This window comes from Heteronotia binoei, unplaced genomic scaffold, assembly GCF_032191835.1.
Source record: "Heteronotia binoei isolate CCM8104 ecotype False Entrance Well unplaced genomic scaffold, APGP_CSIRO_Hbin_v1 ptg001331l, whole genome shotgun sequence".
NCBI classification, from domain to species: domain Eukaryota; kingdom Metazoa; phylum Chordata; class Lepidosauria; order Squamata; family Gekkonidae; genus Heteronotia; species Heteronotia binoei.
Window position 1 is genome coordinate 433,160 of NW_026800237.1, and position 72,089 is coordinate 505,248.

The following is a 72,089-nucleotide window of genomic DNA, read 5'->3' on the forward strand; positions in this document are numbered from 1 at the left end:
AAATCCAATCTGAATACTCTTCAGAGAGCAACAACCAATAGCATTCACATCTCTCAATCCTCAATTTACAAGAGACTATCAATCAATTTAGTCTCTATGATATATTGTAGGACAAATGGAAGTCCTCCATCACCCATCCTTCTAGGAGTTCTATACATGCCACCCAACAGAGCTACCATTTCCTTCAGTGGAGCCAATCTCTGTAGTATGGAGATTAGTTATAATTTCCAGAGAACTTTGGATCCCACATTTAGGCTACTAATCCTAATGTTCCAGCATGATATAGTGGTGAGAGACTAAAACCAGGGAGTGTGTATGTTAACTGCTGTCAAGTCCCTTCCGACTTACAGCAACCCTATGAATTAATGTTCTCTAAAACCAAGGAGAGCTGGGTTCAAATCCCCACTCCAGCCATGAAGCTCATTGAGTGACTGTTGGCCAGTCACTGTCAATCAGTCTAACCTACCTTATAGGATTGTTGTGACTCATGAGGATAAAATGAGAATCACAAATGTTGTCCTGAGCTCTATACCAATGACTGTATTCCCTCACGAAAATTGTGATTATGACTGCCTCATGTTGACTTTGAGAAGCCTTTACTTTTGAAATTATCATTCTCTCTCCTGCACATGAACAGCTCTTATTTGGCAGTCTGCATGTGACCCACCTAATTTGCAAATTGAAATGTGGTTTATATACACAGACTGGAGTATGGTAGAAGACAAACCAAAAAGAAGAAATATAAGCCAAAAAGCAAACCTGTTTTCACATCTTGGAAACACTCCCTCTGCTGCTGGAAACATGCATTCTGTTCAAATAAACATATTTTGGGAGACTATACTGAAAAGACACATATGAACCTACGATGCTGCCTTATACTGACTACTGGGCCTATCTAGTTAGTACTGTCCATTCGGATAAATAGTTGTTCTCTCAGGTGTTAGGTACAGGTCCCGGATATCAGGTCCTTTCACCAAAGTGGGTGTCTTTTAATTAAGGTGAGAATTAAGCCTTCCATGTAAAATTGTATGCTCTACTACTGAGTCATGGTCCCTCCTGTTAACTTGGTTTAGATTTAAGTCCCAAAGCATGGAAGTGTAAAGCTTATACTTCACAATCACTGCAAGGGAAGTTGAAAAGGATGCAGAACAGACTTGCCTTTTCCTGAAGATTATGCTTGCTCCCCTTTCTTGCACCTCCCTATTCACACATCACAACTCTTTAAAATATTCGCTAGTACTACTAACTGCCTTTGGCTTTGGAAAAAAGAAGTATGTGTATATATAAGCGTTCCTTGACAGTTAGAGACATCATACCTCCTCCACCCTTGCATTTTGCTTTCAGCTAAGAAGCATAACTGTCAGGGTGCAATGCCCTGCATTCAGCTGCTTCTCTAGTTTAGAAAAAAAAGCAGGGGAGGAGAATCCCAGTGACAAACAGCAGAAATTGGGATGAGGTTAGAAGGAAATGAGGCAGTTGCCCCACATGGGCTGAAGGGCTTTTTCTGTAGCAGGAACTCCTTTGCATATTACGCTACATATTACAGTAGACTCTGTAAGAAAAGCCTTGTAAGCTCTTGGAGGATTGGCTACATCAAAGGGAGGGGTAGCCTAATATGCAAAGGAGTTCCTGCTACAAAAAAAGTCCTGGACGAAAACCTAAGAGTCTGCTGGATCAGACCAATGGGTCATCCCTAGTACATTATCCTGTTTCACACAGCAGCCAACCAGTTGCCTTGGAGGGCCAAACAAAAACAAGGCAGAGGCTCTCTCTTGCTGCTGTCTCCCAGCACTGGCACTTAGAGGTCTGCTGCCTCTGGATATGGAGGCTCCCTTCAGTCACCATGGCCAGCAGCCACTGATAGACCTCTCCTCCATCAGCCTGTCCTTTAAAGCTATCTATGTCCATCGCCATCACTACTTACCTTCCCTGGTAGTGAATCCCACAGTTTAATTACTTGTTGAGTAAAGAAGTCTCTCATTTTGTCTCTGCTGAACCTATTTTCCGGCAATTTAATTGGGTGGGGGAAGCGCCTTTTCTCCACCTTGTGATTAATTGTATTAGCCTCTATTATGTCTCCCCTTAGCCATCTTTTTTTGTCTAGAATGGTAACCTCCTAATTGCCTTAGTTGCCCCACATATTTTTTCCAGCTCTGCAATTTTTTTTTTTTGGAGATACAGTGACCAGAACTGCACACAGTATTCTAAATGAAGCCACACAGTAGTATTAGAAGCAGGCTTTTCATTTCAAAAAGAAAAAAGGCAATGGAAAACCCATTCATGTGACATCATTTGTACACAGTGAGAAGGAAGTCCAGTTGTTTTTCAATGGCAGTGGGCGTGCACACAAAAGTTTATACCCAGAATTAAACTTTGCTGGTCTTAAAGGTGCCACTGGATTCAGACCTTTGTTCTATTGCTTCATACCAACATGGCTTCCTACCTGAATCTAGTGATGCCCATCACAATTCCAGGCAGTTATCTGAATAACTTCCACTCAAATAAATAGATCCAGGCGGGCAGCCATGTTGGTCTGAAGCAATAGAACAAAATTGAACAACAGCACCTTTAAGAACAACGTTTTATTAAGAATGTAAGCTTTCATGTGCATGCATACTTCATCAGACAATGAAATCGGGTACAGTGAGCAGTGCTACATATAGCTGGTGTGCAGTGGTTAACAATGCAAAGTAGTACAAAGTCAGAATCCAATGGCACAGCATTGAAATTAATAAACTGAAAGAACATTTGGTCTTTCAAAGAACAACAAAGGCAGTAACATGTCAGAATTGGATAATGATGGTGAGAATGTCACAAGGCAATAAATGCAGTGTTAATTGCTCTATTGCTCCTCAAGCTTGGGTTAAATTGAGACCATGTTTTTCTCAGAGGTGTTCCTGTCCATCTAATTTATTTTTTAACATGTAGCATACATTATAAATGGGTCATTCTGTAGAAAAATAGGCGGTGGAGCTCATTCAGGGATTGTTATGCAGCTGCACATACTATTCAATGGACAAGGGACGGTGGCTCAGTGGTAGAGCATCTGCTTGGGAAGCAGAAGGTCCCAGGTTCAATCCCTGGCATCTCCAAAAAAGGGTCCAGGCAAATAGGTGTGAAAAACCTCAGCTTGAGAGCCTGGAGAGCCGCTGCCAGTCTGAGAAGACAATACTGACTTTGATGGACCAAGTGTCTGATTCAGTATAAGGCAGCTTCATATGTTCATGTTCAAGGAGGTGGAACTCTCAGAAAGGTTCAGGAGCTGTGCTCCTGTGAGCTCCCACTGAATCCAAGGCTGATTATAAATATTCTAGTTTACCAATAGAAAAAAATATTAGAATATAGTGGAAGATGGGTTTAGCATATGCAATGAGACAGAAAACTAATATCCCTTATTTAAGTTTGTCAATATAAAAAATAAATTATTCTGCTACACTATTCTAAAAGAGAAATACAAAGGTATTCCACTCAAATAAGTAGGACTTACTTCTGAGTAAATGGGAGAGTGCTGAACAGGCACCCAGGACTGCGGCCAGGTAACTCGATCTCATGCAAATTTATAATGAAGTTCTACAAAAACGTGCAAAGGATCAGCAGATGCCAACTCAGTTCCGCGCCTTTTATCAGGACGCAAATAATTACTTCCCACTAAACCCGAAGGCTGCAATTACTACACCGCCCAGTGACTCCCGATGAACTGCGACTGACCCGAGCAGGGCAGTGCCATAAACGCGCAGAGCATTTACAAACATGTCACTGGAGCTCGCGCACATCGGCAGGAAATCATCCCAGGGGTTTTACTCGCACGTGTGCGCTACAACCACAGTTAAAAAACCCGGCGTCAGTGAAGCAATTTAAAACTTCTTTCTTGGCTGTTCTTCACTCTCAGTAATTCATTAGTGAGTCAAAAGTCCTCATTTTTTGGAAGTCTACAATCCATCGCGAACACATCACCAAGATCTATGTTATGCATGTATTTCGAGTTTTACTCCTGAGCCGGCTTGCTCAGCTCAACCTATAACCCGACCTCCGACCAGATCTCTTCTACGCAGACCTTCTGTCCCAGAAGCCTTTGCGCGCTCAGGCTGGCTTCCTCGGGAAAGGGGCGGGGTGGAGCAGCGCCCCCTCTTGAGCCCTCCCCCGACGTCTTGCGAGAGTTCGGACAGCGGCCGCCAGGGGGCGTGTCGGCTTCTCTCGGCCTCTGCCTCTTTCCCCCCTCCTCCTCCTCCTCCCGCCGCCACCTCAGCATTGTGATGACGACAACAACGCCGAGCGAGTGAGCCCAACGGTCTGAGGCCTCGCCGTTCGTGGTCGGGGGAGCGGCGGGGATGCTGTGGGGAGACCGAGCGGCGCCATGGAGCTGGACGAGGCTTTCGGCTTGGTGGGGGAGTTCGGCCCTAGGCAGAGACGCCTCACCGCTTTCCTGGTGCTGCTGCAGGTGGGCGTTGGGAGGACCACCGAGCCCCTCCCCTTTCCCCACTCCGAGGGCCGCCCGGACTCCCCCCTCCCTTCCCCCCCCGACTTCCTATTCGCTTCTCCCGTTGGTTGCTAGGCGAAGCTCGCGCGCCGCGAAGGGAGGGGAAAGCGAGAGAGGGGTGGGTGGGGGTTGCCAGGGCAACAGGCAGGGCGCCGCGTTGCTTGCCTGCTAGTGGTTGGGAGCGGTGGGCGGGAGACACCCTCGGGCTGTTTGGGTCAGTCACGCGCTGTCAGCCTCACTTACCTCACGGGGTTGTTGTGAAGGGGAAATGTTTAAGGAAGGCCAGTGTGACGTGTCATGAGGTCTGGGGGATTTAGCCTTAGTCTCCAGTTCATATATTTTTGTCTTAGCTCAGGAACGATGAACCCACAGCACACTCATTTATGTAGTACCTCACAGCTTTAATGCCAGTAGCTCACAAAGTAGAATTTTTGCTCACAAGACTCTGCATCTTAGAGGGAACATTGGACAACAGCAGTGTTCCCTCTAAGCTGAGTTAGCGTGAGCCCAGAGGGAGCATTGGACCGGAGGGGTCAAATCTTTATCCTGCCTTGGTGACCTTGAGTCCGTTGCGCACTCTCAAGCAGAACCTTGAGGGCCGTTGTGAGGATAGAATGATTGAGGGAGATCTTTGAAAGACTGTAGGAGCTAAGTGGACCTTGGCTGTCACTGCTGAAAGTGAACAATATATAGGTAAGAATAAATGCCCCCCTACAGGGCTTCAGGATTCTGCACCTGTGGAATTTTGCCTGCTAGGCACAAGGAGCCATAAATGAAGGCAAATTCTCTGAATATAACGCCCCCCTGCATATCTATAACGCCCCCCCCTCCCCGCTTGGTGCCCAGGATATTAACACAGCTGGCTGGAACATGCACCAGCCAACCAACTGCTGCTCTGAACTGGTCATATGAATTACGTATGAAGCATAGCAGCATCTGGTTTCTCCTTTCATGGCTTCTGAGATGTTAAAGGACCTTTTCACCTGGGGAGAAAGAAACATCTACCATCTAAGCAACTGCAATTCTGAATCCTACCTTTAGGATGATTATGTTGGAAGTGGTGAGGGGTGGTGGTGCGGAGAAGAAATTTGTATTTTTAAAAAATGTTGTAAGCTGCTGCTGGGGTTATGTGATGGAAAACAGTTTTTAATTCAAATATATATAATATCTGGGTTTTGTTTTGTTTTTACTTTGAATCCCTCCCTTTTCCTTCAAGGTACTCATGGTCGCTTATGTAGGGTTCCTCGAAAGCTTTCCATTCAAGCAGCTTAGCTACTTGTTTAAGCTTTACCATCGCTGCTACATTATTTGTTTGCCTTCCTATAATTTCTTGAGCATAGGGATGCTAGCAGGCCTGGAGAAAAGTGCCATGTCTCTTTAACAGAGGCATAACAGGATGTTATTTCTCCCCATTCCCTGAAAAGCTTCACCTGCTTGTTTCCGCTATAAACAATGTCTTAAAGCTGGGGTGGCCACATAGCATAAATGTCATGTGTTTGAGTGTCAGAAGACAGGAAGGAAGGCAAATAGATGGTAGAGAGGGAGAGGTGGGAAGAAAGCAACTTTAACTTGAAATGCATTCTGCAAGCCACCAGCTGGCTTGGTTTGGAGAAGTGATTTAAAGAGGAATGCCTTCTCCAAGCCAACCCTTGGGGTGGTGGGGGCTTTGAAAGCCACACAATATATGTGAAAGAGCCACATGTGGTTCCTGGGCCACAGTTTCCTGTCTTAAAGGGATGGAACATTTTTCTCCAGGTCTGTTGGCTACCCTGCCTGTGGGCAGTCTTTTCTCAGTTGTATATTGCATTTTCCCCTCCAAGTTAGCTGAAGGTGACATACATGATGGCTCATCTTGTCTTCAGGGCTGGTTAATGAACCTTTCTTGATTGTGTGCATTTAAGGTAATTTAATCAATGATCTGCATAGATTTTCATGTAAACTGAGCATTAATTGAAACACAAGGTAGAAAAAAGATGTGCCACTTTTTAAATACAGGCAATCAACCAATCACCTTGTCATGAGATAAGCAGTCATCTATATTAATTCACTGTTGGACCTGGATGCTGGAAACTATAACTTACAGCTAGTGATACTGAGCTGGGAAGTTATTCCTGTAAAATAGAGTTTCCTGTGTCAGTGCATGCACAGGGGTCTACATATATACTTTTGATGTATAAAAGTGAAAATTTTCCTCAATCTCTTTTTGTCGTTTTGTGGAGGTGGTACACACGCTACAGAGGAGTTGTTTTAAAAATTAAATTAGCTTGACTAACATACAAGCTTTGAGAAGATAGAGATCAGTTACATTATGCACAATTGTGTTTTGTTTGAATGTCCCAGCCAGCCATTTATTTCTGTACACAATGAACCAGCAGTAGTAAGGGAACATTGGAGTGATAGATGAAGTGATAAGTAGACTCAGATCCTCTGTAATAAAATGAGTGAATGGATCAAAAGCAACTATGAAATGGTACAGAAGCAGCCACAGTCATCTATATTGTAACCCAATTTAAGAAGCAAGAAGACTTGATGAACATATTTCCCATTTGATAAGCTGGTTTAGATTCTGCTGTACCCTGGACATCAGTCCCTGGAAGTTCTTAGGACAGCTCTAAAACCCTGAGGGAGGCAGGGGTGTCAAACACGCGGCCTGAGGGCTGGATCAGGCCCCCGGAGGGCTGCTATCAGGACCTCAAGCAACTCACTGTCATCTGTTTCCTCTTCTCTCTCTTGCTTCTTTCTGCATCGCAGCTTGCTTAGCCAGGCTGGCTCAATCGTACAGGAGTTACAGAGCAAAACCTCTTTTTTCTCCCTTGGCTGAGCAGCACATTAATCAACTTATGTACAAAAGCTCACAATGCCCAGCTGTTTCCTGTTTTCCCCTGGGTCTTAGGCTCAAACAATTTTTATTTATTTATTTATTTATTTATTTATTTATTTATTTATTTCTGTGAATTTATATTCCACCCTTTCCCATAATGGGCTCAGGACGGATTCCAACATGTCAAACAATTAAAACCAACAATTACACTACAACAATCAATAAATAGACAGTAAAACAAACCATTAGGACATATTAAGAAGTTAAAACAGTTAAGCTGATAGCTCGGATTTAACTTAAGGCAGCGTGGACACTTAAATTCACAGCTTGATGTCCAAAAGATGTCAACTATATCAGCCCGATTTTTCCTCCTGTCCAGATGGTAGTCAGTGTTGGGAGGCCAGTTAGATGGTGTAGCAAGATAAGGACGCCTGCCCACCTCAGCCGAAGGCATGGCGGAACAGCTCCGTCTTACAGAGGGCCCAAACCTCTATAGGGAGCTGATTCCACCATGAGATTTCTGTAATGAATGTCAATAAATCAAAATTAAGCTTACAAGTTACAGATACACACCTGAACAGCCTATTCAAGATTGCGACATCACAGACATTGTCTCCAGATTTTGATGCAATAATTCAAAGCAAGAGGTGTCAGTTATCAGGGACCGTTAAACAAAATATTGCAATTTTATGTATGTTTTAAGTTTTTTAAAAAATCTTTAGTTGTCTATCCTTTTAAAGTTTATATCTTTGCTACCTGGCATTACGTTTTATGACACACATGGCTCGGCCCAAGAAGGTCTCATTTATGTCAAATCCGGCCCTCATAACAAATGAATTTGAACCGCTGCCTTGAGGAATATCTGGCCACATCAGTTAGTAATTAGGGTACAAAAGAGTGGGCATGGCATTTGTAGTCCCTGGATTTGGCAGCAGATTGTTTTGGGAGTGAGTGTAGGCTCCAATCTCAAACCAACCTGTGGCAAAACTAGTAGCTGACTACCAGACTCTAGTTATGACATCATAGTGGCTTTAAGAGTGTAACCAAGAACAATCTAGTGATGTGTCAAGGGGCTTGGGCTTTATGTGTAATGTTTAATTTTTCCGCTAAAGGGTGAAATTGGAATGTGTTTTCTGAAGTGAAGTATGATTTTTATGGGTTTGGAAAATTCAGAGTAATGATGTCTAAAATGTATTTTTAAAAAGAAGCAGCAGCTCTGTGCATGACTAACTCCTTTAAATCTTTTTCTTTTCTTCATTTTTTATATTATGATTGCAAGGTGGAAACTAATGTTCTGGATGACAGTGAAAAGTGGACAGTCACACACCTAACAAAATAGAACCCTCCTCTGTCAATGGAGAAGATTACTGTCCTGGTCTTTGAGTCTTTTATGGGATATGTTGTTACTGTGTTTAGAATCTCAGTTTTTGTTGTTGTCTCAGCCATGGATAGACTAAATGTTGGGTGTAATGCCTCTGAATGTTCTCTGTAATCACAACCTTTATATTCTCCTTGAGCTCAAATAGCAGGAGCACCAAAACTTTGTATATAATGATTGAGTTATAGTCTCCTTGAGCTCAAATAGCAGGAGCACCAAAACTTTGTATATAATGATTGAGTTAATTTGTACAATGTAGATTTCTTTGTAGGAAAATGGAGTGGAAAATGCCTGCAATTTTCTAGAGCACATAACATTCATCCATGGAACAGAGCAGACGAGTGCCATTATCATATGCAATGATATGAAAGCTGTAGTTTCTCACTATACTCAAATTTAGAAATCCCAGTTTGTTCAGTAGCACTACTCCCCTCAGATTTCTGCAGATACACACAAACACACAGCATTGAACAGTGCTACAGAAAAATGTAAGTGCCCAAGATGAATTCAGCTCTTAATGGTGCTTTCTCAGGGCATGCTTTCTGTCATTCTACCCCCTTCTCCCCATTTTGTTGAAGACTTACCAAGTGGGCCTTGCTTCTCCAGCCTTTTCCAAGGAGAAATTTAAAAGGCAGTAGGTCATAAGATCTTACTAAATTGCATCCTTTTATCCAGTTTGTCAGCATACACCATATACATAGTTCCATTTGAAATATTATTTCAGTCAAAAGCTGTTCACAGCTCACCTATCTATCTCCTTATAAAGAGAACTCTGTTTTTATCTCCTCTTTGTATCTTAAGAAGTAGGGTTGTTAGCTGCATGGAGGGAAAAAAACCCCTGTCCAGGCCCTTTAATAGAGGTTCAGTGGGATATATTTTTTTAACCAGTGATGTTCTTTACTTTTATGCAGTGAAAAGCATCAGCTGCTCATTTCCTCACATTAAGCCCCTAGCAGGGGTGTCAAACTCATTTGCTATGAGGGCCGGAGCTTGACCTTTTTGGGCCAGGCCATCTGTGTCATAAAATGTAATGCCAGGTCAGGGAGTTATAAATTTTATAAAGGACACAAACACACACACTCAGCCTAATCCACCTCACTAGTTTGCTGAGCCTTAACCAACAGAAGGAAGAGAGGCTTGGCTCAATAGCTCTACTGAGCAACCAAGAGAGCTTGGCAAAGCTAGCTCTCCTTCCCCCACTGTTACATTTATTTATCACACAATTCTGTGTGATTGAGCATGCCTGAAAAAGCAAGCGGTGATGCAGAAGGAAGCAAGAGAGGGAGAAGGAAGAAGATGACAGTGAGTTGCTTGTGGGCCTGATAGGAGCCCTCCAGGGGCCTGATTTGGCCCCTGGGCTGCATGTTTGACACGCCTGCCCTAGAACATTTTTCTCTTGGCCTGTTAGGAACCCTATGAAGAAGAGAGTAAATGAAGAAGAGAGAATTCCAGCCATGGTCATGTGTTTCTCAGAGAAGACACGATTAGAAAATTGGATAAAATGTCAAGAAATGGAGAGGGGCCAAAGTCCGTAAAATCTGTTTTTCTGCAGTTTTAAAAATTTTTAGGGAATGCAGTGAAGCAGCTAGACAGAAATACAGGGTGAGAGAGTCTCTGACAATCTATAGCCAAGTTTTTTCTAGGCCCTGCAGTTGTACCTCTCCCACTTAGTACCACTGAGCAATAGTGAGTGGTTGCACCAGTACTAAAACTTTACTAACAGCGAGCCAATTCAGGGGATCTCAGGATAGCGTTTAGGGGTTCTGCATGAAGGTTTTTGATGTGTGTTTGGGAGACTGACCAGGGTCTGTGCAACAACCTGCTTTTTAAACAAATGTGTTTCTTGTGATCTCTGAATCCAGTCACTGAGGAAAATCTTGCTAAATGCTTTCTTGACTTACGGTTGGTGATCTCTTTTCACTCACCGCATTCAGTTGTTGGGAATTGTCAAATAATGGCATCACACCCAAGGAGCATATAAATTATTATGCCCATGTGGTTTCACCAACTGTGTGTGTGTGTAAAACGCTATCAAGTCACAGCCGACTTACAGCAACCTTGTAGTGTTTTCAAAGCAAGAGATGTTCAGAGATGGTTTGCCACTGCCTTTGCAGAGCAAGTGTGGACATTCTTGGTGGCCTCTCATCAAATTACTAACCAGTTCTGACCCTGCTTAACTTCTGAGTTCTGATGAGATCTGGGTAGCCTGAGCCATCTAGGTCAGGGTGTTCTCCAACTAGAGGCTAGTAAAGTAGTATGAGATGATATTATGAGGAAGTGACTTCTGTGCTGTATTTATGAGTTGAACAGAGAAGCAAGTTGCATCATTGTTGTCTGAGGCTGTGTTTTCATCGTTAATCTTCCCTCGCAGAAATATCAGGTCCAAGCCAAACAGCATTAATCTTATTAACAAATTCTTCCTTAATATGCAGATCTTCTGGCTCAGTTTTAATAGGTTGGACCTGTTTGATTAAAAATAATGGTAAAGTCTTTCATGTGATAGATGCCCTACTGCAAAAGGAGCAGATAAAAAGAGAATTGTATCTTGATGCAGGGAAAGTAATAATGGTGTTTAAAGCTTTGAAAATGGTGTTTAAAGATAACACCTTAAGCATTTAACTTAAAATATTGAGGTCTTGATCTTGAAAAAATGATACTCAGGTGACTTCAGTATGTGTGCAGTGGAATAAAACTGTGGCTAAATACAGAAAAATGCATTATGAAGAAAAGTGGAAGTTCTTTGAATGGTTAATTGGACATTATATTTTTGCCATTTCATCTGAGATCAACCCGACCTTTCGTTTGAGCTGTGTGTTGCTTTATTTATTTTAAAAGTTAAATATATACTGTTGAAATACTTTTTACCCATTGGCAAAATTTTAATACTTCACATATTGAGTTTACCTGATGCATCTTTAGAATTCATATTTCTATTTTTATATAAAGTAGGAGAAATATATATTTTACAGATTTCTATTCTGTATATTATCTCTATTTTATATTTATATTCTGACTAGGTTGTTTCTTAGATCATTTTAATTATCTTTGTTGCTGAAGTTGTAAAAATTATTTTGGGGGTTGAGATACGTTCTTAAGGTGTCAGGGTATGGTGAAAATGTAAAATTTCTCAAAAATTTAAAAGCCTTGGGGGTGGGAAATTGAAATCTTGGGGAAAATATTTGGGGAAAGTAACTTTGTTTACTGCTTTAAAAAAGATAAAAAACGTGCTTCTAAAGTGGCGTAATTTTGCATATTTATGAATTGTAGTTTGCTACAATCAAATATACTCATTCTCCAAGAGAACTGCAAACTGCTGCAGCCTTTGCAGCCTTAGCACATGTATCTTAGTTTCTGCAATCCAAGAGGTAGAGAAAAAATCAAGCTGAAAATAGAAATACTTGTATATCAAATTAAATTTCATATTGCTTAAAATTCTGGACTATTCAGTAGTTGTGTACACATTAGAACGTATTAATTATGAACAGTAACATTAAAACATGGTTAATAATTATGCGTTTACAGTATATATAGGAATTATTATTTAATATACTTAAATATTTATTGTTCCTCCAAATATCAGATTCTTTCATTGGAAAAAGGAGCTAACAGGGGTGCTCTTCCTTCCCTCTGCACAGCTTTCACATCTCTAGTTAGGGCTACGGAATGCTGTGGAAGGCTCTATTGTTTCCATAACTGAAATCTTTATTTGAAAGGTTTCTTATAAAATTTAATTCAGCTGCTATAACAGCAAAGTGAGATGATTTTTCAAGTGGTGAACTTTGATTCAGCAACAATCTAATATAGGAAATAAAGGATCATTGAGAAAGCTTGGAACAGGCATTTCATGTTACCCATAGTTTTTGAATTACAAAATATTTCCTAACTGGTTATGATTTTTAACTGTGTTTCACTAGCTTCAGTGTGGCTTGCTCCCTTGTTAGTGCATTTAGGATTTCAGCCCTAATCTGTTTATTTTCCACTGCCACTGCATTTTAATAGAACAGGTGTCTCTGTTGGGGTGTGTATGTGTGATAAGGATGCCTGTTTAATGTTTGCAAATGAATAAATCATCTGGCATTGTGTTTTTGTCCATGTATCCCTGGGGATGGTAGCTCATTTGTGTTATACACAGTGACACATTGCAGTCTTTTAGGGTTGCTATCTTTGAGAACCTGTCAATGGTGTCACCATGACAGAAACGGAGTCCTAGAGTACAGTGCTTTATTTTGCCCCATAGGAGTGAATGGAAACGATTAACATATGGAAGAAAGTAAAATGGTGACTTATGAGACATCATCAGGAAAACCGCTGTGACTCCCTGCGACTCAAGCTTCCTTCTGCCTAACCCTATCCTATTTTATGTTTCTTTGTTATGCTAAAGCATGACAGAATGTTGTGGCTTTTTTCCCCTCAAATCCTGCTTATGTAAAATATTTGATCCCCCTTAATAGACTTTTTCTTTTACTTTTAAGGTGTTTGTGGCCTTCCAGTCTATGCTTATTTTAATAGTGGGAGCCGTGCCAGAATATCACATTGATCAGGAAGAGATTCCAACAAGTACAGAAGCTCTTGCAAAGCATGTCAGATTTGCTAATAACTTCACGTCTATAGCAACTGAGGTAAGTACACATTAGGGTTACTATTTTTTAATATAAAGTAAAACATTTTATGTTTTTATATAAAGTAAAAACATTTTATGTTTTTTTCTTACCCTGTGGCTTTGATGTAGGCCATTGCCTCTTGAAATCTTGGGAGAAAAGTATGTTTTCATTGGATTTGCACATGTTTTGTGGTTCATTAAATTAGTATATGGAATTTGCTAGCAAAGAAATCGTTTGACCTGGTACTCTTACCTCTAGTCCAAAAAGATGCATCACAGTTTAAACATTGCTTCTTTTCTTAAAATTTCGATTATAGTTTTTCCTCTTAAATAGTTAAGCATCATATTGCGTATTTAAATCGTTCTCATATTTGACACGCCTGTTTTTATGAGTGCAGTGCAGTCAAATACAGCTGGTAGTTTTTAATCCCAGAGCAAATAGAAAAAGGGGTATTAAAAACTACCAGCTGTATTTGGGCAGTCAGGAGAGAGCTTCCCTTCTGCTTTCCCATGTATTAGAATACCCTGTCTGCAAGATCTCTTCCAACACTTGGAAGAAGCTAGAAGAATCTTCACATACACAACTTTACATGCATAGGGTTCTACTTGTGTGATCAAGAAACCAGTGTGTAGAAGCTTTGTGTAGGGAGCATGGTCCAGAAAAATGGTGGTCTGTTTGGTCTGTGGGATTCACAGACTCTTGGACCACAAACTACCATGTTTCATGGACTGGATCAGTCTGTTTGGACTGTTATGCCAAGTGGCAAATCCACCCACTTCTGGGTGAACTCGAAGTGGGTGAAGTTGCCGCTTGGCCTCTTTGAAAAACCCAAGTGGCAAATGAGTGAAGGCTGAGCAGTGAGTTCACCCACTTCTGGCCTTCACTCGTGTGTCACACCGCTTTACAAAGGCCATTAAAATTTAAATGTGCTTTTCAAAGTTACACACCGCTTAGCCTCTTTGTAAAAGCCATTTAAAATTGCAAAGCTGGGTGGCATATGAGTGAAGGCCTAGTGGAGAGTTCACCCACCTGGAAGTGCGTGAACTCACTGCTTGGCCTTCAATTTGTGCACCACACATTGGTGGTATGTGAGTGAAGGCTGAGTGGCAAGTTCACCCACCTGAAAGTGGATGAACTCACCGCTTGGCCTTCACTTGTGTGCTGCAAAGGCAGGCAGTGTTCTAGTGAAGGCCGAGAGGCGACTTCACCCGCCAAGGAGTGAGTGAAGTCACTGGCCTTCACTCGCATGTTGCGTGGCTTTTGCAAGTCACAGACCCCTGAGCCTTCTGGGATGGTCCATGGAGGTCTGTTCCGGTGGGTGCACAGACCGGGCTCATAAACCATTAACTATATGTGGTCCATGGTCTGGTCCATGTGTCTGTCCCTGGTAGGCTCAAGTGTAGTCTTGCTCCTCTCCACTCCACTCCATGTGTTGAACAAATGTTGAAAGATCATTGGCAGCAGGAGTTACTTCATTCTCACAGTCTTTTTCAGAGTGGTATTTCAGTTTGTTTGGATTATTCATTCTACTCATCAAATAGATGACAAACATATCTCTGCAGTTAACATAATGTTTCTTCTTCTTGGATTGAAACATTCAGATAACATAACAAAGGGGAGGGGGGAAACATGAACTAAATACTGATACGGCTGCTGCTTGATTGAACAATTCTAAAAGGATTTGTTATTGAACATTGGAGAGCAGTTATGGTCTTTCCTGTGTTTTTTCAGTGTGGCAAATTAATGCTTCTGTAATAGAAGCTAAAAGAAATACTTTCTCCCCATTGTAGCATAAAGTTAAGTTTAAGAAAAGCTTTATACATGGTATTGAGATGAATGCAGAACGAATGAGAAATTGTGCTTTAGACTTGTTGAATAGTTTTGTTCCTTCTGTCTGTTATAGTAAAAGGGACCTGTGATGATTCAAGGAAGTACTCCAGAACCAGTGCTTCTGCTGAATATTATTTTCTCATAGAAATAATTTAGTAAACATTGGTTTGAATTTAGAAGTGCTTGAATTCAGACAGAAGATACATCTGCTTGTCCAGAGTGCCAGTCTGTCTGTGATTTCTATGAAACACCTCCTCCCACTATAGTTTCTCATGTCAATCTCAAGAATCCCCCAACCTTCTGGATCAGCTGAGTGGGGGGGAGGCTGTGTAGGGACTGCAGCATAAAGGGCTGGGTGGAAAAGGTCTGTTCTTTTATTCGAGTTATATTCAAGATTCATTGGATCTCTGCCTGTTGAACTAATTTATCACTAAGTTCTATTTAAGTGCCTGGTGCTTTAAAGCACAATAATCAAGATCGCTTACAGTCTAAATGTGGGCAGGGAAAACGGCTTGGGAGGGGAGGAAAGAGTAGGAAGAATTTATGCAAATGCAGTTACCTGAATGTAGCTTTAATTTGTTAAGTATGGATTTATTTATTTGAATATAGTTGTTGCATTTTTACTGGAAGGAAAATCAATGATTAGGGCAACTTGCATCAAAATCTATGTATTCATTTTAGAATATTTATATGATTTGCCTTTCTCTCAGCCTTGTCAGGACCCAAGGCAGGTAACAACAATAAATGGAATTCAGAAATCCTTTAACTCATTAAAAGGTATCATTAAAACAAGTCAGTGCTAAGGGCTGCCGGAAATCCCAGAGAAAAAGGTCCCACCTCTTAATGTGTAGAAATGGGCAGCTGAAGTTTTTTATGCAATAAGTTTCACTAAGGGATTTGTGGCAGGATCTCCCTTTTTAAAAAAAAAAAATGTAAATAATTCTTCAGGGCCCTAACTTCAGTTTTGATCCCTTTCCCTGCAACCTCCCCCTATAATTTGCTTGATGTAACCCCCCTCCCTTCCAAGCTGCTGTTTCTTTGGATGGGAAAACATAAAGGTACTGTAGAGTTTAGGGATGTGGAATGATGTAGTATAGCCTGATTTTGTCAGATCTTGGAAGCTAAGCAGGGTCAGTACTTGGGTGGGAGACCACCAAGGAACACTTTGCAGAGGAAGGCAGTAGTAAACCACTTCTGCTTAATGACTTGCCTTGAAAACTGTGAGTGAACTGTGGCTTGATAGCACTTCACACACACACAAATTTTTCCTTCTGCATCAATAAATGAGCACCAGGGAAGCTGGACACATGCATGCTTATGCATGCAAGCACACACACAATTGCTCTACGGTGTTACCTTTAACACTGAAGCTAAGCAGGGTCAGTACTTGAATGGGAGACCACCGCAGAACACTTTTCAGAGGAAGGCAGTAGCAAACAACTTCTGCTTAATGACTTACTTAGAAAACTGTGAGTTAGCTGTGGCTTGATGGCACTTCACACACACTCACAAATTTCTCCTTCTGCATCAATAAATGAGCACCAGGAAAGCTGGATACATGCACGTTTGTGCACGCAAGCGCGGACATAATTGCTCTAAAGCAGGGGTCCTCAAACTTTTTAAATAGGGGGCCAGTTCACTGTCCCTCAGACTGTTGGAGGGCCGGGCTGCTGTTACTGTACAAGGCCGCGGGCCATCAGTTCTCCATCTTCTGCATCTCTCTCCCTTCCCCATACCACACACCCCAGCCTGGGAACTCACCTCACCTCGGTATCACCTCACACTCTGTCTCCGCCGCCTCAGCCCAGTGCCGGAAGTGTGCGTTGCTAACGCGAGTTTAACTCGAACGTCACTTCCGGTCTGATTTTGCCATAACCCGGCGGGCCGCATAAACGTCGTCAGCGGGCCGCATCTGGCCCGCGGGCCATAGTTTGAGGACCCCTGCTCTAAAGTGTTACCTTTTTAAAAAATCTACTCACAGTATTGCCTTTATTAAGCCAGAGTCTCCAGTAGCTACTATTTATGCTTTATAAGAAAAATGGCAGTGGCTCTTCAGCTGTCAACTTTAGTTTGGCTGTTTGGGTTTAAGACTATCATTGGCTTAGAAGCAACAAGACATCATGAAATAGATTTGTTGACAGAAAAAGAAAGATGGTGTCTTTCATGTAGCCTGTTCAGAATAAGTCTTGCACACTCTGGAAGGTTTTCAGAAAATTCTGTGGTTTTTATATTTCTGTTTCACCTTTACTTAGTTCTGATGTTGGGGGGGGGGGTTGCAAGAAAAAAAAAATTGGGTTTTTTGGATTTGAGTATATCAGACCTGTAAAATATTGGTAAATGCAGAATTTCCCAAATACCAATATTGGTATAGTATTGGGTTTTGGGAAATATTCAGTATTTTTGAATATATTTGGGTCTGTTATACCCAGGGGAGGGCACGAAGGCATGTTTAAATGCCTTCCGTCCCCAAGCTTCCTGCTCTTCCACTCATCAGTTTCACTTCCCGCCAGTGAGCTGCTAGGTTTAGGCTATTTAAACTTAACAGCTGACAGGCAGAGGGGAGTGAAATTGACCCATGGATATGGCCTGGTGCTTGGAGAGGAAAGGCATTTAAAGCCAACTTCTCTTCCCTTCATCTTGGCTGGGAAAGCTCAGAAAGAAAGAAGAAGCATGTTAAAATGTATCTCCTTTGCTTCCCCAGCTACCCTGCTGCAGGGGGTGGCTCAGGGAGGGAAGGCATGGCATGTAAACATGTCTTCTCTCTATGCCTTGCTTCACTCAGTCTCCCCACCATGGCAGGGCAGCTAGAGGAGAGGGAAGGGAAGGCATTTAAACATGCCTTTTAGCTCTCTCTCTTCTCTCCCAGAGCCATCCGACTGTGGTGGGGCAACTCAGGGAGGGAAGGGACAGAGAGAAGTCATGTGTAAATGCTTTCTCCCTCCCTCCCTGATCCACTGGCTGCCTTGCAGGCCCTGATGAATTGCATAGGTCCCACATGGTCCTGATGTTATTGGCAGAGCATTCCACCAGGTTGGGGCCAGGATTAAAAAGGCCTGGACCAAGAACAGCCGGATGTCTCTAACGATGCTCCCTCTAAGCTGTGGAGTCTTGTGAGCAAGAATTCTACTTCGTGAGCTACTGGCATTAAAGTTATGAGTGAGTGATTTGGCTACTACATACATTAATTTGCTCTGGGGCCATCCTTTTGAGAAAAAATGTGTGAGCCGGAGGCTAAAAAACTGTGAGCTAGTTCACACTAACTCAGCTTAGAGGGAACACTGATCTCTAGGGCTGGGGATCACAAGCAGATAGTTATCCGAGTAGCGTAACACTCTCCTGGGGGATATACCAGAGGAGGTGGTCCTGCAAATACATTGGTCCTAGACAGCTCAAGGCCTTGAAGGTCAGTATCAAAACCTTGAACTCATCCAAGTTAATTTCCAAAGAGAGAGAGTACAACTTCTAGTAGTTTCACATTTTGTGTTCTTAGTATATCTGTTGAACTCTAAGTAGATACAAGTTTACTTAGGCTCTTATTCTCCCTTCCTTACCAGTACCCTGCTCTGTCACCATTGTACACCAAATGCAAGTCAGATTATACTGTACTTTGTAGTTTCAAAGGGCGACCGTGGTGGTATGCACTAGAAGCACTAGATTCAAGTCAAGCAGGACCTTAGAAACCAACAACACTTTTGGGGTATAAGCTTTTGAGAGTCAAAGCTGCTTTTGTCAGGTACTGTTTTTTATATTATGGAGAATGTGGGTGATGAGGGAAAAAGAAGTTATTGATTTATAGTACAATAAAATGTTTGCTCTTGCAACTGTATGTGTGGAAGTGCTTATGATTATCCGGAACATTGCACCTCTCTGCTTGGTTAAAATCCATGCTAGAAAATAGTGTAATGATCTGCACATGATGTTGAGGGTTACAAATTCATTATTCAGCACTTACTCATCTTGTTAAAACTTTGTTATGTCCTTGCAAACTTGCAATAAGTCATGGAGGTGCAATGATCTTGCAAAAGATAGAAAAATAGTGTGAGTTGGTTTTCTTCCACACTGTTAATTCTTTCATCTCATCATTGAATTGTCAATACCACAAACCTTGTCAAAGTTTGTACTATTTCATTTTGCAGTTTTTGAAGGTTGCTTCTTATATTGCTCTGGCAGAGTAAACATCCAAATAATCTTGCCCCTTCTGAATATTTTCAGCAATGAAAGGGGCTTTCATCTAAAGAACTGTATTTGAATTTCCCACATCTGTAAAATGATTTTTGTGTAGGTAAAGAGTGGCAGATCTCAGAAGGAAAGAAACAGGAACCACATGTGTGAGAAATGGAATTACAGAAAGAAAAAACCTTGGGGACTGATATATTCTTAAGATTCTGCATGTTATGCATCTATACTTACATTTTCCCAAGTGTGGTTCATGTAGTTCATCTCCCTCACCCCCCTCCTTGGATTTGCACTCCAGTGTGTAACATTGTTTGTTTTAGGTTTTTTGTACCGATGATTAACCCACATATCAAGGACTTCATCAGAGGCTCCAAATCTGTAGCTTCCTAGAATTAGATTGAAATATGAGGTCCAGCTGTTTAAACATGTAGTCATTATGAATTCAGCTTGACATTTTGCTAGTTACCATAGTAACCAATGTCTGTCTGCTGTTGTTACCTACGCAAAACTCCAAAATGTATTCCAGACCAGAGAGCTCATCTGTGATGGTCTGAGATAAATGTGCTTTCTTCTTGATAAATTTTCTAACAGGGCGGGTAGCAGAAGACCTTTTGCAGCCCTTTTTGTGAGATTCTAGAACAGCCATCTTTTTAATCACACCTAAGCTTTTTGCAGTATGTGTACCATCTGGGTCAATACACAATTAAGGAGGGCACAGCAAAACTGAAATGGTTCCAGCAAGAGGTGGCCAGGAGAGATTTATAGAGGTATCCTAAGCAAATTTTTAGCTAAGAAAATTCGGTACAGTTGTATCTGAAAGGTGGGATGTTTTAATTTGATAAGCACTTTTAGATCTGGTTTATTTTAATGAAGTTATGACTAAGCAGATTTATATTATTTTCAGTAATATAAAGAGAGAGGACGATTCAGAGACAGGACGATTATAATATGATGGAAGGCTTAAAGATAGCGGCTAAATGTAAAAACTGTGTCGTAATAGGTGATTTTAACTACCCGCAGATTGATTGGGTCAATATGTGTTCTGGTCGAGAGAAAGAGATTGAGTTTCTTGATGCTATCAATGACTGTGCTATGGAGCAGATGGTCTCAGAACCTACCAGGGGTGGGGCGATCCTGGATTTGGTCCTAAGTAATGCCCAAGACTTGTTGAGAGATGTAAAAGTGACTGCGCCGCTTGGGAGCAGTGACCATAATGTTATTGATTTCACCGTTTGTGTAAATAGGGAGTTGCCCAAAAAGACCGCCACAACCACGTTTAACTTTAAAAGGGGTAAATTCACTGAGATGAGGAGGCATGTGAGGAGGAAACTGAAAGGAAAGGTAAATACGGTCAAAACCCTTGGGGAAGCTTGGAGACTATTTAAAACTATAATTCTAGAAGCTCAGATAAAATACATACCACAAGTTAGGAAAGGCACAAGCAGGCATAAGAAAAGGCCTGCATGGTTAACAAACAAAGTAATGGAAGCTGTAAAAAGTAAGAAGGACTCCTTTAAGTGGTGGAAAGCTATTCCAAGTGAGATTAATAAAAAAGAACACAGGCTGTGGCAAATCAAATGCAAGACTGTGATCAGGCAGGCAAAAAGGGACTATGAGGAGCATATTGCAAAAAACATAAAGACCAACAATAAAAATTTCTTCAAATATATTAGAAGTAGGAAACTAGCCAGGGAGGCAGTGGGGCCCTTGGATGACCATGGGGTAAAAGGATTACTGAAGGAGGATAGGGAAATGGCTGAGAAGCTGAATGCATTTTTTGCCTCTGTCTTCACTGTGGAAGACGAGAAGTGTTTGCCCGCTCCAGAACCACTAATTTTGGAAGGGGTGTTGAAAGACCTGAGTCAGATTGAGGTGACAAGAGAGGAGGTCCTACAACTGATAAATGGATTAAAAACTAATAAGTCACCAGGTCCGGATGGCATACATCCAAGAGTTCTGAAAGAATTCAGAGTTGAACTTGTGGATCTTCTGACAAAAATATGTAATCTTTCATTGATATCTGCCTCCGTTCCTGAGGACTGGAAGGTAGCAAATGTCACCCCCATCTTTAAAAAAGGGTTCCAGAGGAGATCCAGGAAATTACAGGCCAGTCAGTCTGACTTCAATACCGGGAAAGTTGGTAGAAACCATTATCAAGGACAGAATGAGTAGGCACATTGATGAGCACGAGTTATTGAGGAAGACTCAGCATGGGTTCTGTAAGGGAAGACTTGCCTCACTAACCTGTTACATTTCTTTGAGGGGGTGAACAAACATGTGGACAAAGGAGACCCGATAGATGTTGTTTACCTTGACTTCCAGAAAGCTTTTGATAAAGTTCCTCATCAAAGGCTCCTTAGAAAGCTCGAGAGTCATGGAGTAAAAGGACAGGTCCTCTTGTGGATCAAAAACTGGCTAATTAATAGGAAGCAGAGAGTGAATATAAATGGGCAGTCTTCGCAGTGGAGGACGGTAAGCAGTGGGGTGCTGCAGGGCTCAGTACTGGGTCCCATGCTCTTTAACTTGTTCATAAATGATTTGGAGTTGGGAGTGAGCAGTGAAGTGTCCAAGTTTGCGGATGACACTAAATTGTTCAGGGTGGTGAGAACCAGAGAGGATTATGAGGCACTCCAAAGGGATCTGTTGAGACTGGGTGAGTGGGCGTCAACGTGGCAGATGCGGTTCAGTGTGGCCAAGTGCAAAGTAATGCATATTGGGGCCAAGAATCCCAGCTACAAATACAAGTTGATGGGGGTGGGAACTTGCAGAGACTGACCAAGAGAGAGATCTTGGGGTCGTGGTAGATAACTCACTGAAAATGTCAAGACAGTGTGCGATTGCAATAAAAAAGGCCAACACCATGCTGGGAATTATTAGGAAGGGAATTGAAAACAAATCAGCCAGTATCATAATGCCCCTGTATAAATCGATGGTGCGGTCTCATTTAGAATACTGTGTGCAATTCTGGTCTCTGCACCTCAAAAAGGATATTCTAGCATTGGAAAAAGTGCAGAAAAGGGCAACTAGAATGATTAAAGGGTTGGAACACTTTCCCTATGAAGAAAGGTTGAAACGCTTGGGGCTCTTTAGCTTGGAGGAACGTCGACTGCGGGGTGATAGAGGTTTACAAGATAATGCATGGGATGGAGCAAGCAGAGAAAGAAGTACTTTTCTCCCTTTCTCACAATACAAGAACTCGTGGGCATTCGATGAAATTGATGAGCAGTCACGTTAAAACAGATAAAAGGAAGTACTTCTTCACCCAAAGGGTGATTAACATGTGGAATTCACTGCCACAGGAGGTGGTGGCAGCTACAAGCATAGCCAGCTTCAAGAGGGGGTTAGATAAAAATATGGAGCAGAGGTCCATCAGTGGCTATTAACCACAGTGTGTGTGTGTGTGTGTATATATATATATGTGTGTGTGTGTGTATAATTTTTTTGGCCACTGTGTGACACAGAGTGTTGGACTGGATGGGCCATTGGCCTGTTCCAACATGGCTTCTCTTATGTTCTTATAGTCACGTTCCAAAGTAAATTGATAGCATGTTGTGATCTTTTAGAAATTTTTTTCCTCTAGTGGCATATCCATTTTTAGAGCCTCACTGAGTGAAAAATGGCTGAGTGTAAGCAAGTTTTTTGGAGAAAAGGTTTGGGTGGGGAGAAGTTAAGCACCACTCATTGCTATTTTAAACAATCTGCTTTCCCAGTCTTCTGTTCTATGGGAACTTGTCATTCTCAGACTTTTAATTTTTCATATCTAGTTTGACTCTTGGAATTTATTGGCTTGTTATTGTATTTAAATTGATAAACTATTCATTCTTTTATTTTCAACAGTGGTATTTAATCAAACATGAAGCCTATAAGGTGAGCCTGGCATCTTCCCTGTATTTTGCTGGATTACTCATTGGAAATATAATGTTTGGCCCATTGTCAGATAAACTGGGCAGGAAGCCTGTGTATATGACAGGTAAGATTCTCTGGAATTTTTCTGCACAGGCTCATTTATTTGCATGTTTGTCCTTTGTCAATTAGTATGAATAGTCTTTTTTTTACAAAAATATATTTCATTAGGCTTTTTAACATTAAAATCACTTGATCAGTGTTCACGAATTTTATGGATATAAACTGTATCATTCCAGTACGACTCCACAAGAATCACGACGTTACAAAAGAAAAATTGCAAAATTTAGACCTGGTATGGATATTGTAAATAATCAATGAAAGTTTGTATTACAGTACTATGTTAATATTTTGCAACTGATAATTCGATGTTGCTGAGGTTATATTGGTTCAAGTGATAATCTTATAAAAATCTGATTTAATCTTTACAGAATTGTGTATGTTATCTAAATGATTGGTCTAGTTAACAGGTTTCTGTTTGTTTATTAAATCTATTTATTATTAAATTTATTATTATTTATTAAATGTATTAAATATATTTATTAAAACATTTTTAGCTTGCTTTTTCTCTTGGTTGAAGTAGGCTTACAAATAATAGTTAAAATATTCCTTGCTAAAACCAAAAATAATCACTTAAGATTTTAGTAAGGTTTTCACTTTACAGATACACACATTGCTGTTATTATTTGTAATATATTAGATTATAGCACAAAATCAGTAAGGACATCAGTGCATCCTTAGCAATTCTAATAGAACCACCTCTGGGATAAGTTGCCGTATATATCCTATTATATATCTAATTTTCAGACAGTTAATCTTAATTATGTGTAGTCTCGGAACACACACACATATACACACACGCAGACACACAGGACTTTTTTGAGCAGGAACAGACAGGAACACAATTCCAGCTGTCTTGGTATCACAGGGTATGGCCTAATATGCAAATTAGTTCCTGCTGGGCTTTTTCTACCAAAAAGCTAGCTAGATATAAATGTTGGGACTACTGGGCAGGAAGTCTGTGTATATGTCAGGTAATATTTTGTGGAATTTTCCTGCATAGACTCATTTATTTGCATGTTTGTCCATTGTCAGCTAGTATGAATAGTCCTTTGTCAGTTAATATGATTGCCCTACTTTACTTAGGTCAACATTTTTAGTATTCACTATCACCTATTTTAGGCTAAATTAACACTAGCAGCATTGTGTTGTAGTCTTTACTAGGTTTTTTACTAGAATGATTTTAGCTGTGTCTGAGGACTGTTTTGTCTAGTTAGTAAGTTTTAAGACATTAAGAATGCTGTATGATCATTTGCTTCAGTGCAGCTAAGATTTCACCCAAGGTGCGATAAGGTAGTATGTTTTTCCTTCCTTATCATTGTTCATTATTGAGGACTAATGCATTAGATTTTACCCACTGTATGTGTTTTTTGCAGGTCTCTTCTTCGACGTTATTTTTGGGTATATCTCAGCATTTGCACCCAGCTATGAAATTTTTGCAATGTCACGCTTTTTTGTTGGGATTACAAATGGTGGTATGTCTTTAGTGTCTTTTGTTTTGACACAAGAATATGTAGGAAAATCATTCTGGGCATTGACAGGTAAGCTATTAGCACTTGATTCAATCTCTAAAATAAATCTATTTCTCAAAATTCTGGAAAATTGGATTTATGTTCAGTGGATGTTAAAACTTGAATAGTCTTAGTCCAGAGTCTATTTCAGAAGGGAAACTTACTGAAGTAGAACCTTATTAGCTCATTGTGCTAACCAAATAATTTATTTATTTATTTATTTATTTATTACTTTACATTTATATCCCGCCCTCTCCGCAAGCGGACTCAGAGCGGCTTACAATATCATAAAAACAACCAATTCCATAAAACATATAAAAACATAGTTCACTTATCAATTTAAAACTATTTGCGCTGTCTCAATCCAGTCTGGCGGTATTGGGTTCTGACTATGATCACCAGCTTCTGTAGGATGTCCGGTGGCAGCCCATTTTCAGTCAACCAGCAAAAACTTAGGAACTGTGTTTGAAGGTTTATGAATACTTTGTAGTCAGTTGCCTTTAATGGGTGTTTATTACATTTTTCTCTTCTGAAAATCATTCCTAGTTTCAGTGCTCAAAAACTTTGAAATGGCAGGACTCTAAGCTTTATTTTTTCTACAACAGAATCTTATATCATGGTGGTGGGTTTTTTATTCTTGATATTCTGCATATACATGCAATTATTTTCTAAGTTTGAAGGAGAAGCCATCTTTCTTAGTGCCTCTCCCCCCCACCCCAATCAGTGAATGAGGTTGTTTGTCAGGCTTGCAGATGATTGAACAGTACTCCTTAAACCAGGGAAAATTTTCCACATATCTAGGAAAAAACACAAACATTCACAGTACCTATTTTGTTCTGTATTCTCTGCCCCAAACACAGGGCCAGCTCCCCCTCCCAAAAAAGAAAAGATTATTAATGTATGTAAATGTTTCCCTCTGTTTCCCTGATGCCCTTATAGGTGAAGGCCTTTTGTCTACATCCTAATGGTGAGTGGTCCCCACTCATTTCCCAAATCCTCCAAAGGTCTTTGTATCCTCAAAATAATCTGAAAAGCATTGAGGCACTTCCCTGATTTCCAAACCTCTATGAAACTAAAAGAAAAAAAAGCAAACTCGACATTTCTCCATTGTCCAGAAGAATGAGGAAACTCTCTGTATTGGGCTGAATCTCTTGAAAATCCCAAGACACAAAAAATCCCCCTCTGGACCACAAAGAAAGGTGGAGGAATCTATAGCCTGACTTGGATAAGGGCAGATTTCATTGGGGTGGGTGGGAGGAAATGGCCCTAACTTCAAGAAAATCCCTCCACTTCAATGATAAATGGCTCACGTCCAGGCTTGCTGACTGCCTGGAACTTTTCTAAACAGTATGCCATGTGTGTAAGTGTGATGAAATGCCTGGCCAAAATGTTTCAAGGAGCTGGCCTCCTCACTTTGAGTGCTTTATCACTGTATTGTGGACATGGGGGAGGTTTCTGGATGGTGGGAAAGAGAACAGACATCCTTTTTTTTTTTTTTTTACAGCCACCCATTATGATCCCCCACCAGCTCATCCCTCATGCCTGAATAGGAGTGTTGTATAGTGCTCTAACATTCCAGTTCCTGTTTAACTGGAGCTGAACAAAATCACACTTCTTAAAGGCAGGAGAAAGCCGCAGCAACATTTTATTGCTGGCTCCTAGATGTCATTATTAGGTAATTTTTAATGATAGCTGGGCACTATATAGTGTTATTTAAAACAATGGCCCTGCCCAAAGGTTTGTGATCAAAATTTTTGTCCCCCAAATGAATGCTGGAAAGACCAACCATCTGTCAGGGATGCATGTTATTCCATCACTATAATTGTAGTATGAGAGGGTAGCTTGTATATGAGAATGAGTTCTCAAGGTCAGGCTCCGCAGACAGAACTTTGATAGCCTAAGAACTTTGATAGCCTTTTGGTGGAATTGGATCATGCACTCAGCTGTGCCATCAGGCTATGGGAACACCAGCGATCACTCTCAGGATGGTGTGACTATTTGTTTTCTCAATGTATGTGGGGTTCAATTATACCCCTGTAGATGTATTGTCTGCAAAATATGATCTTGTGCTTTTTTTGATTATCCCTTTATTTTTCCAGTTGTTTATTGACCTCTTCTCCCCGCTTCCCCATGTATGTTCTTATTACCGTGCAGAAACGATAATGAGACATGCCTTCTCATTCTCTTATTGATTTTTCTTCTCTTCAGTTGCTTTCTTCCCATTTTGTCTGTTGCTGTTTCCTGTCTATTTTCCCTATCTGTTTTTTTCCTCCTTCCTGTTGGTCTCTCTTGGCTCACCTATCATTCCCTTCCAGCAGAGCTGGCCCTTGAGAGGCTGAAGAGGTGCTTCACTCCCTGCTGCCTGCTATTTCAGGTGCTGTGTTGTTTAGTATCTCTCAGCCATCAAGCAGGCTGAGATGGTTGATTAGGACTTGGCAGGGAGAGGGAGCTACTGTTTCACAATAGCATTGATGATGTATTGGTAGACATGGCAACCATGTCAAAGGGTCCATAAGCTGCAGTTTTTCAGCTGCAGTTTTGTGAACTCCTCTCATGGTATATATTATTAATTATACTGTATACAGGAGACAGCAAGCATTTCGTTCTTTAAGCATGGATTCTTCTATAATTGCCTTGACTGAGAATGTTTGTTCAGAAATTTCTGTTCAAGCCACATCTTTATAAGGTCATGATCCTAGGAATATTGGCATAGAATATGTTTACTTGAATCAGTGGGATTTACTTTTTCAGTTCAATGTGATTTGGATTGAAGTGCTAATAAGTTTTTTTGGGGAAGGGGCTTTCTGCTTTAGTTCTGCAGCTTCTGTCTCCTAGAATATTTATCAGAATATTCAGAGATGCATCAACTGCAACATTTCTTTGCCCCTCTTTGTTTAGTTTGAGTATTGCGTGTCCTCCACTTCTTACTTTATCTACCTAAGCTTAAAAATAATTGGAATCTAATACATTTTCTAAGATCAGATTTTTGAGCTATGTAAGCTGTCTTAAGATTAAGGAATGTAGAGAAAGGGTTAAGATGCCAGGAGCACAGTCTCATTTTAAATAGTTTCGTTTTTCACAGAAGTCCATAGAAATGTTTCATGTCTTTTAAACTTCAGGAGGTTTATAGACCAGAACATACATGGTTACCGAAGCAATTTGGATTTTTCATGAGTAAGGGTTTTTTAGAATTGTGGTCCTCTAAAACATAGATGCTGTTGACAGAGTTTGCAGTCCTGGAGAAATGGTATCAGTATTTAATGCAGTAGCTTATTTCTTTGTTCTCTTTTCAGGCTCGTTAACAAATGTGACATTTGCAGTTGGCATAGCAGTTTATGCTTTATTGGGTTATTGCATAAGGGAGTGGCGCTTCCTCGCCTTCGTGTCAAATTCTCCAGGACTTTTTTTTTTCCTTCTCTCTTTGTAAGTATCTGTTTTATGTAAATGTAAACTAACTTCAAAAAAATTGTATCTATCAGTGGAGGACAGAATAAAAGCTTGGCAGGTATTTTGCTTGATATATAAGGCTACTTTTTTGTATTTGTGTGTGTGTGTGTGTGTCTGCACTTGGAAGTCATGTTGACCTCTGGTGACTGACCCCTGCTGTGGGGGCCTGGCAGATATTCAGAGAGATGGCTGAATAAAGCCTGCCCCATTCTCCCAACTTGGTATTTCAAGGAAGTCTCCCTTCTAAGTATTAATCAGAGTCAGCCCTGCTTAGCTTCCAATTTCTAATGATATTGGGCTTGCCCGGGCTATCCAGGACAGGGCTACTCAAGCTGTATTGATGTACTACATCCAGGAAGATACATTTTATTTATTTAACACCTCCCCCCCCCGCCTTTTCTCTTTTCAAACAAAAAAACCCAAAACTGTAAACCATGAAAGTAGGTTACAGATGAGTGAAACCTGCCCATTGAGAGGGGCTTTGCTTTATCTCACATTTTCTTCTGCAGAGTATCTAATTGCCAGTGGAGCGATGGATAGTGGTTGGGCCAGGTAGGCTGATGGAAAGGTCCTGTCATGATCCAAATGGGGGTGCCACCTGATGCTGTCACCACTCTGGAATTAGGGTTCCTTGGGAAGGCCAAGAGTTCCCTTCCAAGCCCTTCAGTTCTCCCTTGCTTTGGCCAAGAAGATAGGCATGTAGGCCAGGCAGAGGAACAAAGAACAATAAAAAGGTTTATTTTAAACAGGAAAATCAATAAAGAGCAAGTGAACAGATAAGGTGCTTTAAAACTGTATAGTAATGTGGGTGAAGGAAAATAAAGTCCCTAACATGACTAGACTTAACTATCCCTCATCTGTTAGGCTGCCAGGCCTTGGTCTGCTCACGCTCTCCCTCAGAGTGGGGGTCTTCCTCCTAAACAGCAGTCATCCTGCCTGCTTGACCTCTCAGGAGGAAAGAACAGTGTTTGTCTCTTGGGAGAGCTTTTAAGCAATTCTCCTCAGAGCCTACTTGGACGCCGATTGGCTAAAACCAGCGCCAAGCATTCTGAGGATTGTAGGCTGTCTCTCCCTGCTGAGACACAGGGCTCACAGGCTCCCTAGGCCCACTAAGCCTCTGTCTCACAGCACAGATCATGACAGGTCCCCTGCCTGTGTTTTTGTCAAGTTGCAGAATGACTGGTGATGATGGCATCTGAACTGGAAAGGCTAGTCTGGCTGATACAAAGTCAAACCTGCTTCAGATTGCAGTAGAAAGCTAACTGCTTAATGCTGGCCTCAATGCTAATGTAAAGGTACATATTGGGTTAGGTGCTTTCCACTTCTGGGGAAGATACTTGTATCGGTGCAAAAGTGAGGAATTTTGCCAATTCCCCCTCGCTGTTTTTAGAGACCCCCCAAATCCCAAGTACATTGTGGTGGAGGGCAAAGTAGGGGGGAGGGGGCCTAGTTTGCATTTCTGGGCATCATCCAGATCTACCCCACTGTGATCAGTGCCAAAAAGGGAGAAGTAGAGATGGGTGGGTTGTGGCCTGTGCCCAGTTTCTCATAAACACTATGTCTGTGACTGGACATAAGAGTATAATATTTATTTTTTTTAAAAAAAATGTTTTTCAGCTCCCTTTCTACCCAGTAGAGTCCCCATGGTGGAAAACAATAAAAATATTAAAACAGTTTTACACACACATGAAAAACCATTAAAACAAAATACAGGCACATAAGAAGGAGCATGTTTATAATAAGGAAGATAATGATTCTTGCAAGCTGCATGTAAAATACGTAGTTTCTACGAGTTTCTATACTCGTGGCATATGACAGATAAATGGATTTTAGAGAAGAAGTCTACAGGGAAAAATTAATTAAAAACAAAGCAAGTGAAAGATGTCCTCTCTCTTGCACATTGTTATGTGACTATTACACAATATAATAGCACTGTAATTGTTAAATTGGTTATGGCTTTAATGTAACAAGCAATTATGATGTGTCAGTTCCAGTAGGTTTGTCTTTCTCTTGTCACATTGAATGAAACAGATTGTTTAGTCTGTCTTTCACACCAGCTAATAGTAATTTAAAATGAATTGTGTGATGGGGATATCTCATTTGCCATTTGGAAGTCTGATGTGCTCTAGTTAGCCTTCTACATTCTGCTAGGCTGATAGTATATAGTGAGAGAATGCAAAAAGAAGAAAAATGAGCTTGGACATGATCCATCTTTCTGAATGCACGGGAGGCAAGGGTTCTGGCAGTAAAATTAATTAGAATGAAATGAAAGAAAATGTATGTATTTTTCTATTTTCTTGAGAATAAATAGAAGAAATTAAAACTGTGAAACGTAAAGTAACCATAAGGAGTAGGTGCAAAAGAAGGAGTATTCTGCCTTTGTTGATTTTGGAAGCTGGAAGCCTTCCTGGTTGTAGCCTTTGGTTCTTCCATATTATGACTGAGGATGGTGATACATAGTGCCAGGATTTTAAAAAGATTTTTGGGGTGTGTGCTTGTGTGTAAAGTGCCATGAAATTGCAGCTGACTTTTGGCGATCCCCTAGGGTTTTTAAGGCAAGAGACATTCAGAGGTAGTTTTCTGTTGCCGACCTTTGCATTGTGACCTTGGATTTTCTTTAGTGATTTCCCATCCAAATACTAACTAGGGCTGTCTCTTCTTAGCTTCTGAGATCGAATGAGGTAGGGCTAGACTGGGTTATCCAGGTCAGGGTGCTGGGTAGTAGTGTTTTAGTGGTTTTGTAGGATGTTTTAACATTTAGTAGAATTTCGGATTGCAAAGCTCTACAAATTTCTGTATATTCTTACATTCTCTCTGTGTTAGACAACATTTGCCCAACTTTGAAAAGAGTTTAATATCATAGAGTTAGATCCAGACAAAATTGGATGTTTCCACTGATTGCCCATTGGGATCAGCTGCAGACCTCTTTCACACAGATCTTTGATGTCACCTGTCCCCCAGGAGCAGCATTTCACAGAGATCAGTGGTCTGCAATTGGAAGGGGAAGGTGAGAAAGTTCCTTTCTACTGATGGAAAATTGAATCTGGATCCAGTCCTATGACTTATTACATAATCTGACATTTGTATTAGTTTGCAGACAATCCCCCCCACACATTTCAAAGTGCAATGTTTCTGTTCTAACATTTTTCTTTCAGCATGCTTCCAGAATCACCAAGATGGCTGTACTCTCAAGGCAGAACTGCAGAAGCAGAGAAAGTTCTGCAATACATAGCCCTTGGTAATGGAAAAGAAAGAGTGTCTGTGAAGCTGAAACAGTGCATGGGAGCAGTGAAAAAGGATGACTCAGCATCTGATGTCCTAAATCTAGTCCAACATCCAGTGCTTTGGTGGCGCACTATCATCTTGATGTACATCTGGTAATTTTCAGGGAGAGATTCAGAGAGCACATGAATTAATTTCACAGGAGAAAGGGAAATACAAATGGGTAGAAATTTTATTCTGAATCTGTTGGAACATTTTTAAGGTACTGGTACATCAAACAGAAATAAATACTTTAGAACGAGAGATCATTGTCTCAATTTTCATTACATCAGCCCCCCTCCCTTCAATCTGTGGGGCTGAAAAGTGAAGCTTCCCTTAACCCTATGACACACCACCGAAGGTTTGGTGGCATTCTTGTTAAATAGTTGAAATATGTGGGAAATGCAGTATACATGCTCTACTATAATTTCTAATTAGAAATTTTGGTTGCTAGCATGTTCCCTAGATATGTACGTAAAGGGGCAGATTTGGAATGCATGAATGACAGCCAGAACACAATAATCTACCAGAGATTATGGCTTTTGTCTGAGTGTTGCTTGTTTTGCTGATTTTTGCTCTTTTTGAAGAACTACTGCAAGATGAACAGATTCCTCTGATGAAGTCTGTTGATGAAATTCTTAAGGAATTTTTAGACATTTAATTTAATAATAAAGTATACTTTCACTTGATTTTGCACCATTGGCCTTGCCTTATTTTTTATCTTTTATAAACAGGGCAAGACTGTTCCTTCTTCAGCTCATGGGGGTGTTATTGGAGGGTAGAGCTGTGTGTATTCATGATTTGATTCTAAATTAGCTGTATCTAATTGAAATGAAAGCTGGTAAAGCTTGGGGTTTTGACGGTTTCAACAAAATCCATGTTGGGTGTTCCAGTCCATTATTTATGGCACAATTGTTGATGAAGTACACTTATTGTAGAAATGGCACCACAAAGAAGGGTATGTATGTTTGGAAGTCCCCCCCCCCCTTTCAAGTCTGATAACTAGTAAGGTCTCTGCTAAAGTTCTTTTTGACCCATTTTTCATGATATTATGTTCTTCTGTCATATATTCTTTATATAGTGCTACGCTAAATAAGTTAACATTGCTTAAATGAGGCTTATAGCAATCATCATCCTCTGATTGAACTTTCATTCATATCTTTAGGTATGTGTGCAGCCTTGTATATTATGGTTTAACACTGAATGCTGGTGAATTAGGAGGGAATCTGTATCTAAATGTGGCTCTGTATGGTCTTGTAGAAGTTCCAGCATTTCCACTCTGTATGTTCTTCATTGAGAAACCTTGGTGAGCAACCAGCTGCTGTGGGTATAATGTGTTGTTAGAGCTATAACATTGTGTTGAAGAATTTTGCATGAAATTTTGTTTTATTAAGTTACCTAAGAATGTGATTGTCATGGATGTCAGAGGCCCCAAAATTGCCTTGGTGTGCTGAGATGAATGGATCTTGGGTGACCTTGTTAATATAACTTAGACTCACAGGGTTTGGGCAGTAAATGAACTGTCCTCTTTTGGCCTACTGAAGTCATCCTGGCGTCATACATTGGTGGTCTCATCAAAGATTAATATTCTGTCTAGGACTGGCCTCAGTTTTTGAGACTTGGAAAAAACTGGGACCACAGGACTTGCTTACCTGCTTCTTTTCATTAATTTTCCTCATTGTCAACCACAAGAATATTTCCAATAATTTTTTTAAACATATGAATCCTTGTGGAGTTCTGGACTGAACTTGTGTTATTGTTCTTTTGTAGGTCAGGAAGACGAAAAAGTACAACTGCTTTTTTGATATTTGCAGGCTTTGCTTGTATGTTTACCATGTTCTTACCAGAGAATACTGGTGGTAAGTATGTGCTTCTCCCCACACTCAAGTAAATGTAACTTGTATCAATGTACACGCAGCTGATCTTACCAGAACACAAAATACCAAATGCATGTTGTATTTTAGTGGCAAAAAGGAACATCATTGCAAGATTGTCTTAAGTAAACTAAAAGCTTCCATTTGGAACTGTGCACATAGGCTCTGTTCAGACATCATGTGAAACCTTTTTGGTTTCACATGGTGTCTGACCCATAGTTTAAATTTAATGTGGTTAGCTTGTGAAAGGATTCCTGATAGAGATTCAGATAGGTAGCCATGTTGGTCTGAAGCAGCAGAACAATGTTTGAGTGCAGTGGCACCTTTAAGACCAACCAAGTTTAATTCTAGGTATAAGCTTTCATGGGCATGCACACTTCATCAGAGAGGTACCATGGCAAATGTTGAGTTCACTACCATAGTTAGAGTGGTTTCACATATATCTGAAGTGAGTCAATGTGTATTTGCAAAGTATGTTTTCACTTGGAAATCCATTTCCTTTATTTCAGTGGAACTTTCTTTGTGTAAGAGCAAACCAAATCAATACCGTGTCCTCACTCACAGCTTTTGATTAATCAGGAAAAATATTAGAGTTGATATCAGTAATTCAACAGTATCCCCTAAATCCCTGGTAACATGGAGCATTATTCTGTAGTTTTCCTAAAAATCTATACCTGGTATTTGCTTGCTATTAATTCATTATGAATGGTATGAATTGTGGTGTTGGAATCCTGGACTGATGTATTCTCCAGTTCTTTGTTTTAGGTCCCTTGGCTAGTCTTATCCTTGCCCCTCTTCCCCTCTGCCCAGACGGGAGAGCTGCAGACCTTCCTCCATGACCCCACATCTGGGGCCTTCATATGTGAGAGAGGATCCCAGATGTGTGCCTGCTCAGTAGGGCTCATCAGCCTCTCACAGTGGGATCACCCCTTGTGGGAGGCTTGTAAGGCATGAGCACTTTCCTTGCTGATCCTTGTGCATTGTGAGCTGGGGGCAGAGGCAACCCTCTGGCAGCTGGTAGAAATGCTGGCTGCAGCACTCTGGATGGCCCTGCTGTAGCTGAGGATATAGCCAGTGGCCCACCCTATCTGCTTGTTAGTACACACACCACCCCCACTCCAAGACAGGGAACAAAGTCAAGGAGTGGCAGTGGTGAGCCAACCAGATTCAGTGCTATCTTCTAATCTCTAAAGAGTGCAGATGTGATCCTGGATGCCTAGACATGTATTTGTGTTCTCACCAGGACCCAGCAGAAACTTATTTGCATATTAGGCCACATCCCTTGACACCATAGTTGTTTCACACAGAGCTTTTTTGGTAGAAAAAGCTCAGCAGGAGCTCATTTGCATATTAGGCCACACCCCTGATCCCAAGCCAGCTGGAACTGTATTCCTGTGCATTCCTGCTCAAAAGAAAAAAGCCCTGGCTCTCACTAGAAGTTACCTCTGACTGGAATTCTCTGAAATCTGTTGCGTAATTCATTGATTGCCCCATTTATTGAATTTTTTTTTTAAATAGAGTTAAAAAGAGTGCCAGGGTTGGGAAAGGGAGAAAAAATTAATAGTTTCTGTGGTCCTTTTTTTTTTGTTCCATTGCTTGAAAATTCTTCCAAAATGTTCTTGTGTGGGAACAATTAACTGGAAATGAGGGTGGCTGAACTTGACTGACCACCGCATGGTGGCCACAATAAGTGCATTTCATGGAGGCCGTTGTTTACTTGGAACAGTTTACCATGTGGAAAAGTTTATGTTCACTGTATCACTGCAAGATCACATTTTGTAGTGCTATATTAAAAATTGTCGTTACTTACAGGAAGGCAGTTCAAAGCAGACAGCAACACTGTATTGTGGATATTTATAAATAGCTCTATTTATGGAAAATACATGTAAGGCAAATCCAGATAAGCACCAAACTTCTCTTTAGTAGGACATCCTAGGCAAGAATAAATTTCAAACTGTGCATTTTTTAAAAAAGTAAACTTAGTTTGGTCAAATCCAGAGTTCATGGAACAGAGACAGAACAGAACCTACATTTCTGCCTCCTGTATAATCATACCCATTAAATGCTCTGCAGCCTTTTCAGCACTGCATACTGTAAGGTTTAAAAATATTTCTTGCTAGGGAAGAATCACAAAATAGGGTTATTATCGACTGCTTGGACAATTAATATTTTAATGATTCTTGGAAACTTTAAAACGAATTTACGTTAGCAATTAATGGTTCTCAGGCATTAGCTTAGGAGGACTTTGCTCACAAATGAGATGAGTCATGCTTACGTTTTGGCAAGTGATCTTTTTTTTTAACTTTTGTGTTCTCTTCTAGATTTTTTCTTCAGTCCCAGTCTCCTAGCCTTATATGGAAAATTTACTGTAAGTGCTGCCTTCAACATCATATATATTTATACTTCGGAACTCTATCCCACAGTAGTGAGGTAAATGAAAACTGAACTTTTTGTTTGAATTCTTATTTTCAGATCACATAAGATTCTCTAATAGTGACAGCAATACAGCACAATACAGCTGTTTAAATTGCAACAGTGTGGCTAGACTTAACCTTTTTGCTCCCAGATTGGCCATTTAGGGATTCATTGGCTTTGCTGAGCACAAATAAAGCTATTGGCTGGTAGTAAAACAACTCTTATGCAACTCTGTGGATTACTGTTACCAATGAGCCAGATAAAGCAGCACCTAACTGTGCTACTGTTCTTTTGTGGAATAGAATCATGCCAGTTACCTATGCCTTGATAGATTACTGTAAAGTCTTATATTTGGGCTGCCTTTAAAAGGCATTCAGAAATTGCAGTTGGTTTGAGACTCATGCAAATTATTGTTTGGGCCTGCTATACTGCTGACATTTTGTTGGTATTGCAAGACTTTCACTGGCTTTAAAAAAATTTCCCCATCTTCCTAGGCTCAATTTAAAGTGCAGTTCTGGAACTATAAAACTCTAAACTGGCCTTGAACTAGAGGTTTCTGAAGGGTGACCTACTCCTCTGTAAAGCTACCATGGACATAGATTGACAACTGAGACCCACACCTTGCCTCAAGGCTGTACTTTCTCTGACAAGGTGCCCTGGTTATAGAACACTCTCCCCAAACAGACTCACAGCCCATCCTACTATTCTACTATGGGTAAAATGTAATTACAGATTTTTTTAATGTCTTTTACCTGTTAATGTTGGCACTGTTTTACAGTGCCTCTTTTAGTCTTATACTCTTTTAATTTAGTACATAAGCTTCCTTGGAGATCCTTGGGGGAAAGGTGGGATATAAACTGGCAGTACAGGTGAATGATACACAAGGAAATGTCTCCATCTCACTTTCAGTATTGAAAGCCATTTTAGCTAACACAGTACAAATTGTATTTTGGGTGGTTGCTTGCAACCTCTTTTTGGAATTCTTAATGCTTTTCTACATGTGACATGTTCAGGCACAGTTCCATCTCTTAGTGGAAAAACAGATGCAGACTAGAGATCCAAATATCAGGATATCAGAAACAAAATCATATACTGCTTTTTTCAAGTATAAGGGTGCTGATGGCATCCCCTCTGTATTATGACTCTTAATGAAAAAACAAATGTAGACTAGACAACCAGATTTCAAGATATCAGAAACAAAATTATATATTGTTATTTCAAGTAAAAGGGTGCTGATGGCATCCCCTCTGTATTATGACTTTTCCACTCATATGACCAATTGAAATGACATTGCTTGCTTCAAAACTTTTTAGGAATACATCTTTAAAAGGCTTTATTTCAGTGAAGATGGAATCTGGAGTAATTTGAAAATAATGTTTTGCTACCACCTAGTGGTAATGCTTAAAAATCACCTAGTTGTCTTCATCCAGTTTGCGCTCTGTTGGTGTTGCTTAATTCAGATATTGTACCAGCCATAGTGTAGAATGTAAACATAGCTTGTGTTCCAAATGTACTGTCAACTCATGACTTATTGCTGCCAGTTCACCCCTTAATGCTGTTTATTGGGGTCTCTATCCTCGAGGAGGAGTGCTTTGGGCAGTATTTTAGGCTGTAACTGGACTGAGGAGAGTGAATGCCATTCTTTTGATAGAAATACCTTCCATCAGAAGAAATAACCAGTGGATTCAACCCTACATTTAAATGAATTGAATGCTACTTTATTGTCATAGAATAATAGTTGGAAGGGACCTCCAGGGTCACCTAGTCCAACCCCCTGCACAATGCAGGAAATTCACAGATACCTCCCCCTAAATTCACAGGATCAGCATTGTTGTCAGATGGCCATCTAGCCTCTGTTTAAAAACCTCCAAGGAAGGAGAGCCCACCACCTCCCGAGGAAGCCTGTTCCACTGAGGAACCGCTCTAACTATCAGGAAGTTCTTCCTAATGTTGAGTCGGAAACTCTTCTGATTTAATTTCAACCCACTGGTTCTGGTCCTACTTTCTGGGGCCCCAGAAAACAATTAGTAAGATATCATTTACCCCTTTACTAGAGGAAACCTCAAAGAGCCTCAGTCATCTTTGGTTGGCAGTTTAAAGGGAAAGAGAGGTGGCTTCTTTAAGGGATTGAGTCTGAGTCCCAGGGCTTCCAGGAGTCCCTGGTGTCAAGGAGGGGCACAGCTTCAGTGAAGATCTGCAGGGGCTGTGTGCAGTACAGGGCAGCTTATGAACCAGGGCAAGAATTCAAAAGCCTGGTGGGATTGCAGAGTGGGGTGGATGGTACATGCCCCTGTGACCAGGAAAGGATCAATGTCTCCTGGGTGGCTGCCTGTCCTCTACTGCTGGGACAGACAGCAGGGTCCTTGTCTCTTTCTTTCCCTCAGGGCTTGTCTACACACTGGATGGGTCAAAGTTTCCCACTTGCAGCCAGCTGATGCTGTGTTTGCAATAGTTATCTCAGGCTCATTTCTCCCAGCAGGATGGGCAGGGCAGCCTCTCAGCTAAATCAGAGATGATGCAGTCACACTTGCAACTGCGGTGTCTTGGCCAGCTGTAGTCAGATGTCAGACATCCAAGATGCTGGAGCTACTGCTCTCTGTGGGGGAAAACAGTACTCTCAGCTGGGTCCAAGACCCAGTGGGACCTCCAGATGTCTCATGGGAGAAGGCATAAGACAGCCAGCGCTCCCATGAGAACTGACCAAGATGCTGCAGTTACAAGGCTGATAGCACCGCCTCAGACCAAGCCCGAGAGGTCGAGGTTGTTCCTCTTCCTTGAGGGAAATTGATGCCTTTCAGCTGAGTCTAGCTGCAGCTATGATGACTGCAATGCCTTGGGCCTGGCCTAGGAGACGGCAGCCTTTACCAGCCTGGCAAGAGGGGGGACATTGTGCGGTTAGCAGCAGAAACTTTGAGCGCTGTGATGTGCTTCCATGGATTATGTGCATTGTGCAAAAGTATGGCATAAGTCCATGTATACGTGCAGCACTGAAATAGAATCCTTCCTCTTAGTTATCTGCTGTAAATTAAAGAAAAGCAAATAATTGACAAATGTGGTATCAGTCAATAAGGTATTAGTTGTTGTTTCATGGAATGAAACAGAAGAGGTCTTATTATCTTTTAATATATTTCCTTTGTCCCTTATATCAGTGGCTCCCAACCTTTTTGCACCAGGGACCTGTTTTGTGGAAGATAATTTTTCCATGGTCTGGTGGGGGTGGGGGGGGTGGGTTGGGCTTTGGCTGCCCCAGGCTGCCCTCCCCTGTCCATGCCCTATCCCTGTCCCCCCATGGGAGGGGTAGGCGCTGCCCATTCTGCCTGCCCGGGGCTGCTCTGCCTCACTCTGAGGCTGCCTCCCCTGCTTTGGAGTGAAGCCATGCTGCCTCTTTGGTCTGCCCGGGTCTTGGGTGGTGTGGTGCCTCTGCCTTGCTCCATGACCCAGTTGATAACAGGCCACAGACCGGTACTGGTCCAAAGCCTGGGGGTTTGGGACCCCTGCTTTATATAATATAGTTGATAACAGTGGTTTACAAATGGTTCGACAGCCAGTACTGGAATGAAACTTTATTCCATAGTGTTTGAGAGTAAGTGGTGGGAATTGCTTCTCTGTGGATACTGAACAAAGATGAGATTGTTTTGAGAACTAGTAGTATAGTCCCAGTTTTTTAAAATGAAAAGTACCATCATACCAAGTGAAATTATCATTACCGCAAAATTAAACTGTATTAATTTCAATTGGGCAATCTGTTTTATCCACCTTGATATAGTGTGGTGCAGATTGAGTAATGATGATAAGAGCAGGTCTTTGTGTTGCTGTTCTTTAGTAATGCAATTTTTTTTTTTTACTGCTATTGCAGTTTCCTTTGCCATTATTTTAACAACAGTATTTGATGTCTTGTGGCCTGCAGATGCAGTAATGCAGATTGGTTCAAATCAATATGAGAAACTTGGAATCTTTGCCTTTTTGCTCACTGCAGCATTTTTGTTGTCTCTGTCCCAATTTGCCTCAGCTCCTTTTCCAGTCCTTTAGTCCTGCTAAGATAGCTTATTTTTATTAGGTACACTTTTGATAGAATATTGCTGGACACTGGACAGGTACAGGTTTGGGGGAACCAGATGTCTTCCAGTAACCCATCCCCAGCTAACCCCCCCATACAGCACATGCACCACATTCTTCCCCTCTAGAGAGGAAGCAGTAGAGGGAATCTTCTTGGCCTTCCTGTTACCCTTTCCTTCACCACCAGGGCTTGAAAGATCCCCAAAGCATTGTTTTCTGCTTCCAACACTAGGTGCCATTCTAATCAGGGTAGGAGGGATTTTAGTAATATCTCAAGGGCTTCTGGGGTAACAAAAGAGGGTGAAATGAGTGAGCACTTAGTGGCGGCAGTGAGCAGCTGGAGGTTTCCCCCCCCTGCTGCTTTGCCACTTGCAGCTTGCTCAGTTACTTTCCTGAGCTTGTGGAAGTAGCAACTACCTCCTATCCCTGTTAGTAGGAACTTCAGGTTGCCATTGCTACTCATTTGCTCAGGAGGAACAAGCAGCTCACCCCAGTCCATGGCATCCTCTTGCCATGAGGGAAGGGAGGAGAAAAGAAAGCACAGCAGAAAGGTGGGGCAGGCAGGTCTGGAAGGGTCCCATCCTTGCAGCTGCTTCAATGGAGAAGGCAGGTGGAGGCTTTTGGTTGGTGTGTGCAGTGGTTGGTGCCTGGCTACTGATGCCCATCCATTTTTGAAGGTGAACTTTATACCATGTTTTCTTTTAAACAGAAATGCTGGCTTAGGCGTCTGTTCAATGACTTGCAGATTGGGTGGTATTTTGGCTCCATTTGTTCCCTCTACAGTAAGTGCATGTTTTTTTTTTCTGCCATGAGGCTAGGGTATGTCAAGATTATTGTTCCTGCATTGTAAATAAGACATGTGCCTTGAAAGACAGTGGCCATATCACCAGTTCAAGAGAGAGTCTAGAACTGAAGTGGGCTCTTCCTGTGTCACAGATGAAAGTCTTAGCCACTACATAATACCAACTTTCAGTTCATCTGTTCTTCCCCTTTCTTTCAGTTTTTTAATACATTCATGCTTTTACTGTGTTCTGTTAAATATTTCTCATCCCTATTCCTGCAATCAAATCAGCGGACGGGGGCATTGTGTAGGAAAAGAGGTGGGGTTAGGAGTCCTTGAAATTAAAGTAGCGGGTAATAGATCTGTGTTCTTAAATTATTTGTATTGCATTCCATACAGCATCAGTTGATGGTGGATTAATTGTTTATTTATTCTAGAAATCTCTTGGTCCATCGGTACCATTTATGATCTTTGGCATCTCTGGCTTGTCAGCCGGTTTCCTGACCCTTCTGCTTCCAGAAACTCTTAACAGACCTATTGCAGAGACCATTGAAGACTTGCAGGCTCCTGCCTACCAAACGCTTAAAAACAAAAAGGCAGAGTAAAAATGATTTGTTTTGTTTTGTTTCTAATTTTTAGATCTAATTGATGTACTTACCAGAATGGGGGGGCAAGATTTCTCATTCATTAGAAATCTTTTCTTTCATAGCCCCCCTTCCCCCCCTCAAATGCAGTTGTTGTTTCTCTCTGAATCCAGGAACAAAGACTTCTGTATGCTGATAAAAACAGATGGCATTCGACATTTTGAGAAGTGATGTGTCTGGCACACTCAACTTTCTAGCTTGCATGCTTTAGCTTAGTTATATTACTGGGAGGTTGCTTAATATTTGATATCAGGCCAAACTCTTGGCTTCATATATTTCTTACTGCACTTCATTGGAAAAGCCATCTGGAAGATTTTCTAATAGCAGATGCATAGCAAGTAAAAATGTAAGGAATTGTAAAGAAGCTTATACTGCTATCCTGAGGACACTTTCCTGGGAGTAAGCCCCACTAAATAGAGTAGGATTCTGAGTAGACCTGTTTAGGGTTTCACTTCCTGTTTTGTACATTTACTGATTGTCAACAAGAGATTCACTGTGATCATTTTTAAAAAAGATAAATTTTAATTTGGATGATCATATTGTTGCATTGGCATTTGGAAATGATTACAGGTGTTTAACGGGATGTTTTAACATTTTCCCCAGAATGTTTCAAAATTCAATGTCAAATTACATTTTTCAATAAAGACTGTGTTGTTTTATTTGGCATATACCCAGTAAGCTTTTGTTAGCTCTCCTTCTGTGGCTGTGTGTGTTTCTATGTCTATTGTGTTTCTTGTTTGTTATATATATTTGTATGTTTTAAATGTTTAAATGTCTTGATGTTCCTTGCCTTGGAGATCCTACTTGGGTGGAAAGGCAGCATATAAGTGTTTTAAATTAAATAAAATGTTTTCTCACAAAGAATTGAATGTGGTGGACATTTTGTGAAAATAATCATTTGTTGATGCAGAGTATGCTGTCATCCATTTTTAAAAGTTAGGTTTGGTGTAAAAGTGAAAAAAAAGAAATAGTAATAATGTTGCATGTACACAGCTGATGGTGTTGTGGCAAAAACTGAGTAGCATTTACTTGAAATAGGCTCAATTGGAAAGAGAAGTTGAAGCTTGTAATATAGTTCTTGTTTGTAAAATCTGTTTTACATAATCTTATGGAAACCGGTCATTTAAAAAAAATCACCGTGTTGAGCATTCTAACTATTCATGTTTTCATCTGTTTTAACAGGTAAATCTGTTAGAAGAAAACAGTTAATGTTTCAAAAAACGTTGCGGTTGAAAAACCAAGTGTCTTCTGGAGTGGTGCTTCCTTTGTTGAGGTGTGGCGCCATCAAGAGGATCACACGGCAATGCTTAAAGTATTGTGGGATTTATAGTACGTCCAGTTATTTATTTTAATGTGAACATTAACAGTGAAGACAGAAATAAGTTAAGGAAACTTGTAAAGAAAAATTGTGGTTAAATCTTTGAAATACCACACTGGTATTTAAAAGACAATAGCTGCACAACTTAAAAATTAAAAGAAAGAATTTTAGATTAATTAAATGCCAACATTTTGGTTTAGGTTTCTTTATTGTAATCCTAAACATACAGTTAAGCATGAAGTATGAAGGTTTATTCATGCGTCTCTGTTTAGGATTATTTATGTAGTCTCAGGACATTAGCTGGAAAGATAGCACTCTGCTTTGTAAAGTACCTTCTTATTGGAAGACTGCAGAATAGCCTGGAATATCTGGAGATGTTTCAGCTCTTAAATTTTACAAACTCTGTGCAATGCCAGTATTTTCCAATCTATGCTTTGTAATGAATGTTCTGCTATTTATAATGACCAAAGATGCCTTTTGCTACTATTTCTATTAACCCTTGCTGCAATATTATTTACCTGAAGTGTGGAAACAAACAACATTGTTTGTTTGCATATATAGCCTGTGCTGTGGGAAAAATGGTAAGTGCTCAAGAAGCAATTGTGGGTTTTATTTGACACAGGTTTTGCTGTAAGTTTCATGTGAAACTGATTTTGTTTTTGAATCATGGCAGAGTCTGGGCTGAGAGAAGAGTGTTTTGCACAGCATGACATCACCAATTCACCATGCTAATGGGATTTCTCTCTCCCCCCTTCTGGGCTTTTATTTATAGGGAGAACCCTGAAAGTTATAAATAGTATTTTGACAAGCTGCTTTTATGTAGGCCAGCATCCCACAATGTGTAGCATTCAGGCAGTCTGCTACCAGCCTGTCAAATCATGTTGATGTCTGGCAGAGATTCAGCTGACACAGCTCTACGTTTACAGTTTGTCATTTCAAGGTCAACTTTTAAAAACTGTAGCTAAAAAAGCTAAGATTTTTAGCTGATTGTCACTTAAATATATATTATTAATTGATGATTCTGGCTCTACACTTAGTAATAAACTGGGCAGTGAGCCAGAGTATTATTTCCCCTTTCGTGCATTCCATTTCTCCCCCTGAGCTTTAGAGCACAGTTAACTGTTCCTAAGTGTCCTCTGGTACTCTGTTATTTTTTTTTATTGTTCATGTCAAAATAGGTGAAAAAAAGACGAAGACCAATTTTTATGTGGAGTTTTACATTCTTGTATTATAATAAAAATTATTATGGAAAGCTTTATAAATCTATATTTTTGTAATAAAAATGCAACATAAAGTTGCTCTGGTTGTTTAAGCGAGAGTGAGATGCAAAGGTAATTATCTCAAAACACACACTGCCGTATCATGAAATGGTTCTTATATTGGATATGTAATGTATCTTTATAGAGGCTATTTGGCCTGCTTTTTGTTCCCCATGGTGTAGAAAATGGCTAATAAACAACAGTTTCCATTTAAATGGGTAGTAGTTTTGTGGTTTGTCTTTTGAAATGATCCTCCTAAGCTTATACTAAATGCTGGTAGTTTGTCAAGATAACTTACTGCATGTGTGTTTTTCTCAGGAAGGATCAAATGTCATATCTGGAAATCAGAATGAAAGGGCATAACTGGACAACAGAGGTGGACTAGGGAACTATCTTGCCTTGCATTGTCTTGTCTTGCAAACTGAAAGATCCTTGAATCTGACCAGAAGAATTTGGCCAAACTCTTCTATAACATAAGAAAGTTGCATTCTTCCAGCTTTACTTACTTGCCTGTGATGTAGTTTCTTGGGATTACTAAGGCTCAAGAAGATAGCAAAACATTTTTATACCTTGGGGGCCATTTTACACTGTCAGACCATAGGGGGCACTGAGAGGACATCTGGATGGGACACTGAGGAAGGGAATTACTAACAGTAGTCTACATAGGGTGAGCAACCGAGATGCTTAAGACACAATCTGGCAAATGTCTTAATTAGCTGTTTATAGACATTTCTGGTCCTCCTGAGATTGACCTGTTTCAAATACTATGAGACTTGCTGAACAAGAAGAAGAAGATGATGATATTGGATTTATATCCCGCTCTCCACTCCGAAGAGTCTCAGAGTGGCTCATAATCTCCTTTACCTTCCTCCCCCACAACAGACACCCTGTGAGGTGGGTGGGGCTGGAAAGGGCTCTCACAGCAGCTGCCCTTTCAAGGACAACCTCTGCCAGAGCTATGGCTGACCCAAGGCCATGCTAGCAGGTGCAAGTGGAGGAGTGGGGAATCAAACCTGGTTCTCCCAGATAAGAGTCCGCACACTTAACCACTACACCAAACTGGCTCTCCACAAAGTGTTGCTGCAAATAGTAACACAGGCAAATAAGGCAATAATGTGCTTTGAGGGAATTCTGGAATTGCCGTGTTGCCTTATAAGATCCTCAGGTGCAGTGCAATGCATTGTCAGTAGACTTAGACTCGTAATTTTGCACAGGATTTCATGTCTTTGAAGTGAGTAACTTATTCACTATTCTTTGAAGACTGCTGTTCATAGGAAGGGTGTCTTGCTCCGCACAGTCCTTTATAGCAAAGGATTTATGGGAAATGCCTTTAGCAGTTTGCTCTTTTTGGCTGCGTTCAGCCTACCCCTAACCAATACTTCCTCTAAACTGTGGAGTCTTGTGAACAAATATTCTACTTTGTGAGCTACTGGCATTAAAGTTGTGAGCTACTGCATAAATTAGTTGATCTTCTTCATGGTCTCTGTGCTTCACACTGATGGGATATAGTGCGCCTGTGCCGATCCCAATCGGTACTTCAAAGCCTAAGAAAAAAGGATTTTTGCGCCCGTCCCACAAGGCATGCTTGGCTCTCCACCGCGCATGCCCACTGACCACAATCTTTGCCTCCTTTGCCTTGGAGAGGGACACCGTCCAGAGACCTGTTCAAATTGTGCTTTCTTGACAAACAAGGAAAAACCGCACTGCATGACTTCAAACAGCGCTTATGGAAGCAGCACTTACCCCGGTATGCAGTCCCAAGTTAACTTGGGATGCGCGTCAACGATGACCTTGTCCACACTGACTCCTTCTGGAACGGCTCCTTCCGACGCTGACAGGTCAGTGCAGAAACGCTCGACCCCGGCACCAACTTCGGAACCCTCCACTGCTGCAAAGAAATGCAGGGAGGTAAAGGAGCATAAGAGGGACAAGGACAAGAAACACTAGACTCCCAAGAGCCCTTGAGAGGGAACGAGCCAATCCACCACCCTGGCTGGGCTGGTGGCTCTGGGCAAGATCCCCCCGCTGCAGCTTCTCGCCTCCCCTATTCGGCAGGCTCGCCCGCAGCGTGTACCCAGGAGGAACTGTCGGACTTTGAGATCGATCTCACCCAGCAGACATCTCGCTCTACGTCTTCTGGTACCGAACCGAGTCCCTCGCCGAAGCCTGATCAGCAGGAGTGGGTGCCTACCCCCCCCTGCTTCTGCAGCGACCATGAAGAGGCTCCCCTTTCGAAGGCGCTGGAAGATCGAGCCCCTCTTCTACCACTGTCACCGATGCACTGGGACCAGAGACAATGGCAGTACCTATATGGAGCGTACCCTATGTCTTCAGTCGCATCTTGCCATCCGTGCCATAGGGATCCACATCGGCCTCAAGATCCCCCGCAAAGCATCCACCGGAGCAGCTACTCACCCCGCAGCCTAAGCGTGTCTCCACACCAACGACTCCACTCTGACCCTCGACACTGAGGACTCCAGAACTACCCATACAGCCAAACACGACTTGGTTTCCTGTCACTCCGACCCTGATTCAGACTCAGACCACCCTAGCCGCTGGGACTCCGATGCTGAACTGTCCCCATCGCAGCAATCCATAGAGGAGTCGCTGGTCTCTCCATCTGAAGACCTTCGGGCCTATGGCGATTTCGTCAAGCATATGGCCCATTCCTTATCGCTACTGATTTCATAGCCGAAGCCCCTCGTTACCGACACGGTCTTCGACATCATCCAGTGAGATGCATCCACAACAGTAGCCTTTCCCATGACCTTGGTACTCCTCCAGGCAGCCAAAGTATCGTGGCTGAAACCAGCGTCCACTCCGGTCTCCACCAGAGGCACGGATCATATGTAATGCAGGCTTCATTTCTTTTCAACCACCCCAGGCCTAACTCAGTCAAGGTCTCATCCTCGTCCAAGAGTAAGTGCACGCATTCCACTCCTCCTGATAATGAGGGGAAGAAACTCGACTCTTTCGGCCGAAAGGTATACTCCGCATGTGCCCTGGGGATCAAGACAGCAAACTATGAGGCTTGCATGGCCAGGTATCAATATGGGAAAAATTAGCAGACATCTTACCTTCCCTCCCTGAGGACAAGGCTTCAGAGCTGAAACGACTCCAGAAGGAGGGTGTGCTCGTTGCGAAGCACCAGGTCAACGCAGCCAAACATTCTGTAGATGTCTTTGCCAAGATGCTGACTATGGCAGTTACCATCTGTCACCATGCATGGCTCCGCATCATGGCCCTGCCCCAGGACACCAGGACATGGATTGAGGACCTTCCCTTTGAGGGAGATGGGCTGTTCAGCTTGACTACAGACACGATTCTCCAGGATTTGGACAAGAGCATCAAGACTTCCGAGAACCTGGGGGTTTCTACTTCTGCTCGCCCTAAGTCTAAGACCTGGTCGAAATCATGGTTCAAGAAACCGTTCACCAAATCACCTCCTGAACAGACATGGACCCAGCTCTCCCAGTCAAGCCACTCCAGACCGTCATACGGGAACAAACAGAAGTTTTCTCCACAACAACATCAACAACACAGACCTAAGGGGGGCAAGACGCTCAAACAGGGCCTTTGACTCTCTCCCAGCACCACACTCTCCCACCCGCCTGTCCCCGTACTTACCTGCATGGAGAAACGTCACCACCGACAGCTGGGTTCTGTCCATCATAGAGCACAGCTATTGGATTGAATTCATTCAGCGACTCCCACCATCGGGTCTGATAACGACGCCTCCCTCGGATGTCCTCCTACAGGTCACAAACTTCATATCTAAACAGGCTATAGAACCGATTCCTCCTACCTCCTCTGTGGGGTTCAACTCTTGGTATTTTACTGTCCCCAAGCGGGATGGGGGCCTCCAACCCATCCTGGACCTTCGGGCCCTCAACAAATACATTATCTACAAAAAGTTCAGTATGACATCCTTTCAGTACATCCTTCCACTGCTGGACAGAGATGCCTGGATGGCCACTCTGGATTTGAAGGACGTGTATTTCCATATTGCAGTACACCCCCACTTCCAGCAATACCTGCAGTTTGCTATTGGGAACCGGCGTTTCCAATACACCTCACTCCCCTTCAGGATCTCAACTGCTTCCCCGGGTCTTTACGAAGACTATGATAGTCATCGCCACTTATCTCCGACTTCAGGGGTATCATAATATTCCCTTATATAGATGATTGGCTGGTGGACACCCTCCAGTCACATCTCAATACCATTCAACTCCTTCTCAAAGACCTGGGGCTCCAGGTCAATCTGCTGAAATCTCACCTCATCCCATCCATGAGAGTATGGTTCATAGGAACCATCCTGGACACTCACCTCGGCTGCACTTTTCTCCCTCAGGAACGGGCGGATGTGCTGGTCGCCCTCATCACCGAGATGTGAAGTCAGGGTGAGGCTTCAGCGCTCCAGATACAGAGACTTATGGGACTGATGGCAGCCACTACAGCTGTGCTCCTCCGTGCCCGCCTCTGTATGCGACCACTGCAGTTGTGGTTTGTGAGAGTGTTCCGGCCAATGCATCATCTGCAATCTCGTCGTCTGATGTTACCAGCTCATGTTCTGCTCTCCCTGACATGGTGGGAACAGAACCTCAACCTACTCTGGGGCGCTCCATTTACACTGCCAGCACCATCTGCGGTGGTGATGGACGCTTCTTTATGGGGCTGGGAGGCACATCTCAGTGGCCTGTATGTTGGTGGCCCTTGGGAGCCCCACCTCTGAAGTCATCATATCAACTATCTGGAGCTCCTGGGGGTACGGTACGCCCTGCACTCCTTCCACCGTCTCCTTCACGGCTGTGTGGTGCCTTTCTGACAGACAACACCACCGCTCTATTCTACATGAACAAGCAGGGAGGATGGTCTCCCAAACTCTTGGCCAGCTGGCCAGCGGCATTTCAGAAGACTGCCTCCAATGGGACATGCACCTGGTGATGACACATCTCCCAGGTGTCCAGAATACCACAGCAGACGCCTTGAGCAGGGGGGACTCTGCCTTCCACGAGTGGGAGCTCAACTGGAAGTACCTCAGCCCCCTATTCTATGAGTGGGGTCGCCCGGAAGAAGACGTCTTTGTGACCAGGCACAACGTGAAGTGTCCAAACTTCTGCTCCGGGGGAGGGGGTCACGATCCTCTATCCCTAGGGGACGGCCTTTATCCATGGGAAGGGCAGCATCTGTTTCTCTTTCCCCCTCTGCCCTTGATGACCAGGGTAATCACCAAGGCTCGAGCACAGAAACCCGCAGGGATCTTGATCATCCCCTGGTGGCCGCGGCAACCCTTTTTTCTGGTCCTCCTTTGGTTGTCTGCCCATATCTTCTGTCAGTTTCCACCGGAACCGGATCTATTGGTGGCTCATGGGGGTCGCCTCCTGTATCATTAACATGTGGAATTCACAAGCATAGCCAGCTTTAAGAGGAGATTTTATAAAAATATGGAGTAGAGATCCATCAGTGGCTATTAGCCAAAGTGTGTGTGTGTGTGTGTGTGTATGTGTGTTTGAGTGTGTGTATGTATCTATATGTGTGCATGTATACACACACACACATATATTGGCTGATGTGTGACACAGGGTGTTAGACTGGATGGACTATTGGCCTGATCGAGCATGGCTTCTCGTATATTCTTATCACAACATCCCACACCTGAAAATCGCGGTGTGGCAGCTGCCATGATGTCTATCCGGGAGCGTATTGACCACGTTCTCCTAAATAGTAAACGTCCTACAACTCAACGCTCCTATGAGGGCAAGTGGAAAGCCTTCCTGAACCACAAGGCCACACTACTGGCCTCTCTCCGAGACACACCCTTGCTGCCAATATTTAGCTTCCTCCTTGTGCTACTAGACAGGGGTCTCGCTCTTTCTTCACTATGAGTTTATTTGGTAGCTATCTTGGCCACCCATGACTTCGTCGATGGTGTCTCAGTTTTTGCTCATCCATCGGTCAAGAAGTTTCTGAAGGGCCTTGCCCACCTTGTACCATGCATAGATGTCTGGCTACCCCCTGGGACCTCCCGCTGGTGCTTTATCACCTCACTCTGCCTCCCTTTAAGCCTATGGTGAACTCTTCGGCCCATCTCCTGGCTTGGAAGACTGCTTTCCTAATTGCAATCACCTTTTCCAGGAGAGTGGGGGAGCTTAGGGCTCTTCGCTGTGACCCACCTCGTATCTCGTTCTCAGACAGCGGGGTCCGCCTGACTCCCGACTTGAACTTCCTTCCTAAGGTGGTGTCAACCTTCCACCTATCTGCAGACATCAATCTGCCCATCTTTTTCCCTAATCCTACAACTGCTGAGGAGTGTCACCTGCATGCCTTAGACGTCTGGTAGGCGCTCTCCTTTTACCTCCATCGTACCAAGGGATCCAGAAGATCCACCTTGCTTTTTGTTTCTTATGCCTCTGGCTCGCTTGGGCAGGGAATTTCCTCCCAGCGCTTATCAAAGTGGATTGTTGAGGCCATACGGACTTGCTACTTGCTAGCTAAAAAGCCTCTACCAGGACCTGTGTGAGCGCACTCCACCTGGGCAGTGGTGGCATCTACAGTGTTTCTTCAAGGAGTGCCTTTACAGGAAGTCTGCCAATCAGCCACATGGGCTACACCTCACACCTTTGTGTGTCACTACGCTCTGGACATTAGGAGGCACCAGAGTGCTGCAGTGGGCGTGGCAGTGCTGCAAGCAGCGATTTCCTGAGCACTGTTTCCAGCACCCACCTCCAGGTAGGTCCTTTAGCTTGCTAGTCTCCCATCAGTGTGAAGCACAGAGACCACAAAGAAGATAAACAGATTGCTTACCTGTAACTGATGATCTTCGAGTGATCATCTGTGCATTCACACTACCTGCCCTTCTTCCCCTCTGCTGTCGGTTCTCATGAGCTTACAGTGGTCAGAAGGAACCGGTGGGATCCTCGTGCCTGCCTCAGTGAGCATGCGCGGTGAAGAGCCGCGCACGCCTGGTGGGATGGGCACGAAAATCCTTTTTTCTTAGGCTTTGAAATACTGATTGGGATTGGCGCAGGCGCATTATATCCCATCAGTGTAAATGCACAGATGACCACTCAAAGATCATCAGTTACAGGTAAGCAACCTGTTTTTCTGGGGCCATTTTTCTTGAGCTAAGACAAAAACATGTGAGCCGGAAGCAAATATCTGTGAGCTAGCTCACTATCTCAGCTTAGAGGGAACGCTGCCCCTAACTCTATCACTCTATGTCAGTCCAGCTGTTCCTCTTCAAGGCTGGCTGTTAATATTCCTCAAAGAACTGTTCACAGTGCTCCAGTCCAGTGACTGATTCCCAGAGGCTCTTGTACACTTTGTCTTCTGGCACTTGAAGAACATTGCTCACAGCCAGCCTTGTTACTTTTTGTTGGGAAAGCAATTTTAAATTCCCTCTATTTCAGTGACAAGTCATAAGAACTAAAGAAGAGCATTGCTGGATCAGGCCAATGGACCAACATCCTGTGTCACACAATGGCCAACCAGTTATTTTGGAGGGCTAACAACAGAGCATAGAAGCCAAGGCCTTTCCCTGATGTTGCCTCCTAGAACTTGTATTCAGAGATTGATTGCCTCTGAACATTGAACTCCCTTTCAGTTACTATGGCTGATAGCTACCAACGGAACTATTCTGCATGAATTTATATAATTCCCCCTTTAAAGCCATCAGTGCTTATGGCCATCCTCTGGCCAAATTCCTAGACAGAGGTAATACTTGTTAGGCAGTTACAAGAATATATTGGTAATACACATAATGTCACTGCTTCAGACTTCTCCCAAATCTTGAGGAAGCTTTAAACTAGGAGAATGGATTAAGAATACCTCTTTAGATTTACGGTATTTGGTGTTCTCTGTGCCTCAACAGGTAATTTTTGGTTGACCATCAGTATCGTAACATGGCTTAGGAGTTACTCAACCCCCAAGTGATTGACACCTAATACTCCCTGAGAATAAGAAGAAAGCTTCTTCTATATGAGGCTGTAAGGCTGAATTCTATAAGCAAGTGTTTGCTAATCTTTCAGCATTCTTTATTTATAAGGTGAAAGTTTTAATTGTTCTAAATTGTCTGTTAATGGATTTTAGATGTCTTAAAATGCTGTTGTTGCTTAACTTGGGAGAAAGGTGGATTTCCAAATATTAAAAATAAATAAATGGAAGAGGTACTAGTTTCATGTGAGAGCTCTGGCAACTTAGGGGTTTTATAGCTAAGAACTTGGATATTGAATTGTGCTTTCAAGGCTTTACAGGTGTTTGAGCACAAATATTTGTACTAGGCAAACAGTGCCTATATTGGGGAGAAAAATCCAATGGGTTTGAATCCAAAGGTCATTTTCTGGTAGTAAGAGGGAGAGTGATTTTTGCTGCTGCTCCCTCAGGGGTAGCATTTTGAGGGTATCAGGCTACAGCTGGAGGGGGCAAATTGGCAAGGATCTTCTGGCTGAGAAAAAAGGCCTTTTTGATCCAATCTACTAGCATGGATCCAGATTCTGCAGAATAATGCTTCTGGTTGTGGAGTGTGATTTTCTCCCCTTCCCTACCATGCAGCACCTTGAAATTCCTCTTGAAAACTGGTTGCAAGGGGAGGGGGTCTCCCCTTCCTCAGGGACAGGATTTTTTTTGGGGGGGAGGGCATCTTCAGCTTCTCAAGTATTTGTGAGAGGGGGATGCTGTCATTGCAGCAGGTCACTTGTGGATGATTCTGAGGAAAATTCTTTGACCCGCATGAGTTCAGTTGTCAGAACCTATGAAGAATCTTTCCATAGCAGTATCAGTCCTCAGTGTTTCAGAACTGGAAGCCTTTTTCCACCAGTGGACAGAGAATGCTAATCTACATACAACTCAATCCCTGATGCCAAAAATGAGTATGTTACTTAATCTGAAAGTGCTTTTTTGTTTGCACTAACACCCTAAGGAGCAAGAATAGAACAAAATTAAATGTGACCTTGTCACTCTGATGGAGTTCTAAGATCAAGAATGCTGATTGATGCCTGTGGCTCCAGAAGCTGCTGGGGTTGGAGGATCCAAAGCAAACAATGCACTTCTTGTTACGTAGTCACCTGTAAAGCCTTGGGTGGGGAGAGTGGGATAAGTGGTTCTAGAGAAATCTGCAAACTAGTCACAGCAGCAACTACTGACTCTTTCACCAAACTTAGATGCTGCTATTTTGTGTCTATTGAATCTGTGTCTTAGGTTTATAGGGGATGAGAGGACTGAAAGTCATTCCAGGGAAAGATGGCTTTCATCAGCATTTCAATGTGTCCAGTAGCAAAGTGGTTACAAGAGAAAACTCTCCTCTTCTACCTTTGTCGTTGCTCCTTTCGTAGATAGGTTGGTCTTTGCCTCTCTGCTTTCTGGAATGAAGGGCATATACTTTCCTTAGACTACAACCAATATTAGTAATCAGTCAGGAAAGGAATAATGTAATTGGCAGGTTTATAGTTAAAAGTATGTTCAATGTTAGAACTCATTGCATGTTGCAGGTGTTCTTAATCAGTTTAATAGGACAACATTCAACTATCAAATGTTTCAATTATAAAGAATCTAATTAAATGTAATTAAATAATGTTGAGTTTACAAACACACCTGACTATAAGCAATTACCTTCTGGCAGTTTATAGAATATACATCATCAAGTATTTCTCATTTTAAAATTGCTTCCTGAATGACTGAGCTACCCTTTTATTTACAATAAAGTGCCAGGATCAAGCCAAGTATTTTTGTAGTTAATCAAGTTTGCAGAACTTGCAAATTGTAATATTGTAATAGATGAATCCAGAAAGCATGAAAATTGATTTATGCTAGCATAGAAAATGCAGTGAAGCTAATTACTTTTGTAATTGATAAAGCTGTCCCCCCCCCCTCCCTGAAAGCTCTAAATTGTTTGCTGGTTACTTAAGGGAATTTAATTCCGTTCTAAATTTGAGAGTAGCTTGACAGCAATGATCAACTATTTGAGACAGTTTTACAGCTATAATCACAAGCCATTTGATGATGCTTGTGTTCTGAAAACATGAAATACTTGGCATGTGGAGGCTTTGCCTTCTTGCAAAGTTTGTGTGCACTCAGTCATTCAGCTTTAGTAAGAATGCATGCCATTGCCCCCCCCCCCCCCCCATTTACCTTTCTCCTGAGCTGCTGCAGCAATCCTGATAGATAATGACAGCCCAACAGTACACCTAAGCAGAATAATATCCTTCTAAGTCCAGTGGAGTCAGTGGGCTTAGAAGGGTGTAACTGTATATACGAATGTGTAAGTCCCCAAGAAAGTCCAGCTCTTAATCCATGGGTGACATGGTGCTTGTCAGGTGCTTTTAGAAAGTTGGTGGATACAGGTTGGTTATTGATCAGCAGGGCTTCTGGCTTGCCATTAGAGAACTGATCGGCTGTACGGATTTTTTAAAATGTTGCTTTGACAGCAGCTGCCACTACAGCCCAATTATCGTCATAGGCTGACTGACAGTATGCTGTATGTACACAAGAAAATATTTTAAAACAGTATGTTAATTTAAAAAGGCATCCTCTTAACTAGAGCTTTTTCTTGAAATGTTACTATTCGAATTAGGTATTACCTCACTCCCTGACATTTTACAATTGGCCCTGCCTCTTTGGGCAGCCATTTTGTAGCTGTGCCCCCACCCATTGTGTCAAAATTCTAAAGATGCCTGCAAGTTTCAAAAAGTTGGGGACCCCTGACTTAATAGGTCCTCTTGTTGGAGTAGGCTTAACATTTTGAGCCTTGACTCTTCGGTTGCATCATGAGAAAAAAATCATGACTCCTCTGCTTTTTATTTCATTGGTTCTGTAAGCCACTCAGAGTACTCTATAGAGAGGCCAGGATCCAAAGACCCTGGACTATGCAGAAAGCACTGTGTGCATGTTTGGTGATGTTGCCAAATGTTCTCAATACATGAGGCTCTAAAAAGGGGAATGAGGAGCTGTGCTAAGAATTGATACAAATAACCTGGTGCCCATGTGCAACTCTGAGCATCATACTGTTGATCCCAACCATACATTAAAGTTATTAGCATCTCTGTTAACCTATCAGGAGAAACAAAAGGATACTGGTAAGTGGTAACATGAAGGGGGTATAAAAGAACCAATGGACAAAGAATAACTGTGCAAACTAACGAAAATGTGAAAATTAATATTACCAATATGCTACTGGTGGGCAGTGGCCCAGTGGGCACTGTACCACCTACCTCTCACTAGTAACAGCATCTTCATGAACTTGCTTGGCTCTTGCCAAGGTGCTTCTGTCTCGCCGCTCCTTCTAGCAAGGGGTTAGGCCTGGGAATAGGCCTCTTCCAGGGGCTGTTTTGGCTTCCTGTTCTTTAAATGTAGATGTATCATTATGGGTAATCACAGGGTGCAGTGTTAATACATGCTTGCTTCAGACTACGCCCCATTGCACTTGGTGCAACTTCTAGGTTCAGCTGCATCTGATCAGGCTGACACTCTGCTACAGACCTTAACTCAAAGTCCATAGAGTGGGGTTCCTTCCTGTGCTCTTTGTAGTCCTTTCTGCTGCTCTGCTGAAAATATTCCGTTATCCATTTTTCCCCTCTGTTACCAGCTTGGTAATGGGAAAGAAGTACAATTTTCTCTTCTGTCGTATTTATTTTTTCCTCTAATTCTCCCTTTGGCCTCTGCCTTTCTCTTGTCCCTCTCTTCTCTTTCTCCCAGCTGTCACGTCTCAGATGTCTCCCCAAAATTCTCAGCTGTGATTCTCAGGCTGCTTTGCTTACCGGTTGATGTCAGCAGTGCGTTAGTAGGCTGAGCAGATCTACACTGCAGGTTCTATGTTCACCGATATTATACTGCCTTCTAGTGTGCACAGCATTAAGTTTCAGATATTCTACTTACCTACCTAAGCTTCTGATCCATTTGCTACAGAATTTGAACATTGCATAGATTCTGGGGGTATGTTCTAGAGGAGCATTGGGCAGGTGTTGCAAGTGCCTCAATGAACTGAACAATGCAGCCCCAAAGTACAGCCACCATAGTTTGCTGGCTGCATAATGAAAGGCAGATCAGTAGTGGAGAGGCAGCTGTGTTTCAGGGAGGTCTGTCTGCTGTTCCTAATATTCTCAAGTGCTGATAGACTACAGTGGAACTCCAGGGTACCCTGGCATACAGTTTCAAAAACTCTACTTTAGGTATTAAATACTGCACAGGATATAATTTCATGGATATAAAGAGACTTGTAGATTTCACATGTTTCTCTGGGGAGAAAATTAGAATAGCAAAAAGAGACTACTTACCCTAAAAAAGAATATTGCATATTTAGCATTTTTAGATCTCTCTGATAATCCAGTGCAGGTTTAGACAGGGAAAAGGATAATTACCAGTTAATTTATCACTTAAAGTAGAACTTAAAAATGGATGTAGATTCATTTGACTATTGTGTTTTAATATCTGATAAGGCTATAGCAGCACTCTACTGAACAGATATAATTTGCATGAGAGGGAGTAATTGTATGTATGACATAATTTACCCAATTAAAGGGCAAGAGGAAGCAGACTGTAAAAGAATAGTTCTCCAGGTTCTCCCATAAATTACAATTGCTTATAGTGAAATCAATGGTCTATGCACCGAGGAAGATAAGTTTTTCCATTTAGATTAGACTGTTAGGTTCTGAAAGGTTAAAAGGTTTGGGGATTTTCAATTTTTAAGTAACAAGATGACTAATGGAGGACATGATACGTAAAATTGTGTGCTGTGTTGAAGGTGGGTAGAATTAACTCTTCTTTCAAAACTGTTCCACTGGAGATGATGGCCAGCAAATTCAGGATGCGCACAAGAAAGTATTTCTTCACACAATGCATGATCAGGGTGGGTTGAACAGTTAAAATGGCCTAGGCACCAGTCAGGCTAAGTGGTGTATCTGGTGCCACCAGACAATTTTGCAGGGAATGTTCAACTCAGACCTATCCAATGGTGTTAACTGGGCTGGTCTGAGCCAAGTGGTTCCTCCAGAACTGCCGGGGCTTGGCTCAACTTGTACTTGGCGGCCAGCAGCCATCTAGGGCAGTAGCCCACTAGGAACTTTTCCTGTCAGTTAAATGGCCAGTCCACCACTGTGCATAATTAACTTGAAGATCTTTCTGCCGTGGGATATAGGGATTGCTCTAGCTGATAGAGTACTAAAAGCTGTTAGAGGAATTAGTGGGAGATGGACCCACCATCAATAGCACTCCTTCAAAGTCAGAGGCAGTGGGCATTTTAGGTATCTGTCAAGACACAGAAATGGGATGCTGGACTAGATGGAGCATTGATCTGACCCAGCAGGCAGCTCTTATGTCTTCTTGGAACACGGCAGGGCTGACCAATTCAGAGGTTTTCTGTGACTGCACAGGGGCCAGAACTCAGCATGACTGTTCTCTCATATGTCTGAAGGCGGCTCTGAGACCTGACATCACAGATCCAGGTAATTCTCTAGGCAAGTTCTAAGGCACTGTCTGAATCTCGAATGTTGCAACAAAGTTATGTTTAGGGATGGGCATAAACCGAACTATGAATCCTGATCCATGCTAAAAATGTCTGATTCATGATTAATTCTGAACTGGTTTGTCTGATCCCACTGAACACGAACACAAACTAGCCTTTTTTTCTTGGCATGTGTAATTTGGTTCATGTTTGCTTTGTTTTTCCAGACAGCCTGGTGCTGGCATGATTTCCCAGCCCCTGCACTTCTGATCAGTTTCCATTGTGGCTTCTAGTTAGTTTCACTGGAAACTGAACAGAAGCTCGGGGATGGGGAGAGTGGAGCTGTTGCTTCTAGTCTGTTTCCAAGCTTCCTGGGGATGAAACTGATTAGAAACTGCAGGGCGGCTTCCTCCCCCCCTTCAGCTTCAGCTTCCTCCCCCCCTTCCTTGGAGAGCAGTTTACTTTGGGCACCTACTTTGGGGGGCTGTAGCTTGGCCCTCCAAATCCAATTTGCACCAAACTTAGCAGGTAGAAGAGAGTTTGCTGAAGAGTTTGTTGCAAGCTTGGGTTCTCTTGCCCACTCGGGGGCAGTTCTACGCCTTAACAAACCAATGAACCATGAATTGTTCAGGAAATTGAAAAAAAAAGAATCAAAATGAACCACCAATTTGGGCAACCCAATGAACCATGAAATGAAATGAACCACCATTTTCACAAGTTCCATGCCCATCCCTAGTTGTATTTATAATGTGCGCTAATGGAGGTTGCTACTGTGTTTGACATCTCCCTACTTCCTCTCTCTGCACAGGAAATGCAATGGCAGGGTTCCTGCTTTTGGAAGTCTTGAATTGAAATCCAGTTTGCCCTGTCTGAACTGCAGGTGCCAGGGCAAATGGGGATTTGTTTTCTTCCTAAAAACTCTAAATCCAGGCTCCTGGTTTGTGTGGTAGGAAGCTAATCCCATTTGTATTTGGATATCTTAACAGACTGCAGCTCAGTTCAAGGCTTCCAAAACCAGGATCCCTTTGGTAATGTTTTGGGTATGGGGGGAGGAAGAAGCGATTCTGTGAGCGCAGCAGCATGTGCACCGCAAAGGGGTTTGTAACATTTGATACATTCTGGTTTAGCTTAAGACCTTTGGTCACAGAAGCTAATAAAGGAAATGGAATGTGTTTGTAACATCTGAATGCAGATTGTGAGAGGCCCTGTTCAAGGAGAGTCTCCGACAAAGGTTGCTACCGCAGAATATCGGATCCAACAAATAAATTCTATTTGCTTTTAATCTGAGGCTATATGACATTAATACAAGAACACAAAATAAAATGCCATTTTATGCTGGGGCAAGGACTGATTATAAATAAGATGTCTCCCTGGAAGGCACCTATTTTATATTACTAAATCCCCAATTTTAGTGAATGTTGAGTGAGTGTTCCAAATAACCTGTTTTCTTTCATAAGAAACGCAAAGTGTACCTTTTCATATTCTTCATTAGACAAAGCAGTGTCATGTATACTGAAATTGAAAAGTGACACTTGAAATCTGTTTAGAGTCAACTTTAGGAAATGAGCCACCCTTCACAGTTTTTTTGTTTTCCTTCTGCCTTAATTAAATAATGTACTGTGAATATGAATAACCTTTCAGTTAAGGTGTTTCCAGAATGGTATCACATGACAAAAAAATTGGGGTTCCTTCTAACCCAGAATTGAATTATTCTTTCAGAATCTTAGTTATCATCTTGGCTTTCATTTAAGAACATAAGAACATAAGAGAAGCCATGTTAGATCAGGCCAATGGCCCATCCAGTCCAACATACACACACACATACACACTGTGGCTAATAGCCACTGATGGACCTCTGCTCCATATTTTTATCTAACCCCCTCTTGAAGGTGGCCATGCTTGTGGCCGCCACCACCTCCTGTGGCAGTGAATTCCACATGTTAATCACCCTTTGGGTGAAGAAGTACTTCCTTTTATCCGTTTTAACCTGTCTGCTCAGCAATTTCATCGAATGCCCACGAGTTCTTGTATTGTGAGAAAGGGAGAAAAGTACTTCTTTCTCTACTTTCTCCATCCCATGCATTATCTTGTAAACCTCTATCATGTCACCCCTCAGTCGACGTTTCTCCAAGCTAAAGAGCCCTAAGCGTTTCAACCTTTCTTCATAAGGAAGGTGTTCCAGCCCTTTAATCATTCTAGTTGCCCTTTTCTGAACTTTCTCCAATGCTATAATATCCTTTTTGAGGTGCGGCGACCAGAACTGCACACAGTACTCCAAATGAGACCGCATTTAAATGAGACCGCATTCTGGAATTTAAATTCCAGAAGTGTATTAGCTATTGCAGTGTGCCAAAACGTTGATTAAAAATCTTTAAGAAACTAATCAAGAACAATCAGGGAGAAAAGGGCAGGATGTTGTATTTGTTTTGTATAAAAAATGTAGTGATAATCTGATGTAAAACACATGCACTCATGCCTGTTTGTAGGAATCAACATGGGGTCTAATGTACAAAAATGTTTACAAAGAATTGTCATAGATTAGTTGGAACTGTAACCTGGTACTTCGACTACAAGTGATATATCATCGCCATACAGTGGCTTGGGAACTTCATTGTGTTAAGTTAGAATGTTTAGGGGAAATGTTACATAGGGCATAAGAGAGAGCCCATAATTATAACCCATGCCTTGCATGTAAAAGATCCCAAGTTCAATTTTTACATCTTCAGTTAAAGAGATCTGAGGGCAGGAGCACTGGGAAAGAACTTTCTCTGCCCCCTGAGATCCCAAAGAACTGCTGCTTGTCAGAGAAGATACTTCTGGCCTTTGGGGTTCATGCGTATTGTAATTAAAGAACCAAACTATGTCAAAATTCAGAGCAAGAGGTCAACAAAGAGCCAATATAAGAAGTTCCATTTGCTTATCTGTAAATCTTATGGATAATTTACATGTTGATTAATAATTTATGAAGCTGGTCACTATTGATCTGTGTTGCGGTGCAAAGCAGCAGGTTGCAGACCTGGGCCAGATGAGTCAACTGGCTATGCCTTCCTATGTAATGTCCCTCCACAGGCATGCTTATTTGGTCAGTGCTATGTTCTTGTTGGTATGAGGTCTCACAGTGCAGAAGCATAGAATCTAAGGGACATGGCATGTAACTTGTAGGTAGCCCTAATTTAAACACATGCTTAATTGGAAGGTCATGAATTGTTCTTTTTGGGATGTCTCTAGTGTTTAGGTTATTAATCACTTTGGTAGATCTGGGCCAGCCACTATTGAGATGTCATCCTAGAAGAAAGATACAAAGAAGTCACTCCATTTTATAAGTGGTATAGTAAGTGTCACTTGCAGGCAGGAAACACCATGAGCCTCTGAATCCTTCTGAGTGTTTTTGATGTGCAAAACTGGGAAACAGGAAGCTGTATTAGGTGGGTTGTTGGTCTAACCTAGCAGGGCTCTTTTATATTAACTCAGAGCTTTTTTAGAGCAGTTCTGGCTGGCTTGGAATCAGGGGGTGCGGTCTAATATGCAAATGAGTTCCTGCTGGGCTTTTTCTACAAAAATACCCCTGTATTAACATGTTCATATGTCTACAAAACAGGCTGAGCGGAAAGAAGCATCTGGATAAAATGAGACTCGATAATATAGCTGAGCGTTCTGAGCTATACACGTTTGTACATTGCAATCAGATAATTGTAAGCTTTGGAAACCAGTAAACCACTCTCTGAAAACTAAACAAGTGTTAAATATATTTGACTAACTGCTATTTGATTCAGCAGCCGCTAATTTAAATAGCAATTTGTCACTGTTGTTTAGCAGAGGAAAACTAAAATCACATTCACTGCTCAATTCTCAGTGTAATAAAAGTACTTCATTAATATTGATAGAATTCTTCAGAATGGTTTTAGAAAACTTTGTCCTCCTTTACATTGTGGCTGAAATGTTCAGCTTCTTTTAAATGTACATTTCTCCATGATGTGGTGTGGCATGATTCTGCCCAACCTAGACTTAAAAGTTCCACTGATTTCAGTATTTAAGCATTTCCCCACAGAAATCAATGAGATTTGTGTGATTTCCCATGATTTTTGTTTATTTTATTTATTTGGAAAATGTATATGCCATCGCTCCAGGAACTTTCTCAGGGCACCTCACAACTAAATCAATAAAATAAGAGCAGGAAGCCTTTTAAAAACAAGCCAAAGCATAAAAACAAGTCAATAAAACTAACTGTAAAAGCAGTCAGAAATATTGAACAGCCTACAACAATTCTTGTAAAGAAGATATTGGATTTATATCCCGCCCTCCTCAGACAGACCTCAGGCTAGCAGTAGGCCTTAAAACTGTTAAAAAGTATGGGATCCCTCAGTTTAAAAGCTTGGGAAACAAATGTTTTGAGCTGGTGCCTAGGGAAAGTAAGGTAGGCAGGCACCAGGTGAACCTCAAAGGGCAGGGCATTCCACAGATGAGGAGCCACCACTGAAAGAGCCCTGTCTCTGGTTTCCACCAGACTCATCTCTGCAGGTGCTGTGCAGTGGTCCTGTTCCTGGTGTGCAGTCACTGGTTCAAGGTGGGCAGAGGGAGAGGGGCACCTGCCTCTGTGCAGCACCCACCCACCTGCCTACCGAGTCAGTCAGCCCCAACTAGGCAACTGAGAAGGTGGGTAGGATGCAGCATCCCTTCTCCATTGATGTCCCAGTCCTGCCGCATTGCCAGCAGAGAACTGCATTTGCCCGCATAGTCTAGCTAGCTACACTTGGCTGCAGCTGTGCAGGAGGGAGGCAGCATGGATACATGAATGCTCCTTTCTGGCATGGCAGCCATTCTCACTTTGCATGCTTCTACCACAGCTCACAGGTAAGACTGAGGTGTGTGATGGCAGGAATAAATGGCATGTGGGGGATATTACTGATATTTATCCAGGGCCCTGAATCACCAAGACTGCACTTGTCTGTGGCGTTTCCAGTTAAAAGGAAGTTGGGTTTCAGGGGCTGAGAAATACCTTTTTCTGCTTGACAGTGGCTGCCAACTTTTCCACATGGCACAGGGTGGCTTCATAGGTGTAAAACAGGCAAGGCAATATCGTTTTACACTTTACAGTGTAAAACAAGCCAGTTTGGTGTGGAGAGCCAGTTTGGTGTAGTGGTTAAGTGTGCGGACTCTTATCTGGGAGAACCGGGTTTGATTCCCCACTCTTCCACTTGCACCTGCTGGAATGGCCTTGGGTCAGCCATGGCTCTGGCAGAGGTTGTCCTTGAAAGGGCAGCTGCTGTGAGAGCCCTCTCAGCCCCACCCACCTCACAGGGTGTCTGTTGTGGGGAGGAAGGTAAAGGAGATTGTGAGCCGCTCTGAGACTCTCGGAGTGGAGGGCGGGTTATAAATCCAATATCTTCTTCATCTTTACATAACATTCACTGTAATGTCAAACCAGAGATAGGAGAAAAAAGGAAAGCTGAGTTGTTCTGTTCTGCTATCCTCTTGTCCAATATCCATCTTTCCTGTGAAGGTTAGAACATCAAGTACAGTTTGCCTTGAGAGAGGAAAGAAAGGAAAGGTCCCCGTGCAAGCACCAGTCGTTTCCGACTCTGAGGTGATGTTGCTCTCACAACGTTTTTATGGCAGACTTTTTATGGGGTGGTTTGCCATTGCCTTCCCCAGTCATCTACATTCCACCCCCCCCCAGCAAGCTGGGTACTCATTTTACCGACCTCTGAAGGATGGAAGGCTGAATCAACCTCAAGCGGGCTACCTGAAAACCCAGCTACTGCTGCGGATCAAACTCAGGTTGTGAGCAGAGCTTAGGACTGCAGTACTGCAGCTTGAACACTCTGCGCCACGGGGCTCTTCCTTGAGAGAGGATGCCTACCCAAATAGCATGTTTTAACGAATGTATTCCATGCAGTGTCCATTTCTATGCTCTAGGTGGCAGGAAATCTCTAAAAATCCACAACTATTTCAGGTGGCAGTATCAGTATGCTAGTGATAGATTTTCCCTGCCCTGTGTGTGTATCAGAGGTAAAGCAGACCATTTTTAAACTCTAGCTGTGGTTGTTTTTCTGGGTTATGTTCCGATGGCCTGGATTCTGTCACTGCTGTTGTTTATAAGAGCACACAGCCATAACATTTGCATTTCAGCTTTTGTAACTCTATCCACGAAAACAGTAGAGGCATTAGGTTGTGTGCGTGTGCAACCATCTGTACATTCGCGATAAATGTGTTGAATAATCAATTTGATCAAGAAAGATCTCTGATCAACTGGAGCTGGTAATCTTTTTCTCAAATCACTATTACCTCCTTCAGTAAGTGTTTCCTCACTTGATTCAGGAGAACAGTGAAGGTGTGGTTGATTTGGCTTTCTTAAACCAGCACCTGAAGCTGACTGAAAACGACTGGTGCTTGCACAGGGGACTACCTTTACCTTTATACTTTATTTACTTACTTGCTTTATTTATGGACCAATTTCTCCCCAATGAGGACCCAGAGCAACTTACATCATTCTCTCTTTTTTATCCTCAAAACAACCCTTTGAGATAGATTTAGGCTGAGTGTGTGTGACTGGCCCAAGGTCACCCAGCAAGTTTCCATGGCAGAGTGGGAATTCAAACCCGAGTCTCCCAGATTCTAGTGTGACACTTTAACCATGATGCCATGCTGGCACTAAGTACTGTTATGTATAGTGTATGTGGGGGAAATCTTGACTTAACCCTGGTGTGCTGCTTCCCCAGACTACAGAGATGCCTGATAAGACCTGCTCAAAATCAAACCCACTCTGAAAGTGCAAGTACCTCTCTAGGAGTCTCCTCTCCAAGTTTGTCTTAAAGGTGATGGGCGGAATACTGGCTTGCTCCATACCAGGGAGAACGGAAGGCATTTCCCTGGCCCATGGGCTCTCCCTCATGTCCTCCTTGCCAGTCAGGCAGGTTCCAAAGGCCGAAACTCTTCAGCCCCTCCACAAAGCGAGAGGTAGTGGTGTGGGTGCAGGGTGTGGGCATGTGTGCTTTCTCTCTGAGTGACTGTGCCACTGATATGGTGCAAGTCAAGCTCCAGTGCTAGAATGTGAAATAAGGATAGCAACTGTGGAATGAAATGGGGGGGGGGAGGGGATGCCTGTTGGATGTGGAGGAGGGTGGATGAAATTGTGCACGTATGTGGTTTTGGTTTGAGAAAAGGGTTAGCCTGAAAAAGCTGGGTAGTTAAATGAATATTGACACTATTGGTTCATTGTCATGGCTTCTGTGCAGGCACAAATGGGAACTGCATGATTGCAGGCTAGCTGTGGAGAAGAGCTTCCAGGCCTTTAAAGAGTATTCTAGGTGTTAGGAGTACTCCCTGTCCCCTCCATCTACAGAGATCCCTTTCCCATCTGAAGAAGAAGACCATAGATTTCTACCCAGCCCTTCTTTCTGAATCAGAGTCTCAGAGTGGCTTACAATCTTCCCCTACAACAGACACCCTGTGAGGTGGATGGGGCTGAGAGAGCTCCACAGAAGCTGCCCTTTCAAGGACAACCTCTGCCAGAGCGATGGCTGACCTAAGGCCATTCATTCCAGCAGCTGCAAGTGGAGGAGTGGGGAATCAAACCCAGTTCTCCCAGATAAGATCCCACGCACTTAACCACTACACCAAACTGGCTCTCAAAGATGGAGGCAGGAAGAGCACTCTTCCCTCTGTTCCCTTTACTGCTGTGAGGATGGGATGAGCAGGGTCAGGACAGTGTCAAATGGACCAGGTGTGGCTGGGGAGCTGGGGATCAGCAGGTGGTGGTGATGGATGGGGCTAGACAGCCTCTTTAAAAAGGGCTCTTGCAAGAGGCCAAGGAGGGATGTCAGGTACACCGCCAGGCTGTGTAAGCTGTTGCCTGGGGAAGAGGAAGGAGCCAAATGATGCAACCCCCTTCCCTTCCTGTTCTGAGGCCTTGGGAAGCAAGAAAGCTGAAGTAGTTGGGGAATCTTTTCCATGCAGCAGTTCATGGAAAGGGAAACGAAGGATGAAAAATGGCAGAAGACAGCAAGCCAGCGAAATGTAGTCTCGTTGGGGGCATGGGCATTCTGGCAGGCAGAAGATGAAAAGAGAATGGACTATCACTATTCCTATACTGCACTATATGTGAAGCTCAAAACAAGATGTGGGCATAGAATAATGATCACATGGCAACATAGTGGTGGAGTGGGCTTCAATGCATTTTCAGTTGCAGAAAGGAGAAAACAGATTGCCCTGAGCCACCTGGACTCTGTTGCAATGCTGATTTCATGCACAATCACATCCGTGACATGACCGCCATGCAAACACCCCCTCTGGATGTGGAAGCAATGTGGCCTTTTGGCTGGTGTTGCAATGAAGATTGCAACTGCATCTCAGGATTTGATTCAAATGGCAGAAACGCTGAGACTGGAATTTGTCGAACCATAACTGGATAATCATCTGCGAGTGAAATCCTGGTTTTACAAACTCTCTAGTTTTTTAAAAAATATACTTCGTCTTGTGTTATGTCTGAATGGAACTCTTGACTTCTCTTTCTTCCGTGCTGCTTGTAGTATCTCAGGGCCAATCTTCCCATCGCAAAGTCCTCATGTTCGTTGTGCGACTATGCAAGGACTCTGAATCAGACATTGAAACAGATGGGGGAGAGGCTTTGGCTCAGTGGAAGAGTGCAGAAGGTCCTAGATTCAATCTTCAGTGTTTTCAGTTAAAAGCATCAGGTAATAGGTGATGTGAAAGACCGCTGCCTGAAACCCTGAAGGGCTGCTGCCAGTCTGTGTAGACAGTATTGACTTTGATGAACCAAGAGTGCCATTCAATATAAGGCAGCTTCATGTGTGCTTCTTCAGTATGTTGATTGGGACTTTTGTGCCCCGCAGTGACATTTGCCTTCTTCTTCGCACTGTTCTTTTCCTCCTTAAAGCCTGCCATGGAGCTGCCGGTGGCACCATTTGCGAATCTTGTTATTTATGTGGCTGCATGTAAGTTTTGCGACTAAACCAGTAGAGGCTCCTTGGGATGGTTTAAAGAGGAGAATTGTGCAGAGGGGAAGACTGCGAGTGTTTCTGCCTGTATGCCCCAGTTGCAGAAGGAGTTCGAGAGAGACAAAACTCCCACTGAACCTCTGAGTCAAAGTCTCTTGCTGCCACTCAACGAACACGAGGACTTTGTAATGTGAAGATGGGTACAAAGTTGTCATTACGGGTCATGAAGAAGCACAATAGCACTTGCTGGCCATTTCCAAATTTCCATTCATTGCCAATTTTCTAGCCCAGGCCAAAGTAATCACATTCAATAAACTGGTAGAAAATAGCAGACGAGTAGGCCTTTAGATGGGTTGTTTAAATAAGGAAAGGAAAAACACCAGAAAATGTGGCTTACCATATAATGGGATAAAAAAATTGGCAGGGAATTGAGAATATTGTTTACTGTGGAACTGGTAATGGTGTCATTGGCCTTAGGCAAGATGTAAGACAGTCTGGAAATGGAGCATTTGCACTCTTAAGTGAGTGTTGATGGTAATACACATGTAAGGATGTTTTTTGGCTGCTAGCCTCAAATTGCATATTCTGGAACAGTCTCGTGGGGCCTTGGTTTCCAAACCTAATAATGCAGAAACCCAGTGGGAATTATGAGCAAAAAGAAAGGATGCAATCTACTGGGAGGTCTTCCTGTGTTTCACTGGAAAACATTTGTTTCAAAGAGGCTCTTGTGGGTGAACTGCTCAGTGGATTGTTCTTTTTTGGGAGGGGGAACTGCTGGTCAGAAGATCTCTAGCGGTTTTATTGTTTGGTAATCCTGCTGTTTGCAGTTGGATCCAACCCCCCCCCCCCCCCCAAAATGAGGTTCTTTGCTTAGCATTCGGGGACAGTTGCTATCAAAAAACTGCTGTGGTGGGCTCTGAAATGAAAAAAGTCTAGCAAGGTGTAGTTTTCCTATCGACCAGCAGATGACAGTGAGGGATAAGGCACACGCTGAATGGCTGTAATTTTGCTGCTTCTTGATGACCCGTAATTCTGCAAGATTTTGTTATTCCTGCATGGAACTTTCTCTTTAGCCTAACATCCAGCGTCCCTGTCCCCACCCCTGTGTTTTTAAGGTTTGACATCTTCCATTAGGAAGAGACTAACAAGTTACCAGTCATTTAAATGACTTTTCCAAGCCACTGCTCACTTCTGCAGTATTTCTTTTTCCTCCCAGGATTTTTTATCTGTCATGGTGGATACTGTTGATATAAGGCTTAAATTATCGATTGAACTGGGTCGTTTCATAATATTGTCACTCAATAGATACAAAAATACTGCAGAAGATAATCTCTTAATCAAAATCACTTGACTTGTACACACTGGGCAATACAAGAGATTGGATTGCGTGTACAAGAAAGGGTGAATGAACTACATTTAGACTGCAGTCTTATGCACAGTTAATCCATTCTCTGGTTTATTGATTTCAGTGGGTTTAGACTGGATTAATTTTGCATAGAACTGCATTGTTTGAGGCTTGTGTCTATGTTATTGTAATTCTGTCAGTTTAGAATATAACAATTTATTATGAGAACCGATGGAAGCATTAGGAAGCAAGAAGAAACACTGGAAATCTTTGATAACAAGCAGGTGGTTCTTATTTTTCTAAGCAAGTGGATAAACACAACGGACAATGAACATCATGCTGTGGAACGCAGCGGGAGGCTGCACTGTTCACAGCTGTCGTGTCTTCTGTGTTCTTATAGAGGTGATGTGATACAGTCCCATCGTAGGCGGAGTTACTGCAGTCTAAGCCCATTGATTTCAACAGGCTTAGACTGGTTCAATTCTGCCTAGGATTGCACTGTCAGTTATGCTACCTGCGGTTGTTTGTATTGTCCTGGGGAATTCGAATGTCAAACTGGGTGGAATTTTCCACCTGTAACCTCTAAGATACATGTAAATGGACATTGAAACGCTTTCATTCCAGCAGATATGGCAGCCCATACCTGCCAACTGTTACAAATCCAAAAGAGGATCTTGTCTCTCAGTACTTGGTGTGCGATAAAGGCAAAGCCAAGAAAATGGAAGTGTGTCTCACTACTATTTGCATTCCTTTGTAGCCCCAAAGCAGAAACTAGCAAAATGTATCATGTTGCTACGCTTTAGGAACCAACAGTCTCCTGTTATGAAAACGCTAAGCTAGGCTTCTTCTGCAAAATCTGCTTGGAAGACTTTAGCCCCAGCAAGTTGTGCCATTATTCTCTGGACTGGAATACAATCCGAGAGAGGTCACTATAATGGATAACACAACAAAAAATGCAAGCTAGTGACCAATTTACTAAGAAGTATATAGAAATCAGTCCAAATGTCCAAAACATGTATATTCAAGTCCCAAAGTGTGGTGACAAGCCAATTGATTAAGTACTTGTTTCTTTCCAATCTTCATCAGACCTGGGACCAATATTGATTCAATTATATAGATTCTTTACACAATTTTCAAAAAAGAGGGACGGAGAGTGTCTCCAGCAGCAATTTCACATCGGCTACAGCTCAGTATGTGGCTTCTTGTGCATACTTTACTGTGTAAAGAATCTATATAATTGAATCAATATTGGTCCTAGGTCTGATGAAGACTGGAAAGAAACAAGTACTTAATTGATTGGCTTGTCACCACACTACTTTGGGACTTGAATATACATGTTTTGGACATTTGGACTGATTTCTATATACTTCTTAGTAAATTGGTCACTAGCTTGCATTTTTTGTTGTGTTATTCTCTGGACAGCTACCAAATTGCACTCCTTGTCAGAGAGAGAGAGTGAGAGAGAGACAGACTTGATTCTCTTTCAAGATAGTATAATGTTGCAGTGGAGTTCTCTCTACCTATCTGTCTAGTTATCTTTTCCTTCCTGTCCAACCCCACTCTGATGTCTGCTTCAGCACCCCCATAAGACCGGCCAGGAGCATGTGTGCACTTGTTAGCATGCACTTCTGTGCATGCACAGCAGGAATTTTTTGGAGGGGAACCCAACCCAGTCCTTAGTCTATGATTGCAGCATGTTAGCAATCTGGACAACCAACCACGGGTCTGCAGCACTATGATGCTGGCTTAGGGGGTACTATCTGATCAAAATAAATTGCTTCAAACTCCAGTGGCTTATTTAAAGCTGAGAACCTGCCATGGCAACTTGCCTGTCTGACCTCACCTTTAGTCTGACACTCTAACCACTATCCCACACTGAACTTGGGGTGGTTCCCTGAGTTCTCTCCATCTATGCAGCTGCTAAAGGACTGATATGCTCAACACATACAGCTACTAAAAGATTGATGTTCTCGGCACATAGAGTTGACCTGTACCCTGTGTGGGGCGCTGTAACCCACTCAGCAGCTGCACAGTGCAGAGGTTACAGCTCTTCCATCTTCCGGCTTTTCCTGGCATAATGATGTTGTGGTAGTCCTCCAGTGAATCCCTGAATAAGCTACTGCTGGACTTTACATGTGAGCAGTCTACCAAATCACAGCACAAGTAAGTTGTGAGTGAACATCTTGTAAAGAATTCTGGATTGTTTTATTATGGAATTTTAAATTTTGTATTTGTTGTGGAATTTTAATTGTTCGTTGTGATTTTATGTTGTGAGCCACCCTGAGCCTGCTTCAGTGGGAAGGGCAGGATATAAATCAAATCAAATAAAGAAATTTAAATGGCTCTGGTTCAAGGGGGCTCCCTAATCAGCAAGGCTGAAGAAAGCTTCCCTGGACATTCCTAAATTTAATAATTTGTGCTTGACTCCAGTGTTTAATTTTCGGGCAATGTTCTTGAGCAGTCAGTGGCAACTTAGCTCTATAGATGCCTGGAGGTATTATTTAGATCCATTACAATATGATTTTTTGGTCTAATTTGGGAAAGGAGACTATCTTGGTCATTCACATGGGAAGATGGAAAGGGGGAGTGCATCCCTGTTGGTCCTTCTGGACCTCTCCATGGCTTTTTGATACCATAATTGTGATATCCTTCTGGAGCACCTGTCCTGGTATGAGTTGGGTAGCCCCCATTTTGTGATGGTAGCCCTGGAAGATGAGTCTCCAAAAGATGGCATTGGGAGACTGCTGTTCTACTACATGGCTGACCTATGGATCTTCTACAAAAACTTGCAGAAGTTGTCTGGAAATGTGGGCTTCAGTTTTATCAATATGCAGATGACACCCACCTCTCTCGGTCATTTCCATTGAATTTGGGAAGTGGTAGTAGAAGATCTAGACTGGTACTTGAAGTAAATGATAGACTAGATGGAAGGCAATGAACAAGATTTTATCAGCACAGACACGAGGTACACATGGTCAGTAACTGATCTGGGAACAGGAGTTGTTCCTTCATTAGATGAAACTGTACTCTTGCTGAAAACTCAGCTTTGCAACTTAGGGAGGGACTTATTGCTATTCATGGATGACCTGGCGGCAGTAAAGGCCATGAGCACTTTTCATGGCCTTCAGCTGGGGTGCCAGCTGTGCCCTTCCATCTATTGAAGGGACCTGGCCACAGATGCTCACTTCTTTCATTATTTCCAGACCAGTGATGCGCTGACATGCCTCTGCTCAAATTGTAGTTTGATTGCAGATTGCAAGTGGTATCTTCAGACACTCCGAATGAAAAATCTTTGCTTTTTGTCAAGCTCTTGACTTTGTTCTAAACCATATTGCAAATCGTTTATGTATGTGTGTTCTTCCACTGCTTTTCTGCTTTTGTTCCTCTCTCCTTTCCCCCATCCACCCAAACCTCACCCAGCAGAAGAAAGTATTAAATTAAAGAGAGGTGTTTGCTTTGGTTATTGCATTCCTGATTGGGGGGGTGCGGGTAGGGAAGTGAGTCTATCTACTTTTTCAGCCTTGCCCATTTTGTCTGCTTGATTGTCAAAACAGAGATTATTTAAGTGTTCTATACTAGACTGCAATACTTTCCCAGAGTGCTACCTGGGAACTGTAGTTTGATCCAGCAAGGTCTGTGCCTATGGACATGAGGAGTACTAGACATGTACAAGCACAAAAGCAACATGTACTCTCAACATGTAGTGGTTTTTAAAACGGCCTGTCTGTGATGGCGCTGGGATGTGTGCAAGCCAGGAAATGGTTAATACAGGCTTGCCCAGACCATATTGGCATGATTAAAGAAAAATACTTAATTGTTTATGGACAGAGAAGAAAATATAGGCTTTTGTGGAAGGGGCTACAATTTTGATTCTGTCAGGTATTCCAGCTGAGGAGTAAGGAAGTCCTTGGAGGAGGCAGGTCTGGTCGCATGGAGGGGGCCCTGGTTGCTGTCCTTAGTGCTAAATTGCCTGTCTTCTGACTGGGGATACTGAAAGCATGGCAACTATATATTTCCACATGAGAGGGAGAGTTAAGAAAAATAGGAACTAGATTTCAGTCAGGAAAAAAAAACATTTGGCCTACCTGCCAAAGGAGGAGTGAATGGGCATCATAAAAACCTGAACAAGGGAGGCAGGTTACATGCAAAAGGACCTGACTGGCAGAGCTTGGAGTATCACCCGTGAGGGGCAGGATTCACCGAAGCAGACAGAAGTTTTAGAAGGTGGAAACTTCCTTTGTTTGGGGTTCAACCACTTTGCTCAGATACCTGTGGGGACCCATCCTCTGTCAGTGGAGCAGTAAGAAAGTTGCAGTAGGGTGTTTGCTCCATCTAAGGTAACTGTCTTGCATTGTAACTTAGCTAGACTCATGTCTTATATTCATTTCCCTTAGATATGAATCTCCTAGCTTTGATTGCTATTTTCCATGTACATTCTCTAGTTTAAGCTTTAATACTAAAGCTTCTTTCCTGTTTAAGAAAGCAAATTGTGACTCAGATCCTACAAACACACTGAAGACTGCTCTTACACACTAAGGCACAC

General features: G+C 42.3%; 1 protein-coding gene across 2 annotated transcripts; it reads left to right on the plus strand.

Moving 5' to 3' along the window:
• The first annotated feature begins 4,257 nt into the window (after positions 1-4,257).
• Positions 4,258-44,027, plus strand: LOC132591034 (solute carrier family 22 member 15-like). 2 transcript variants are annotated; one of them, XM_060263906.1, is made up of 12 exons: positions 4,258-4,438; positions 13,149-13,295; positions 23,121-23,253; positions 24,623-24,787; positions 28,051-28,180; positions 31,360-31,581; positions 32,631-32,771; positions 33,236-33,324; positions 35,661-35,769; positions 40,520-40,592; positions 41,029-41,187; positions 42,418-44,027. In XM_060263906.1, the coding sequence occupies exons 1-12, from the start codon at positions 4,355-4,357 to the stop codon at positions 42,442-42,444; spliced, it is 1,479 nt and encodes a 492-aa protein (XP_060119889.1). In that variant the 5' UTR covers positions 4,258-4,354; the 3' UTR covers positions 42,445-44,027. The 2 variants fall into 2 exon arrangements, with proteins under 2 accessions (XP_060119889.1, XP_060119890.1); XM_060263907.1 differs by having other exon boundaries at positions 4,264-4,438; positions 41,029-41,192.
• Positions 44,028-72,089: the final 28,062 nt, after the last annotated feature.

What these genes read in the sequence shown, in the direction of transcription:
- LOC132591034 (XM_060263906.1), top strand. Translation starts at nt 4,355, where the DNA reads ATGGAGCTGGACGAGGCTTTCGGCTTGGTGGGGGAGTTCGGCCCTAGG. An exon ending in TTTTTTTTCCTTCTCTCTTT is followed by an intron (nt 28,181 to 31,359) that starts GTAAGTATCTGT and finishes TTTTTCTTTCAG; the next exon opens with CATGCTTCCAGAATCACCAA. An exon ending in ATCATCTTGATGTACATCTG is followed by an intron (nt 31,582 to 32,630) that starts GTAATTTTCAGG and finishes TCATATCTTTAG; the next exon opens with GTATGTGTGCAGCCTTGTAT.